Below are 72,089 nucleotides of genomic sequence, written 5' to 3'. Positions count from 1 at the left end.
GTTTCATTTTTTGCTTCACTCACCACTTTCTTAGCTTCTTTCTTAGCTATTGTATATTTTTTTAAGTTTTCCTCATTCTTACAAATATATAATTCCTTATAAGCTATTCGTTTTTCCTTCACTTTCTCTTGTACTTTCTCATTCCACCATCAAGATTCTTTACTTAGCGGTGCATGCCCCTTTGACTCACCGAGGACACTCTTAGCTACTATTTTTAACTTTGATACGATCTTATCCCATGTTGTATTAGAGTCATCATATATTTCACCTAATGCTTGTACTTCTATCTTCTCCTTAAATATATGTTGCTTCTCATCCTTTAACTTCCACCACTTAATTCTAGGAATTGTATATATTTTCTTTCTATTGATACTATGTTTAAGGCGTATATCCAACACTACTACCCTATGTTGGGTAGTTAAGCTTTCTCCAGGGATGACTTTGCAATCTTTACAAATCTTTCTATCCTTCTTCCTAACCATAAGAAAGTCAATTTGCGATTTATTATTCCCACTTTTGAATGTGACTAAGTGTTCTTCTCTTTTCTTAAAAAGCGTATTAGCTAATATAAGGTCATATGCTATCGCAAAATCTAATATAGTTTTCCCTTCCTCATTCCTCGTTCCAAACCCATAGCTCCCATGCACTCTCTCATATTCCTCATTTTTCACTCCTACATGCCCATTTAGATCACCTCCTATTAAAGTCCTTTCATTTGGTGAAATATTTTGTAATATTTCATCTAAGTCCTCCCAAAACCTTAATTTGGTAGCTTCATCTAATCCTATTTGTGGTGCATATACGCTAATTATGTTCATAGTTTCTTTCGCGACTATTATCTTAAGGGCTATAATTCTATCCTCTTTTCTAACTACTCCTACAATTTCATCCTTTAACAAACTATCTACAATAATACCCACTCCATTTCTTGTTTTACTCTTTCCAGTGTACCATAACTTAAAACCCGAGTTCTCTATCATCTTTGCCTTCTCACCTGTCCATTTTGTCTCTTGTACACACAAAATATTAATTTTTCTCCTAATCATCATATCTACTACCTCTATTGATTTACCAGTGAGAGTTCCTATGTTCCATGTTCCAAATCTTAGATTATTAGTTTTCCCATCATATTTGTTCTTATCTAACCTATGGTGTGAGAACTCTTGCCTATTTAACACTACACCCAAGTTCTCATGGAGATGTAGCGGTCCTTGCTGAGACGTTACAGTCGGACCCTGTAACACGAATTCTTGCATATTTATCACTACACCCGAGTTCTGGAGATGTAGCGGTCCTTGCCGAGACGTTACAGTCGGACCCTGCAACGCGTTCCTTCCAGGGAACAACCTAGTATTAGCACAATAGTTTAATGGATTCATTCATGAAATATTTGCCATAGTTTGACGCTGGCTGACAACCTAACGCAACCCTCCTCCTTTATCCGGGCTTGAAAATATAATATGAATGAGAAATTAAATCTAGATCGTTTGATCAAGATTAATAAATTTGGATCATCGATTTGAGAAGGCATAAGTGCCCTTTTGGCTCAATCTCAACCATTGATTAACATCCAAATGAAAAGACATAGTATCTCTTGGGAAGAGATATAATCTAAATCATCCAATTCAAGTTGGATGATTGAGATCTAATTGAACCAAGAAGTTTTTATACTCGTTCATTTAGTATAAATAAGGTCTCTCTCCTTTTCATTCCACTCACTCAATTCATTCTAATTCAAAGTAAGCATTGCATTCCATTTTTACATTTAGAGAGTTCGAAAAGCTTCTTCAGTTCGGAAGTCTTGTGATTTGTAGTATTGCTATCGCAAGATAAAGTGATTAACGAGATAGAGTCCAACTCTAGCTTCCACTCGGCCAAAGCAATGTTATACCGTCATTCTGTCCGTGCTCAGATTGCACCACCACCGGATCCCACCGATCATCACCACCGTCGAGGTCTCCTCGCCTCCTAGCGCCGCGTCCAGGACCACCTCGACTGGTACGCCGGCCTGCATTTCGATCCCTCCTCCCCACCGACGCTTTCCTCCTCCGACAGTACCATTGCCTCGCTTTCCTCCTCCGACTGGATCATAAGCACCTTCACGGCGCGTGGACCCTTCAAAAAAGGCCATCTTCGACTCCAAGATTGACCTCGCAGGTGCCCTCGCCGCCGTTCTGGACCACGTGCCCTTCCTGCTTCCATTTGTAGAATCTTTGGAACTCAGAATGTAACCAGGCCCTCTACCCCCATCCCTTTGCAAGTGGGGCCGCAGATTGTGCCGGGATCCGACATGTACTATTGCTCATCAGGCTTTGTTCTGCTAGGATTCCATGGGGCTAAGTCGATGCACTTCTACCTACTGTTCCCGATGAGTTCCTGCCCAAGCTCTATTCTTCAACCAAAACGGAGCAGCCATGAAAGGCGAGGATTCTGAGTTAAATTCTCAAAAGTGCCACATTTTGTTTACATGACCCAGTCTGTGACAAAAAATGTCGAGAGCAATGTGAACAAAATAGGTGTTTTTTTTTTTTTGGTATCAAAAGCTCAGAGGAGTAGTGAACCGACTAATGCGAGGTCCATAGTTATAATTAAATGTCATAGCTAATCTTGTGACAAAATATTTCATTGCTAATCAAAATTTAATTATGTTGCTAAATTATTAACTGAATTAATTTTGAACGTTAATTTAGCGGTCGAATTAAAAATTCAGTTGCAATTCCCTCTATTACTTTTCAAATTCCCGTTGTTCATCACTTCCTCAACCACTTTTCCTATCCTACGGCCTCCGATCTCTCCTCAATCCAAGGTAATCTCACAGTTATTCTCTCTTCCCCCTCTATTTCTCTCATCTCACGAGATTGGAGGCCACACTTTGCGAGGTCGGAGTAGATCCGATCATGACTAAGAACCGTCGATTCAATAATTTAGAATTGTCAGTTCGACGATTACTAGCAGGTCGATCGGTAATTGTAACCATCCAAGATAATTCAAGATTATCATATTAAAAAATTAAATTCATAAATTCATAAAATTATTGATCACTGTAATTTTTAAGAATAATCATATAGAAAAACATTATTAAATAGTTATTAAATAATTAACTAACCTTTAAAATCATTCGTTGACATCGATTATTATTTAATTAATAAGAAGAAGCGCACCTCTTACTCTTCTTCGAATTATTAAAGATAATTATTTAACATTAAAAAAACTATTGATTTGGTTATTAAAAAATTAGCTAGCCTAGAAAAATATTAATAGTTATAATTTTGTTGGTTGGATACTCAGTGCCTCGCCTCGCAAGGGCCGGAGGTCACGATATTTCAAAGCAATTGAACCAAACGAAGAGAAAGCTATGAAAGTGAGCTCTGATCAAGATCCACTTGGCACAAACGCTTGATGGAATTCTTTCGTTGACCTCATACCTCATGGGTCATCTGAGTGGGTAAGTAGTGATTCGTTTGTCACTTGAGAATCGTAGGGGTTTAAATTCCTGAATCCTGTGCACCTCACCTTACCCATTATTTGCTTGCTCGGCTGTAATGATTTACCTCCCTCATGATTACCTGGGTCGGGTGCGGCGGGATCAGGGCGCTGGGCGCTGGGGGAACGATTTCGCCTTTTGCCACTGATGGAGTTCTTTCAAGAAACGTTGGAGGATTCCGGTCACTAGAGATGTCCTTGTTGTTGAATTTTGTTTTAAATTCAAAGCATTTTTTTTTGTAGTGTTTTTAGTCTCACATTGCTAAGTGAAGAAGCTTGGAAGGGCTTATATAGGAAGCTCTTCCATCCTTGCTTAGCAATGATAAGGGGACCTACACGCATGCGCGGGCCAAGCCCAAATCGAGTGGATTTGGAGGGTTCGAGCCGGAAATCCATAAACCGGGCGTCACGTGGGGGGGGGGGGGGGGGGCAAATCCCCAGCCCTTGGGCCTTGCGCTCATGGGCGGCCCGGTCTGTTTTTGGTTCAATCTGAACCAAACCAGTTTGGTTTCAGGTTTGGTTTTTCGGTTTTGTTCCGCGCGTGAGGAAGGGACGCGAACGCGACACTGAGACGGGTTTCCTCGCTAGCGAAGCAGTGCTTCGTATCTTCTCAGAGTGAATAAAAGGGGACTTGCAGCACCTCTATTCTTCACTCAAGCCTCGAGCTTTCTTCTCCTTCTCCCTTCTCTGTGTGATTCATTCTGCACAGTTTTCTGCTTTCTTCTCGTCGAGTTTTTCGCTGCTTTCTTGTCTTGAGGCTTGGTCTTCCGGCGATCTGAGGTTGGGTCCGAGTGTAGCGTCCGTTTTGGAGTGCACCTACGGACGAGACGAGCGGTTGCCGGATCTTGGGGGAATTTTTCCGAAGAGCCTTTGCACCGTAAGGCGGCAATAAATTCTGTAAGGACAGTCGGCACGACTATATTCTAATCTCTACTCCTTTATTTATCTGTCTATTGCATGCTATTTTTTGTGCGAATATAATACTGCTTATATTGGTTTATTTTACAACATTCTTAGAGAATTTATTGCCTGCATTAATAGACATGATGAATGATAGGGTAATAGGATCTGATGAGGCTAGTGCTAGACCCGAGAAATTTTACTGGCAAAACTTCAGACGTTGGCAACAACAGATGAAATTTTGGCTTACTACGCTAGGGCTATTCTCCGTTATAGAAACAGACTCTCCTTCACCTAATGAAGAGGAACATGCCCGTAGTGCTGCCTTAGAGAGGTTTAAGCAAAGGGATTATCTCTGCCATGGGAGAATCCTGTCTGCCCTCTCAGACGCACTATTTGATGTGTACTGCTCAACCTCTTCAGCTAAAGAGCTGTGGAAATCTTTAGATAAAAAATATAACTCCGAAGATTCTGGTTTAGAAAAGTATACTGTGGCAAAATTCCTGAACTTCAAAATTGTTGAAGGCAAATCTGTGGTTGAGCAGACACATGAATTCCAAGTTCAAATTCATGGTCTTGCTGAAGGAGATATGCCATTATCTGAAAAATTTCAGGTCTTGTCTATCATCGAAAAAGTGCCTCCGAGTTGGGAAGATTTTGGCATGACTCTTAAACATCGGAGAGGTAAAATCTCTCTAGAAGATTTGATGATTGCCTTAAATATCGAAGAAGAACATCGGAAGCAACATAAAAATGATGATACAAGAATGCCTATGGATTTTATTCCAAAGGCGAATGTAATAGTCTCATCTGACAAGAAGAAATTCAAAAATCAGAAAATGAAGAACAAGATGAAACCCAACCTAAAGGTTCAAAAGAAAACTGGAACCAAACCTAAGCCTTGCTGGGCATGTGGACAGGTTGGACATTATGCCAAATTCTGCCCTAAGCGAAAGGACAAGGAGAAAAACCAAAGCAATACGTCCAACACCAAGACACAAGTAAATGTCGTGACTGCTAGTAACGACACCAGCGATAGGTTTGTTACCTTCAAACCCGAACTAAACTTGATCTATCAACCCAATGAATGGTTAGTTGATACAGGTGCTAATGTACACTGTTGTGCTGATCACTCTGCCTTCCTTATTTATCAGGTAATTGAAGGCACTTTCGTGACCATGGGGAACCATTCTGCAGCCAGGGTGTTTGGGATATGACAAGTTGACCTGAGATTCACCTCTGGAAAAGTCCTGTCACTGCATGAGGTGCACCATGTTCCAGCGGTCCGTCGAAATTTGATTAGCAGATCAAAGTTAGTCCGTGCTGGTTATGAGTTGAACTTTAAATGTAATAAAGTTGTAATATTACATTTATGAACCTTTATTGGAAAAGGTTACCTTAATGAAGGTTTATTCAAACTCAATGTAGAAAATGCTATCTTAAATAAATCTACTAATATTGGTTGTTCATATAACATTGAGTCTTATGATATATGGCATGACAGATTAGGACATGTCAATTTTAATACCGTGAAAAGGATGATGAACCTTGACATGATTCCTAAATATGCTATAAATGATAGAAAAAAATGTGAAGTTTGTGTGCAATATAAACAAACCCGAAAACACTTCAAATTAGTTGATAGAAATTCTGATATTTTAGAATTAATCCATACTGATTGTTGTGAGTTTAACGGTGTAATAACGAGAGATCATAAAAGGTATTTCATCACCTTCATTGATGATCACTCTCGTTATTGTTATGTTTATTTGCTAAAAACCAAGGATGAAGCTTTAGATAAATTTATGGTTTTTAAATCTGAAGCTGAGAATCAAACCGATAAAACTATTAAGAGGTTAAGGTCTGATAGGGGTGGAAAATTTACCTCGAACATGTTTCAAAAATTTTGTCAAGATACAGGTATAATCCATGAGGTAACTGCTCCATATAGTCCTCAATCCAACGGTATAGCAGAACGAAAAAATCGAACCCTTGAAGATATGATTAATTCCATGTTAGGCAGTTCTGAGTTACCCAACTTTATGTGGGGGGAGGCTCTATACACTGCATGCCATGTGCTAAATAGAGTCCCAATGAAGTCAAGGGATAAAACACCATATGAGCTTTGGAAAGGCCGAAGGACAAGTTTGAAATATCTTAAAGTGTGGGGGTGCCTTGCAAAGGTACTAGTACCTGAACACAGAAGGAAAAAACTTGGTCCAAAGACCGTAGATGGTATTTACTTGGGTTATTCTCAAAATAGTATTGCATATAGGTTCCTGATTATTAAATCAGAAATTCCTGGAATAGATGCAAATACTATTGTAGAACTTCGCGATGCTACATTTTTTAAGGATATATTTCCTATGAAGACGAGAACACCTCAATCTAATATTCCTACTAGAAATGAGCCTTCTTCCGTAGAGGTCCCACTATCCGTAGTGGGTACACCTTCCTCAAGTCACTCTAGACTAGATGAATCTAGTGAGTATACAGAACCAAGAAGGAGCAAGAGACAACGTGTGTCTACGGATTTAGGCCAGGACTTTATCACCTATAATATAGAAGGTGATCCTGTGACATATAGAGATGCTATGGCTTCTCCTGAAGCTAAACACGGGAAAGAGACTATTAAAAGTGAAATGAACTCTATTATCTCTAATGCCACTTGGGAGTTGGTAGATTTACCTCATGGGTGTACTACTATAGGATGTAAATGAGTGTTTAAGAGAAAACTAAAACATGATGGGTCAGTAGATAAATTCAAAGCCCGCCTAGTTGCTAAGGGATTCAAACAAAAAGAAGGGATTAACTATTTTGACACTTATTCTCCTGTTACCAGAATTACTACAATCCGAGTGTTAATTGCATTAGCATCCATATATCATCTTGAGGTCCATCAAATGGATGTCAAAACGACATTCCTGAATGGAGATATAAAAGAAGAGATATATATGGATCAGCCTGAGGGATATGTAGTCTCTGGAAATGAGAATAAAGTCTATAGGTTAGTCAAATCTCTTTATGGTTTGAAGCAAGCCCCAAAGAAGTGGTACAAAAAATTTGATAGAGTTATGCTATCGTTTGGCTTTGAAGTAAATGACTCTGATAAATGTGTGTATGCTAAAATGAAAGGTGATAATTGTATTATCCTATGTTTATATGTAGATGATATTCTACTATTTGGAACTAACCTTTCTATTATTAATGAGACTAAAGTCCTCTTAATTGGTAAGTTTGATATGAAGGATATGAGTTGTGCTGATATGATTTTAGGGCTGAAGTTGACTCGTTCAACTGATGGAATAACAATTTCTCAGTCACTCTATGTTGAGAGAGTATTAGAGAAATATGATTATAGCCAAGTTAAATATGCTGTCACACCATATGACCCTTCAAAAACTCTCCACAAGAATAATAGTGGTGTGACAGTGTCTCAATTAAGATACTCACAAATAATAGGTAGTCTAATGTATTTAGCTAATTGTTCTAGATCTGATATATCTTTTGCTATAACGAAATTGAGTAGGTTTACCAGCTGTCCGGACAGAACGCATTGGGATGCATTAGACAGAGTACTCAGATACCTAAAAGGTACTATATCCTTGGGCTTGTGGTATGGGAGATTCCCTGCAGTCCTGGAGGGATATAGTGATGCTAGTTGGATAGCAGACACTGCTGAGTGTAAAGGCGTTACTGATTATGTCTTTACACTTGGAGGCGGTGCAGTTGTTTGGAGGTCTGTTAAACAGACGATTATATCCCGTTCTACATCTGAGGCAGAATTGTGTGCTTTAGATACCACAGTAACTGAAGCTGATTGGCTTAAGGGTCTTCTTTCAGAAATTCCCTTGATGGTAAAGCCAATACCTTCTATTTCAGTACACTGTGATAATCAAACCACAATAGCTCAGATTAGAAGCTCCAAGTATAACCAGAAACAGAAGAGACATGTACGAATAAGATTGAAGTCTATTCGTGAGCTAGTGTCTCTTGGAGTGGTGTCATTGGACTTCGTAAGTTCAAAAGATAATATTGTTGATCCACTCACAAAAGGACTTGATTCTGAGAAAGTCAAGATATTCAGTAAGGGAATGGGACTGAGGCCTATCCTGGTTTCATCTATAACGGCAATCCAACCTATTTGATTGGAGATCCTAAGAAGTAGGTTCAATGTGATACAAACATGTTATAAGGGTGAACCGTAAGCATCAAATTGATTGAGATGTAATCTCATAGTCTCTTCCCTGGATAGATGCTTGACTGCTAGTAAGGATGAGCTTGGAGGCTCTTAATGAGTTCAAGGTCTTATTGACAGGATGCTCGCAGTACATCCTTGGAGAACTCACCTATGTAAGTGTAACTGTGTGGCCGCAGTGTAGGGGGTCTAGGCAACTCCCCTTAGCACTTATGAAACAATATTCGGTGGCATGACCGTAATGCACCAACCCAGAAGGATTCAACCGTCGCCCGTGATGAGTTGTTACAATTTGACTTCACATATAAAAATGTTTAAGTTCAAGACCTAGTTCACTTCAAACCTATGTGAATAATATTGGTGTACTTAGGTGAAAATTCAAACCGGAAGGTATTTTCACTAAAAGCTCATTGCAACCTAGCCTCAGGACATATTTTTTTTGTTTTTTTTTGTTTTTAACCGAAATGATTTGAATTTGTGGGGGATTTGTTGAATTTTGTTTTAAATTCAAAGCATTTTTTTGTAGTGTTTTTAGTCCCACATTGCTAAGTGGAGAAGCTTGGAAGGGCTTATATAGGAAGCCCTTCCATCCTTGCTTAGCAATGATAAGGGGACCTACACGCATGCGCGGGACAAGCCCAAATCGAGTGGATTTGGGGGGTTCGAGCCTGAAATCCATAAACCGGACGTCACGTGAGGGGGGGGGGGGGACCGGGGGTACAAATCCCCAGCCCGTGGGCCTTGCGCTCACGGGCGGCCCGGTCTGTTTTTGGTTCAATCTGAACTAAACCAGTTTGGTTTTTCGGTTTTGTTCCGCGCGTGAGGAAGGGACGCGGACGCGACACTGAGACGCGTTTCCTCGCTAGCGAAGCAGTGCTTCGTATCTTCTCAGAGTGAATAAAAGGGACTTGCAGCACCTCTATTCTTCACTCAAGCCTTGAGCTTTCTCCTCCTTCTCCCTTCTCTGTGCGATTCATTCTGCACAATTTTCTGCTTTCTTCTCGTCGAGTTTTTCGCTGCTTTCTTGTCCTGAGGCTTGGTCTTCCGGCGATCTGAGGTTGGGTCCGAGTGTAGCGTCCATTTTGGAGTGCACCTACGGACGAGACGAGCGGTTGTCGGATCTTGGGGGAATTTTGCCGGAGAGCCTTTGCACCGTGAGGCGGCAATAAATTCTCTAAGGACAGTCGGCGTGCCGACGCTTCAACCGGATAACTATATTCTAAACCCTACTTCTCTATTTATCTGTCTATTGCATGCTATTTGTTGTGTGAATATAATACTGCTTATATTGCTTTATTTTACAACACTTGTGCTTAGAAATGTTTCTTTTGGAGCTAGGGTTGCTGTAGGACGCACAGACCTTTCACTGGGAAAAATGGCGAGAGTGGGACGAGAGCTAATGATGTCGGGGTTCATTTGGTTAGTCCTGACTTTTAATCCCTTCTCTAAGGTTCTCTCCAACATGGAAGGTATGCAGTGATTTTTCCTTGTAGGTTCTTCTTGGTAGTCGTTTGCTTTGAAATTTGGGGCTTTGTCAAGAAGTGATACAATTATGAATTTTTTATTTCTCGGCGCTCCTTATCTTCTGCAAATAGTTTAAATTTGTATAATAACTGTTAGACACAAATAATTTAATTCCTGAGATTTATCGGTACTTAGTTGGATTTAAAACTTACACAGAATTTAAATTCAACTTACAGTCGAAATGACCTGAGCAGATAATCTCAGACTGCCAGCAAGGGCTGGTTTCCGTAACGCAGCAGAACTGAGCGGAAGACCAGAGCGGAAGACCAAGTCTACAGAGCGGAAGAGCAGGTCTGCAGAGCAGAAGAACAGGTCTGCAGAGCGACAGACCAGAGCGGAAGACCAGGTTTGCAGAGCGGCAGGGCAGAGCAGCAGACCAGCGCTGCAGTGCAGAAGACCAGAGTGGCAGATCAAGTCTGCAGAGCGGCAGGGCAGGGCAGCAGACCAGTGTTGTAGTGCGGAAGACCAAAGTGGCAGAGTAGCAGACCAGCGCTGTAGTGAGGAAGACCAGAGTGGCAGAGCAAGTTTGCAGAGCGGCAGGGCAGGGCAGGGCAGCAGACCAGCGCTGCAGTGCGGCAGACCAGAGTGGCAGAGCAGATCTGCAGAGCGGCAGGGCAGGGCAGTAGACCAGCGCTGCAGTGCGGAAGACCAGAGTGGCAGAGCAGGTCTGCTGAGCGGCAAGGCAGAGCAGCAGACCAGCGTTGCAGTGTGGGAGACCAGAGTGGCAGAGCAGGTCTGCAGAGCAGCAGACCAGAGCAGCTGAACAGATCTACAGAGCGGCAGACCAGAGCAACAAACAGATCTGCAGAGCGGCAAACCAGAGCAGCAAACAGATCTGCAGAGCGACAGACCAGAGAAGCAGCAGGTCTACAGAAAGGAAGACCAGGTCTGCAGAACAATGACCAGGTCTGTTTGAGCAGGTCTGCAGAAAGGAAGACCAGATCTGCAGAGCAGAATGACCAGGTCTGCAGAATGGAAGACAGAGAGGCAGAGCAGACCAGACAGTAAAGCCGGGCGAAAATTCTGACCGAGCAAGCTGACCAAGGCCTGCGAGTAGAACAGTTGGCCTGCCAAGCCTGATAGAACGATTAGCGCTAAGACCCGTGAAAGGAAGTGAGGTACGAGCGACTACGACGTGGGATCGACTTCAGTCTAGGTCGTACAGTCATCAGAGAAAAGGGAATGTGCCAATAGAGGGAGGTCCGATGGAGGCGAGAGGACGCGGAATCCTGAACGACCGAAGAAAGATAAAGATAAGAGACTCTCAATAAAAGTGAGCTAGCGCCTAGTTAATCAATTTATTCACCAAAAGACAATACCCGGCTCTGAAAGAGTGAAAGGACGTGAAGAACACACGATTGAGCCCTGGATTTGCACCCCCCTGCGCACCCACGCATGAGAGAGAGCCTCTCCCCATGCGTTTATTCACATCCTCAATATATGTGAATCAATATAAACCAACAAACTTGCCTTGAAACTTCTAATGTGGGACTAAAGTCCCATTCACAATGGAGCTTCTTCTCTTCCCCCTCTTCTCTATTCACACTTATTCAACAATAACATTATTGAAAGAGATGTTTAATCTTTTCACTTTGATTATAAATTAGGATTGTCTCACATCCAATGTAGCTTAGGGGCACCTAGTGACCAATAACCAAAAAGGGACACCTAGTGACCAATGACCAAAAAGGGAGAAGAATTCTCCTTTTATTTGTTGCTAGTCTCAACTAAAGACATCAATATTTCTTATATATTTAATTTGATTTCACTTGGATTATACATGATGTGATTTGGTAAAACCTTGACCTGCATGCCTTGTGTTTGCTTTTAATTATAAATTCAATTGACTATATAATTGTTGTAGGCTTATATTTGAAAATAAAGTAAGTGTAAGGAGACTATAGGATTATATTTGAGTTGGATTCAATTGATATGATAAAGTGGCAATCTCTTTGTATCTTTTCATGAAACATTAGATTTAAAGTTACAACCACCTTAAACATATCAATTAAGCACATATTTAGTTGATACATATTAAGTGAGCAATCTCTGTCCCAAGGAATTACATAGATATCCTTTAGGCATCAAATGACTCCTAAGTAACTCTACAGTATAATTAAGAAAGTATTTAAAGTGAAGACTTACTTGTAGCTTAACAATAGACTTCACTAGAGAAATGGATTTAGCTCTTATGTATCATTAGAGTGGAGAGCATTCGTTTCATCTATCATGCCTTGTCATATTCTCAAACCTAAAAGGACCTTATAGATTGTTGGAGAATTGGCATGACACTTATAATGTAAAGCAAATTTCTAAGACTTTGCTGGCCTCAAATATTGTATACTTAGTTTGCCTCATATGTTTATTTTGTTGTCAAACAGAATTTTTAAGAGTGACTTTTATACTTGCTTATTTTTTGTATATTCGGCGAAGCAAATGTTTCTGTTTTAGTTTTTCTTCAGTCTTCCTAATATTTTTTGAAACAAAGTGTTAGCCACCAACTTTGTGCATTGTAATACATATCTTTTTAATTAGCAAATATTGACATTAAGAAAATAGTAAATTTGCTTATACTTTTACAAATTGAGTAGATTAAATAACATTATATGTCAATATATTTTTCTGAGATGCTTCTTTTATTATTAATTGGTATGGTATTAAAATTTTATATTCATGTGTTTGATGATGGAAACATATTTTCTCTTTCTTAAGATTAATCTGGATTGACCGACTACGTCTAACCCTTGGTTTGCTCAATATTATCCGGCATAAATATCATATTGTGTTGTATTAGTAAAGTTATTTCTTCCTATTTTTACAATTTATGCATTCTTTGTAATGATTCGCATAATAATTTACATATTATCAATAGCACAGCAAGATTGATTGTGTGTTATGTACTCTTAGATTCAAGAGTCGTCCAAATGAACCCCTAGTATTATGGGCTTCAACCGATAAAGATAAAGAATATCGTCTCTCCATACTTGAATTTCTAGATTCGCTGGCTCCACTTTTTAAGTCTGCATGTAGTGGATATTGGATGCTATTATTAAATAATAAATTAATTGTTATTGATATTACATTGTAATTATGTAGATTTAGAGGTAGTTAATTATATTATTTTGATCAATGTGATATTATAATTTTATATAAATTTTTAGATAAATACGATGAATTTAGTAATGAAAAATAAATTTAATCACTAAATTAACAACGAATTTTAAATTTTATTATTAAATAATGATATAATTAAATTTTTATCAGATTTTAATGACAAAATTTAATTTTTGTTTCTAATTTATTGGCGAAATTAAATTTTCATCGCTAAACAATTTGCTGACTGAAATTTGCAATTCCAATCCATTACTAAATACATTTTGCGACCGTTTGATTTAAATGATAAAGAATTTAGTTTTGATTGGTGAAACACATGTTCATTGATTTGTGAGTCATGTAAGTTCCTAGCTTGCTTAAAATGTTGATATCCATCGTAGAATCTAGTAGCGTGTAAATTGTAGTTGATTTATGTTCTTCCTGCTGTAAAATGCAGCATGTATTTTAAAGATAACAGAATTTATTATATTAGATTATCTTACCGTTTTGTGTATGGTATTTATGGTTGATAAATTCATTAACTGATAAAGGATTTTTTTTATAATTATTTTCCCACTTTAGTTTAATCTGGCTCGTTATATTTTTAAATTTGAAGGGTTAAATTGAAAGAAATCATATAATGAGCAAAAGTGTTAAAGTTGAAGAGAATTGTTCCTATTTTGCTTTAACTTGTCCCGTGATTTTCTAAATTTCGAGGGCCCAAAAAAAAAGAGGCAAATTATAAGAGCACTTGTTGATTGTAAAATAGGGGTTAAATTGAAAGAAAGCAACCTGCAGGCTATACGACCAAGCGTCAAGTCGGCCCAAGAAGAAAAAGAATTGGATAAAGGAAAAAACAAAGAGCCTTGCGCTCTACCAACTGAGCTAGACGGGCTTTTGTGTTTCTTTTAGATTTATTTAAATCTAGTTTATTATCTTTTAAAGATGATCTACATTTTTGCTTTCAAAAAAAAAAAGAAAAGGAAAAAAAATTATATCCTTTTCTAGAAAGAAAAGAAAATCCTACAACTAATTAATAATATTTATTCTTATGAAATATATATTTATTTACTTATTTAATTATCAAGGGCATGTGAGGTGCAAAAGTTAATTTATTTAAAATGAATTTTAAGATTTTTTTATTAATTTATTCTCTTCTTCTAAAAAAAATAGATTTACTATTTTAACGGTCCCCTAGTAAAAAAAATAGATCCATTATTTTAATAATCCCCCTAATATCGATCTCATGGATATGAATTTTTTTTTTCTTTTAAACTTAGTAGTATGTTTGTTCTTATCTTACATTGTCATCAAAGGATAGAAAGCTCAACGTTAGCCCTAAATACCTTATATTTAGTTTTTATTTGGAAGACCATCAATCCCAAGAGTGTTATGAATTTGAATCCCCTTTTTAGTTGCACCATTATCCAGGGCAATGAATTTGTGTTAGGACCAAAAGTAGCTAGAGGGGGGAGGGGGGGGGGGGTGAATAGCTCGTCGCGTTCGCTCGGTGCTTGGCGTTGCTTGGCGTTGATTGTTTCTTCAAGAATATGCAGCGGTAAATACAGAAACAAATACACCCACGCTAACACTAGGATTTTACTTGGTATCCACCTCCAAAAGAGGTGACTAATCCAAGGATCCACACCACGCACGCACCCTCCACTATGAAACACTCCTTTTCGGTAACTACCGAGGGCGGAGAAGCCCTACAAGACTCTCGGTACAAGAAGAAGGAAAGGGAAACAAAATACAAGCACAAAGCTTACAATGAATGCAGAAAACCCTAACCCTAGCTTCTCTTCTTGCCTTTGATCCGCCTCTTGACTCGGAGAGCTTCCAAGAACCTTCAAGAACTGGCGATCATGAGCTTTGAGAGTGCTGTGGAGGAGCTGGCGAAGATCTGAGATGAAACCGTGAAGAGATGCCGCAGCCATCACACGCCTGCAGCTATAAACGACGCCAACGGTCGGATCCCGATCGATTCGAATATTCCCAATCGATCGGGGAGGCTTTGGATCGATCCACGGATCGATCCAGAGCGCCTCTGTGCTCTGGAAAAGCGCCTGGATCGATCCACGGATCGATCCAGCGCTTATCGCGCGAAGCAGCCGCGTCCCAAACGATCCACTGATCGATTGGGACCTCTGGATCGATCCACGGATCGATCCAGAGGCTCTCTGTTCGCTGGGATAGGTCTGGATCGATCCACTGATCGATCCAGCACTTGATTTTTGTCCAAAACCAAGTCCCAAACCTCCCAAACCAACATCCGGTCAACCTTGACCTGTTGGTATGTCATGCCTAGCATTTAGTCACTCCCTTGACCTGCTAGGACTCCCTTACCAAGTGTCCGGTCAATCCCTTTGACCCACTTGGACTTTTCTCTGTGCCAAGTATCCGGTCAATCCCTTTGACCTACTTGGACTTTTCTTTCATGCCAAGTATCCAGTCAATCCTTTGACCTACTTGGACTTCCCAACACCAGATATCCAATCATCCTTGATCCATCTGGATTTTCCCTTGCCTGGCTTCACTCACCAGGACTTTCACCTAGCTTCACTCACTAGGGTTTTCCATCTGCCTAGCTTCACTCACTAGGACTTTCACCTGGCTTCACTCACCAGGATTTCCATCTGCCTAGCTTCACTCACTAGGGTTTTCCATCTGCCTAGCTTCACTCACTAGGACTTTCACCTGACTTCACTCACCAGGATTTCCATCTGCCTAGCTTCACTCACTAGGACTTCCTTCTGCCTGGCTTCACTCACCAGGATTTTCCATCTGCCTAGCTTCACTCACTAGGACTTCCTTCTGCCTGGCTTCACTCACCAGGACTTTTCTTCTGCCTGGCTTCACTTACCAGGACTTTCCTTCTGCCTGGCTTCACTCACCAGGACCTTCATACTGCCTAGCTTCACTCACTAGGTCTTTCATTTTGCCTAACATCCCAGTTAGGACTTCCCAGTCAAGTATCCGGTCAACCTTGACCTACTTGACTCTTCTTCAATCAATATCTTATTGTCAAACATCTAAACCCAAACCAAGACTCAGCTTGGTTACCCAGGTCAATCTTGACCTGAGGGATATTGCACCAACAATTTGAACTCTTAACCTTTGGTATAAAGTCTTTAGAACTAACTCACCCCTCTATTAAGCAATTATTAATTCAACATAACATTTTAGCAACTATATTTTCTTCGAACATATATGATTTGTTCAAAATTATTATTATTATTGAATATCTTAACCCTTAAAAATTAAATTAATTTACTCCCATGATTTGTTTTCATGCCTTCGTAATATTTTTTAACTCTAAAATGATATAATAATAAAAAAATTTAATATAGTTTAGGTTACTATAAAACCTATTAAACACTATCAGTAATAATTTAAGGTGATCAAATCTCATCTACCCTTCAAAACTAACAATCGCCATGAGCATCAAATCTATTCTCTTCAATCCTAAATTATTCCTCCCTAAAAAATATTCAAACCTAAACTTTGAAAATTCCACATCTACCAAACATAGACACAAATGTACATTCCAACCCATAATGTTTCATTCCTAACCAAACTCAAATTTAAATTTTTAAGATTCAAATCCCATTTTTTAATAAACAAAATCATTTTCCTATAATTTCATTTTTTTTTTCCTGATATCTAATTCTTACCATCTTAAGTAGTGATCCGTTCGATCCTACACTTTTTTGTATGGATCACTAATAAAAATAAGGAGTGCGATCTAACATCAGAGGTAATTCAAACCTCAAATGTAATATGGTGAAATTTATATAGCTGCCGACTGCCGAGGAAGTCTAGATTAAGTCTGAAGTTTTCATCGCATCATAATCCACGGGCCATGGATGAGGTGGATGACATGCCTCCATGTAGGTTATAGTATAGATGATGATAAAAGAATATTTTTGTCTCCAATATCCCTGTCAATTTATCTCAGGATCAATACGTAAAAGATAAAATTATAGTATAGATGTCTCTAGGCTATAGTGTAATAAAAGTGCGTCAAATTATTCAATCTCAAACTACCCTACATTTATAAAAAAAAAATTTCATAAAATGAAACACGTGAAATTAGGGATGACAATGGGTCGGGTTCGAGTCGGATTCTATATCCTCCGTCTTCATACCCATCGGGTATAGGATCTCCGATGAGTATACCCATACCCATTAAATTATCGGATATCTTTTATAGTTATAATTTTTCTTCTTTCTATCCAACTATTATCATTCAACAAAAATATATTAAAATTAACAACCTATTAAAAAATATATATATATAATTAAAAAAAATAGATTAAGGGGGCGTTTGGTTTAGGGGAATAGGAGTGGGGAATGTGAATGAGAATCATTGATTGTCATTGTTAATGTTTGGATTATAGGAATATGAATAGGAATAAGGGAATGAATCCTTGAAATTGGGTAATAACTCATTCCCATGTACCTCCCCTTCAATGAGCCATTACCCTATTTTCATAAATCAAAATATTCTCTTATTCCAAAAATACCCTTGACCTAAAACTAAAATTTTCTCCCTTAATATCAAATATCAAAATTTATTTATTTATTTTTTCTTCATATCACTTCTCTTTGTTCTCTCTCATCATTTTATCACACATTTTCTCTCTCCTATCACACTCTCTTTCCTCTTTTTTCTCATTACACTTTCTCTCTCATCATACTTTCTCTCTCCTCAATCTCTTCCATCACACTCTCTCTCTCATCATACTTTCTCTCTCATCATCTCTCCCATCACACTCACTGTTATCTTTTTTCTCATCACACTTTCTCTCTCATCATACCTTCTCTCTCCTCACTCTCTCTTATCACACACTCTCTCTCCCCTCATTTTTTTCTCATTACATTTTCTATCTCTTCATCCTCTCCCATCATAATTTCTCTCACATCATATTTTATCTCTCATCATGCTCTCTTCTATCACACTCTCTTTTCTCATTTTCTCTCATCATACTTTCTCATCACATTTTCTTTCTCATCATACTTTCTCTCTCATCATTCTCTTTCATCATATTTTTCTCTCACATTCATCTTTCTCTCACATCTAATTTTTTTCTCTTATTTTCCTTTAAGGGTAAAAAAGGAAATATTGATTTATTCCGATAGAAAATATGCAACTAACCAAACATTATTTTTAAGAGTGATATCCATGCTCATACCCATTTCCATTCCACAATACAATGATTCTCATTCCGATTCTCATTCCCATACTCATACCAAACTCCCCCTAAATATCTATATATTCTCCTCCTAATATCAACAAAAATAGTAAGTTGATTTTAAAAAAGAAAATTTTCTTTAATATATGCAGGGGCGTAGCCAGGATTTTCGATTAGGAGGGGCAATTTTCAAAAATTCATGAAACGAGAAAAGAATAACTTACAACTCTTTGAAGATCATTGCTTTTGAGAAAAATAGAGAAGATAAAATAGAGAGGAAGAAGTAAAAAAATGGAGAACTTTACTTTCTTCGTTAGCAATCTTGACTAGTTTCGATAAGCTCGGCAATAATACAAAGAAAGCAAGGTAAGACAAAACATGATTATTTTGTTGTGCAAATAAAATCCTAAAAAATATCAAAAGAGGAAGAAGATATGGGGGTTGATGGCTACTTGATCTTGTTGCTAGAAGAGGGCAGCAACTGGTGTTGTATTTCTTGCTTGCTGGAGAAGAGAAATGAGAAGAAACAAGCTCTTGTGCTTCAAAAGAGGAGAGAAAAAAATTGTAGGTTTACCAACGTTGGAGAAGAGAAGGAGAAGAAGCAAATGAGGAAGAAGAGGAAGAAAAAAATAAAAGAGAGGAATGGGTGAAGGGGTTGCATATGGTACGACGGGGATGTAACATGAATAGGGAGAAGAGGGAGAGAAAAAAATGAAAGATTTCGTCAAAAATATCCTAATTCAAATCAATTAAACTTGGTTAAATATTAAACTTGGTTCGGTCATAACTCAACTTTAAATCAATTTCAATTTGAACCAACATAATTTTTATCTTCATATCTACCCGTTGAATTTAGTTCAAACTTGATTCAATTTTAATTTAGTTTCCTTACTTTGTGCTCTACGATTTAGTTCATCCGTTTATTATTATATATTTTATTTTTAAAATTCAATACTTGACATTTCAAATTGTGATATTTTCTCGTAGAAGTGGTACCAATAGATAACTTAGGTCATGAACTTTCCAAATATATGATCAATTTCAGTTTTCGACATTGAATGATGATGAATCAACTACTCAAAGTGACGATAAGGACTTTCAAATAAATAAATAAATATAATTTTTTTTTAATAAAATTTGAGAGGGGGTGGTCGCACCCCCTCTCCTTAAGATGGCTACGCCCCTGAATATATGTATATATATTATTTAATCGAGTATTCAGGTCGGGTATCAGGTATTGATAATTTCTTCATACCCTTTTTCATTCGAGTCGGATGTCGAATTTTTCATCGGATTCGGACAAAATTACTATCCCTACATGAAATATTAACTTCCACCCACGATAAGTATTTTTTAAATTTATCATAACCATGATGATGGAAAATTTTTATCGGTCAAACTGTCCTGGATTGGATGTTATTGTTACTCATTGTTTTTTATATACTATAGATTCCGCGAATTTGAGATATTATAAAAAATATTTCATTACTTTTACACCCCTTCGCCTTCGTGTGGGGGCCAGTTGAGTTGCCGAATGAACCGATTAGTATAAACGTAAAGCACACCCAAGAAGGTATTTACATGATGATTTGCATACACTGCTAAAATCCACGAACTGTACCTAATTTGTTATTGGTTGATCTCCCAATATCAAAACGAATTCCCTAGAAGGTAGATATCTGGGTTCATTGCTTGTAAGGAAAAATAATTCATCGTCTGGACCATGAACCGACATGAGTTTCATTTACTTAAGCTTTGGAAACGCTTGAGATCGATTGACATCAATGCAACCAAGCCACGACAAACTCCCACCCGATCCCGTTCCCTGATTCCTCCGCCAACATCTGCTTGAAATCGATCGGTAGGATACCAACTGAGAGGGTTTGTTTGATCAATTCTGGTTCTTTGAGCTCGAGAAGATTGCGCTAAGAAGCTGAGATGCGGGGGCGCGGCGGCGGCGGCGGCGGCGGCGTCAGTTGCGATCGCAGAATGTCGCGGCGATGGATGATAGTTCTCTGCTTGTGTAGCTTCGCTCTCGGAATGCTTCTCACGGACAAGTCAGACTCGAGTTGTACTCTTTTTTCATTTTTCGTGTTAAAGGTCTTATTTTGATTGGAATGGAATTGGGGATTTGGTTGCGATTAGGTTTTGGGCATTTCCGGATGCAAACAACCAGATCATCTCGAGTAGGCGAAGGCAGGAACAGGAGCTCCAAATCATCTCTGAAGATTGTACCACCAAAAGGGTCCGTTTTGCTTCCTTATTTGCTCTCAAATTGTTGGATTTGGCATTTGGGTGATTAAAAACATATACTTGGTTGCAGAAGCATACAGAAGATAAGGATGTAATGGGCGAAGTTAGCAGAACACATGAGGCAATTCAGTGCGTAGGATATATTTTTGAAGTTTTTTGTATTGTGAGGAAAAGAGCTAAAGTTTGTAGGGCGCATTGTGTGCCAGATCTTTAGACAAGGCGATATCCACGCTTCAAATGGAGTTGGCTGCCAAGAGGAGCTCAAGGGAATTGATCGGCACAGATGGCTCGCCATCAGCAGACGCTTCCAGTGAACAAAGAAAGAAGGCTTTTGTGGTGATCGGGATAAATACGGCGTTCAGTAGCAGGAAGAGAAGGGATTCGGTGAGAGCGACATGGATGCCTCAAGGTAGATTAGATAATAGTGATTCTTTCTACAAAGATAACATCTTTACTGAATTTGGTGATTGCTTATTTTCTAAATGAATATTTTTGGAGCTGTCGCTGTATTGATAGTATGTGAACCATCTTTTACTGATTTATTCATACATTCTATTAAGTATCTTCTCCCTATCTCTGTTTTTTTTTCCATTAATTAGGTGAAAAGCTTCAACAGTTAGAGCAAGAAAAGGGAATTGTCATTCGGTTCACAATCGGCCATAGGTAAGTAAAAGAACCCTCTTCTTGATTCTTGCTGATATTTTTCTTCGCCTTTATGGTCTCATGAATCCTGTGCACTTGATTTTAATCATTTTCCAAGAAGCTCTGTTGAACCTCTTTTGCCATACAGATGCATATTTTTAGATTCAGCTTTCCGGTATAATGTGAGTCCCACTTGTATCTATTTGTTTTTTTAGCTGATCTCTTCTCATTTAGTAATAAATGCTCTACCCTGCACTTTTTGCTTGAGTTCCTTATTGAGCGTAATTGTATCCACAAGGTATTCTTGACCAAGTGTTAAATCCATGTAAAGTTTGAAACAATTAACCTTGTTTTGTTGTCATCTACTGCTTAACTTGTTTTCTTATTTTCTGATGATACGTTTCTTTCTTCAACTCTACATCTAGACTTTTTTTCTGCTTCTAATGATTCTTGCATTACTTGAAGCGTGCTATGCAGTGACTAATCAGAAACCATGTCACCTCAATATACCAACTATAATTCACTATGTTCATACTACTGCAGATTTTAATGAATTATAAGCTATTTCTTTATATACAAGTAGCTTAAAACTTTTAGTAGAGCAATGGTTGTGAACACCGCTACGGGTATCCGTGAAAATATTTCAAATAAACATGCGATAGTGTATTCATTTGGTGTTACTGAACTTGGAATTTGAAAGAATGTACTACTATTATCAATATGCTTCAATGAAATAGTTAGGAAAGCCTATCGATATTGTGGTGGAAGTGATTTTTTTTCATAGACCAAGGTGGATGAGGAACTAGTTAATAAGTCCAAAGAGAAGTCTCACTATGATGTTGTCTGATGTACTTAACAAGCTAATTTTGAACCGCTAATTTATATTGTGTGTTATATCTCCAGTATCCACTTTCTTGTTTCAAGACATTTATTGTGAGTTACACTATATCAGATAATAATCAGTTTCAATACCCATCATTGGAAGCCTAAACATCCATGTCTTTGGCACAGTGCTACCTCTAACAGCATTCTGGATAAGGCTATTGATTCAGAGGAAGCTCGGCACAATGACTTTCTTAGGCTGGTAATGGATATCATTCCAGGATCTCAAATATTCTGACTGCCATGGTGCTTTCAGATTATATGCTGGGTCTGAATCTTCATGGCATCTTTGTTGCAGGATCATATTGAAGGTTACCATGAACTTTCTGCGAAAACAAAAATATTTTTTTCAACTGCTGTCGCAATTTGGGATGCTGAATTCTATGTCAAGGTGGATGATGATGTTCATGTCAATCTAGGTGCAAATTATAGTACTCAATTATGTATCTCAAGTTTTCCTCGAATAGAATTCATAGACAATGTTATATGAATTACGATTTGTATGGTATGCATATGCAGGTATGCTAGCCACGACTCTTGCTCGACATAGATCGAAACCAAGAAGCTACATAGGGTGTATGAAGTCTGGGCCAGTACTTTCCGATAAGTAATATTCTTTGCATCTTTTTTCCTCTCATAATACTGTCAATCAGCAAAGTTCTCAAAAGATTGTGATATATGAATTCCAGGAATGATAAGTACCATGAACCCGAATACTGGAAGTTCGGAGAAGAAGGAAACAAGTACTTCCGCCATGCAACTGGGCAGATTTACGCTATCTCAAAGGATCTAGCTACGTATATCTCAATCAACCAGTAAGTATATGGATTGCCTTACTAGTTACTTATCCATAAGTTGCGTATAATTCACTTCATTAAATTAAATTGTCGATGTCAGGCCGATACTGCACAAGTATGCCAATGAAGATGTATCACTTGGTTCATGGTTCATCGGTCTGGAAGTTGAACACATTGACGAGAGGAGTATGTGCTGCGGAACTCCACCAGGTCGATCAGGCACTCTCTTCTTTGGCACAAGTCTTTTGCACCAGAATTCATAGTTTTTTATATTCAATTACTAATTTTCAGATTGCGAGTGGAAAGCCCAGGCAGGAAATGTTTGTATCGCATCATTTGACTGGAGCTGCAGTGGTATATGCAAATCTGTGGAGAAGATGAAGGATGTCCATGAACGGTGCGGTGAAGGAGATGGAGCAGTGTGGAGTGCTTTGTTCTAATGGGATATCTCTGTTTGTCTGACCATTTTGACATCAAACAAAGGGAGAAAGGTCGCACCGTACACAAACTTGAAATTGATTCAGAAGTGAAGATCACGCTTCCTCATGAAAACCATTCACTCGCCATTTGATCTCTCCCTGACTCCCTCCATACTGTCATTTTTGATAAACTGCTGATACTTGTGTCCTTTGGAGGATTCTTGATCAAAATCTACTCGTAGGGTGAGAGTCGAAGAGGATGATGCAAAATAGTTCTGATATGGTTTGTTTGTTTGTCGAAAAAATAATTTAATTTGTTTATGTAAAATATTTTTTGAGGAACAATTTTAAGGGGAAAATAGATTATTTTTTCAGTAAATCAGATAAAAATCCCTGCATGCCGACTCCATCTTCAAAAAATTTTATTTTCATTCTCAAAATTTCATTTACTTCAACTACCTCAACCTCATGTAAATATTATTATCTAAACCTTATGTAAATATTATTATCTAATTATCCTTCATATTTTTTATATAAAAAAATTATTTTAATTATCCTTCGTATTTTTTATATAAAAAGTAAAAAAAAAATAAAGTATAATTTTTCTTAAATTCAACACTTTAAATCCATGTAAATATTATTATCTAATTATCCTTCGTATTTTTTATATAAAAAGTTTAAAAAAATAAAGTATAATTTTTCTTAAATTCAATACTTTAAATTAGAATTGAGTATATTTTTTTTTATGAAATTGAGTATAAATTTTTTCATCCAATTGAACATTATTTAAAGAGAATTTAGTATATTTTTCATTCAATTGAGATGGAAAAAGAGTATAATTTGATAAAAAATATATTAGATTCTAGTTAAATGTTTTGAATTTAAGAGGAATTATATTTATTTTTGGACTTTTTATACCTTAAAAAATATGAGAGGTGATCCGGTGGTAAGAGCCCGGGACCCCCTAACGAGGGGTCAATGCCACGTGGAAGTCAGAGGGCCAGGTGGTCCGTCGAAGAAGGGTGAGCCGACCGGACGCATGACAAAAGGGCAGGCCGATCGGCCTGCCCGTACACGTCTGATAGTGAAAGACGCCCTGACAGGGGTCGGGGTTCCGACGCTCAATGAAGTAGTAAATGACCGAACGGAAGGCCTAAGAGAAGGCAGGACATAATGGGCGCGCCGGCCGGCTGGCGCTGGGAATTAAGGCCGTCCGGACGACGCTCTTCGCGCCGGCCGGCCGGCCGGCCGGACGTCCCGGCCGGGCGGTGGGTGAAGGATAGGAACATCTTCTGACAGCTGTTAAGTCCTATGGATAGGCCATACTCTAAGTCTGACAACAAGGTGTTCTGTTGTCCCATCGAAGACGTGATTGAACTGTAGCAGTATGGTGTCAGGTAAGCTCTTGACAGGTACATACCGAGGTATGGGCTGCGGACACGTATGCGTCTCGGTGGACGTGCATTAATTCTTTCACCGCTCTATATAAAGAGCCTCTTCTTTCGCCGGAGGTACGCATTCTGCAAGCTTTGGAGCCACCTTTTGCTGTCCGCTTACCTGACTTGAGCGTCGGAGGGTCGCCGCCGGGAACCCCTTCCCGGCCCGACTTCTGTGCAGGTTCGCCGGAGATTCGTGCGACCCGACGGAGACCTACACCATCGACTATGAGTGCGCCACGTGCCCAGCATCTTTTGGTTCGGCGATTCGGACAGGATCAAGAGGTAATTAGGTAAATTGATATCCATTATGTTCGGATAGAGAGTGTAATATTGAGTACAAATTTTCTCACTTAATATAATTTTTTTTAAATTCAAAACTATTTAAAGATAATATAATATATTTTTCATTCAATTGAATTGAGAATGTAATATATTTTTTATCCAATTAAAGTAGAAAAAGAGTCATGTTTAATTTAATAAAAAATATATTAAATTTTAATTGAATTTAAGAGAAATTATATTTATTTTCTATATCTAAAAATAAGAAGAATAATTAGATAAATTGATATTTATTATGTTTAGTTAAGGAATGAAGATAAAGTTTTTTTTCACTAAGGACTATATGTAAAATTTTATTTGTGATTGGGGTTGCGTGTAAATATTTCCTTTTTTTTAATCGTGTAGATGTGATATTAAAATATTCTCTGCGTGTGTGTGTGTTTTTTAACATTTTCAAATATTTTAATTAAAATGATTAAATTACATGTACGTTTACCAATTTACCCGGCTCGTGATGCGGAACACGACCGACGGCGTTAAGACGATCTGGGACGCGATCGCGTAAAGTCTCCAAAGCAGTCGTTTAAAAATGATGGCGACGTCCGATTTTCGGGCGTTGGAATGGTGGCCGCGCCTCCTTCTTCTTCTCCTCCTCCTCCATCGCCGTAGTCAAAGACTAGCGCCGCACCTAATGGACCGCGGCAGTTCAAGATCGCATCACGGCAGCGGCAGCGGACGGCGGTTGGACCGCAGCAAGGCCCTCAAGAACGTTGGCTATGAGGCTGCTGCCGACGTCGAGACTCCGCGAACCTCACCCCACGTAGACCCACACACGCCGTACGGCGACTTGCCCAACCTGAGGATGCGGGGTTTCGATGGCGAGTTCGATCGCATCTGCCGCAATCTCGGCTTCTCCGACCCGGAGGATTTCGGGATCCCGACATCCGTGTGGGAGGAGGCGCGGAAGGAACGCTCGTCGTCCGACAACTTCCTCTTTGCCACTTCCCGCAATTCCTTCTCGCGGTCTCCGCCTAGCTTGTCCTCCGATGACTTTGTCTTTACCCCTCCCCGCGATTCCTTCTCGCAATCTCCTCCCACGGTGTTGACCGAACGGAGGGTTAAGGAGCCCGTGAACAGCGTACCTGTACCTCCTCTTGATCTTAGTAGAGGAGGTGAGAGGGTTAGGCGAGCGGTTGATCTTTCGAATATTATGCTGCCGAATTGGATGGCCGAATTGAGTCTCAGCCCTCCGCCTCCGATCTCTCTACCTCGCGGCGACGACCGCAGCTCCTTTGTGGAGTATTTTGTTCCCGATGGGGATGAAGAACGTCCTACCTCCGGACTGGGTGATGAGGAGAGGAGACCGTCAGAATCTGATGAGGATCAGGTGAGCGAGGACGGGAAGTACACTGGGAGGGGAGCTTCTGATGTAGAATCAAGCCACGACGGGCTGCGGGAAACGGACAGTGAGCTTACTGAATTGACATGGGAGAGTCCTGGCGACCCTTCGTCGGGGAATCCTGCCAACTCTTCATCAGCAGAGGTGATAGTAACACCCAGCGCAATGTTGAGGAGGAATATGTTGTTTTGGGAGAGAGTCGAATATCTTGGAAGTGGCTCGTTTGGGACTGTATTTAAGGCTATCAGTGAGTAAGTACCTATTCTTGCTATTGCACAAACAATATAGATCATAGCTCCCTATCCATTTACATGTCATCTGTTTTTCTTCCATTACTTGATAAGTAGCTTTCAATCGTGGCAGAAAAAAGGTATCTTCTTGCTTTTAATTATGGTTGGACATGATTTTGTAGCTTTCATAGCTTCACACAGTCAGAATACATTTTTCTTGAGCTGGTAGCATCATATTCAGTGATCACAATGCATTTTCTGAAATTGTTGGTGGCCCATTCTTCATATTTTGCTTTGATATGCTCTAGTTGACATGTTTTTCTTGTGTAAATGTCATGAATAACACATTCAAACTACATAACTTATGAATAGGAATTCCACTTTGTTTCCTTCATTTGACAAATGGTTGTGTTTTCCACTGCATGTGATGCCATAAAATTTTTCATAGCATCATCTTCTAGATTTACTATGCTATATAGCTAATCTAATTCCATTTTCCTGTTTATTTCATCTTTTCAGTGATGGATTTTTCCTTGCTGTCAAAGAAGTCTCCTTGCTTGACCAAGGAAACGATGCCAAACAACGCATATTTCAGATGGAGCAGGTGAATATACCACCTCTTGACATTATCCATCTGTGATTTATGTGGAGTTCATTATGTATTTTCTACTTTAACCAAACAAATTTTACTAGTTTTCCTAACTCCTGAGTTCATAAGAGTTGAGTTTTTTACTCAGTAGCACCCAATAATTGCTGATCTAAACCTCTTGCTTTGCCTTCAGGAGATTGCACTCTTGAGCCGTTTTACACACCAGAATCTAATTCAGTTTTATGGAACAGACAAGGTAAATAAACTGTCATGACTTTTGTTTATGATATTGTGGATTCATCTGCATTCCTCCCATATCAATACATTTTTCAGAGATCTCCATGATCATTACATGGAACAAGATAAGCTATTGAACTACTTAGTTGCAATGAATGTGGTATCCTTGTGAAGATTCTCCTCCTCCAGCACAAGATACCACTTCATGTTTCACCAGTTATTATGCTTGTCCTCAATATGCTCAGTGGATAAAATCCACCTCAACTGTTCTCCCCATCTTCAACCATATGTTAATATGAGATATTATGATACCTTGTTTCACTTCAATTTTTAGTTACTAGATGCTACTTTGTTGCATCAGCAGATAACATTTCATGAATTGTTAAAGGCTTAATAGATGTCAACCTTGGATGGATGACATGACATACAATGCTAGGGAACAACAAATGACTGAGATTAGCTTGGAATGATGCCAGGCTATAAATAGTACATTCTATAGCTTTATCATAATGAAAATGCTTTTAAATTTTGTACCATTTTACATGCAATAATTTTTATATACTCCAACAATGACAAAGAAAACATGATTTAGAGTTTTTGACATCTATGTATATTCTTGTTTACATTTTGGTTAATCAATATAATTTCAAATTTTTATTGTTGTTCTTCTTTGGAATATAGTGATTTTCTATATAAAAAAATTACATGTGCTAATTTTGCAGGATGGTTCAAAATTGTTCATCTTTCTTGAACTTGCTACTCAAGGATCTTTGGTGTCAATTTATCAAAAGTATCATTTGCATCACTCTCAAGTGTCCGCTTACACCCAACAAATTTTGGAAGGACTAAATTATCTGCATAATCAAGACGTGGTGCACAGGTGAATCTGAATGTATAGATGCAACAGTTTTTTATTTGAGGCCTGAAAATGATTCAATTACTAACAAATTTCATCACTGATTGGATTTATCAATAGATTGGTCCGTCACATGGGTCTTCTTGATACTGTTTTACCATGAAATTTGTCATGTTAACTAGGATATGCTTGAGTTGTTAGACAATAAAAGTTGGTTCTTGTCAATGACACTGGAATCATAATCTTAATAGAGCTACTACAAGACCATAGCTATTTTGATGTATAGTTATTTGGAAGTAGATGAGCAGAAAAACATTGAAATTTGATGGTGAAACCTTGTAGGAGCAAAACATTTTAGATCTAAAATCAAGATTTAAAAAAAAAGATAGACCTTCATTGTAGGAATGTGAATGTGTAGCTCTTTCAGATGAATCCAGAAGATTGTTAGTTTCATTGTATTATATAATTAATAATTCTATCATAAAAGTGTTTACTAAGAGACAATAAAATTAAAAAAAAAGAAATGTGGAAAAAGAAGTTATATGACGTGAAACTGAAAGAAAGAATAATCTGTAGATAAAGGTCCAATCGGGGGAGAAGAGGCTAACCAGCCAAGAGAAAGGAGACATGATTTGCCACCTTGATTTATTCTTCAAGTTTTGTGAGACGTAAGCTACCTTAACACTTCCAGATTGCAGTCAACCCTAAGGTCTGCCCTAATTCAATTATTCTGAACTAATTACCACATCCTAAAAAATGGTTGAAGATAATAACTTTGAGACTCCTATAAAAATGGAAAGTTAATTATGCAAATGAGAAAAGTAGATCTATTCGAAACTTTATCCAAAACATATATAGCTTGTAGCAAAATAGACCAAAGTTAGCTTTGCTACATGCTGACACCTCCATCATAAGTATGGATATTACTTGAGATCTCACTCATTATAAACTGCAAGCTTTGAAGTTGATAAAATTTCTGAGTATGGATATCTATGAATAGGGTACTGGCACCAGGAGTGGCAATTTGGGTCGGGTTCGGGTTGGCGGGTTTGGGTCAGCGGGTTGACGGGTTGGAACATCAAAACCCGAACTCGACTTGATTAATATTTCGAGTTAAATTGTTCGACCCAAATCCGACTCATTTATCTGTATTTGACCGGAACCGGACTTGAAATGACCCACAACCCGAATCCAACCCAAATTCGACCCGACCCGGAATGACCCATTTATAAAAACATGTTCATCTTAACCTGAACTCAACCCTAATCCTATCCGAAAAGACCCATTTTATTAAAACTGAATCAAAATTTGACCCGAACCCGACCCGAAAATATTTACAAATTGGTTCGTGAGTTGTAATCGGGTCATTTTAGGTTGACCCGAAGCCGACTCGTTTATTAATCGTGTCAATCAGGTCGACCTGAACCCGACCTAAACCCAATCAGACCTGACCCTAACTTGATTTTTTCGTGTTCGGTTTGGGTCGTGTTTTCGTGTCGGGTTAGAAATTGCCACCCTTAACTAGCACTTCTTTGTCCTTGGTTCCTGTATTTGCTTGGGAATCATATAACATTCTGGAGAAATTCATTTATTAGGTTTCTCCATTGATGTCTCTACCATCTATGATATACAAAAAAACATTGTGTGTTTAGAGAGCCTCTACAATAATGAAGGTATTAATCAGAAAATTTTCCATGACTCATGAATTTCTCCTACTTTGCATCTAAAGAAGGTGGACTTCTTAATTACATTTGATGATTCTAAAGTCTCTGGTTTTGTATGTATCTATGGGTAATCAGGTAGAATTATATCCTTTTCTTATTCTCAGAGATATTAAATGTGCAAATATTTTGGTTGATGCAAGTGGATCAGTGAAGCTTGCTGATTTTGGCTTGGCAAAAGAGGTATTTCTCTTTTCTTGATCTTCACAGCTGATGAGTATGAAGGACAATTTTTTCATTATTCTAATAATGTTGTTGAACCTTCAGATATCTAAGTTCAACTGGGCAAAATCTTGCAAAGGAACTGTGTATTGGATGGCTCCAGAGGTATCATACTATCCTTTTGTGCAGCATAATTTAACTATTTCCTCAGTTTGGAAGTGACAATTTGGCAATATTGCCATTAGTTCAAGAACATTCTATGATTTACTGATGAATTTGAATATGTTTGTGTATATGTAGTTAACAGTTAAACTCATTTTAATTTCCCTTTGGCTTTACCATGAAATATCCAGCTTCAATCTGCAACTTTATGCATGGAATAATGAATTGAAGATGTGTTTCAGAATTACTGAAGCTTATCTTATAGTTTTCACTTGATGTATTTATGAGCATTATTAAAAAGCAATATCTTTTGTGGTGGATTTGGTATCACAAAGAATATTTAAAATCATCCTACTAAGACGGGCCTATGCATCTTCATGTATGACCTAGTTAGTTAGATGAAGAAGAATATAATCTTGTTATTAGACGAATTAGACTTCAACTAGATTGATTTTCTAAATGCACTTTCTTTGGCGAGTAGTCAGCCAATCAATTTTCAATAGACACATGCATATTTTTATCTCGTGTATAAGTATGGTCCATGAGATTGGCTTCAACAACCCAATGAACTTCAATTTATGAATTAAGATTGTTATTTTACTTCTTTCTTGCATTAGTAATTTTAAAAATGGCTTCAAATTTCTTATATGTTGAATTTCTCCTTGATATGTCTATTATTGCTGGACCATTGTTGATGCGAGAGATATGATTATGTATGTTCTTTTGATTGTCAGAAGCTCCATATTTACATTTGTAATCCAAGGGAGATTTTTATCATATCTTTTCATTTTTCTATAACAGGTTGTGAAGACCAAGCCATATGGACCTTCAGCTGATATATGGAGCCTGGGCTGCACCGTTTTAGAGATGTTGACTCGTCGACCACCTTATCCTAACATAGAATGGGTGAGCGATCCATATGTTTAATTTTATATTGTTTCTAGTCAATTTACTTCAAGCAAGAGTTTTGCTCATGTTAGAATCCATGATGGTTCACACAAATCAGTTAGAACAAACTTATATTTTAAGTTGAGTGTTGGATGTTCTGATTCTTCTTTTCTTTTTCTGGTAACTGTGACTACAGATAGAAGCTTTTTATAAGATTGGTCGCGGCGAACTACCAGTTATTCCTAATTCATTGTCTGAAGAGGCTCGTGATTTCATCAAAAAGTGCTTAAGATTTAATCCTGATGATCGGCCCACCGCTGCTCAACTTTTGAAACATCCATTTGTCAAACAATCACGTCGAGATTCTACTGGTTCTAGACAATTTTCACCGATGACAGCAGGATCCAGGCTACAATGATTATGAATTGCCATGGAAGGTAAATCATTTTAAAAGCAGACTTTTGATTTTTGCCAAATAGAAGCAAGAAAGTTGTTGCAGTTAAACTTGGCTAGGGGATCTTTAAAAAGCTTGTCCATATAACTTAAATGCCAATTATATATCTTGAGAAACAATACTTGGAATTTCATAGAATACTTCACTGAGAAAGAGGAAATATAAAAGCTTTCTATCTAAGAAATGGGTTTGTAAGTTGTAACTTTCTCATGTATTACTTAACTAAGGTTTCAAACTACCAATTTAATTGGTGTTAGTCTATCACATATAAAGTACTCAATTAGATAGTTGCATGCAGGTACTATAACAAAGTGCAAGGGATATTGTTGTAAATCTCAATTTTTTTATTTACTTGAATTCTAATTACTATTTTTTCTATTTAAATTGAACTTATCAAAATCAGAATGCCCTTTCCATATTTTTTCCTTGCTCCAAACAAACTCTCTGGATTGTTGTTGTATTTCAAAATCAAACTGGGTGGATATAGAATGTCAAAATATCAAAATTTTCTAGTTGATAGAATTATAATTTTACGGATTTGTTATCATTTTAAGCAAATAGATTTTGAATTGGAATTCCAACACCATCGTTTTCTTGCTTCAAACAAGCTCATTTCTCAAAGTTGGATCATTTTGATTGAACTGATTCCTGATGCATTTTGCATATATTGTGATGCCTGAAGTTTCAAACTTATCTTCCCTACTTATGATCATTGATTGATTGCTTTTCAATATCGTAGGAGAGCATGTGTTTGGTGCTACCTCATTCAGACAATCGTCTTGCCTCACCTCAACTTTTGCATGCGTGGCTGAATCATAAACCAATCAACTGATCTTAACATGCAAGGGCCATGGTCAATGTGCGTTCTTCCATGTGCTGGACAAACCTCTAGGAAAAACTGCAAAAATCGTGGCTCATCCCCAACTCACTGCAACCTTCCAGGTCAGGAACCAACCTTTGTTTTGTGCCACAGTTACTTCTTCCACTCGCATATCAATGAGAATGAGCAAGTGCTGAATCCCTGTCGAGCAGTGTGTCATAGGTGAAGTGTCATCCTTGAGACCTTTGATTATGTTTAGAACTTTGGAGTGCGTTAACTAGACTACAAAGACAGCAAACTTCCAGGTCTGGAATTGATTTGCGTTTTGTGCCACAGCTTCCTCCACTTGAATATCAGTGTCAATGAGCAGTGCTGAATTTGAATCCCTGTTGACGAATGAGCAGTGAGTCTTAGCGCAGAGTCATCCTAGCCCTTAACCTTTGGCTGTGCTTAAGACTGCATTAACATAGATCCTAATCAGAGGATGTCATCTCAAGCATAGATGTTCAACAGTAGCAGCAGCTAGAAGAGAGACGCTTTCAAATTTCTTCAGAAGGGTTGCCCAAGAGTTACTAGAAATTGGAGTGTCTTTAGACTTATATATTGATTGCTATATTTGATATGTTTTCTTTTACGATTTCTAATTATATATATATATTTTTTCCTTATGGAAGTAGGAATGCTCTTGCTTGTTTTATGTACACTACGTAGCGGGTTGCCTGCATGTCATGTGTTTTTAAAATGATTCTTAGATTGAAATTTCTCCTTCAAACTTTTATATTTGATGAGCTTTTGGAATGCAATATTTCTTACAGGAGAGATTCTCTAATCTCAAGAACTCAGGTACCATGAGGGCATCTATCGTAATCCCATTGAAAAGGCAAATGGTGCGGACAAATCGACTAAAAAGGTCTGAGATCGTGAAAGTTGATGAAACGCGAAGCTGAAGATAATGGGAACTTGCAACCAGGGCTTTAACTGAGCCTGGCAACTGGTAAAAGTGCTCGGTCGAGCACAATTACTTTTTTCAAACTTGCTTATGTTCATAAGAGATGTGGCCGAATGCAAGTGCAAGAATAGCTACTCTGCTATGAAAATATGGCCGAATGAGATTCAATTCTTAGTTAATGTTCAGGTCATCTCGCTCTACCGACAGAGTCTACAAACAAATAAATCGCGTCATTTTTGAGCTATACCCGACCGAACTAGGCATGCACTCATTCCAACTTTTTTTTTTTTTTTTTTTTTTTTTTTTTTTTTTTTTTTACGATTTTTGTCTGCTTTTGTTTTTATATTATTATTTATATATATATATAAAAGCAAGTCCGGCGGCCCGGGCCTGTATCAGGACTGACCGTGATAAAAAAAAAAAAATTAAAACGTTGAGTCTGGGTTATCAGTCCGGCCTCATAAAAAATTTTTATCAGTCGAATAAATTGAAAAGTAGTTACTAAATGATCCAGAAATCCAGTATCTTGTAATTCCAAGTCCCATTTGGAGGAAGGACTGACCCTCATAAAGTTACAACGCGGACAATAATTTATACATGGTCTTCTCCTCACAGTTGGTTGGCTTTCTAAAACAACTATGATTCCTTTAAGATTTTAAATTCGCTAGCTTACAAGTAGCACACCTTAAACAATCAATTAAACTCACCCACCACCCACTCCGTGTCACCAATCAAATAATCAATAATCTTTTTTCTCAAAATAATAATAATAATAATAATTTTATTAGAAAGATGAAGTCACAGTGTGGATAGTTTATTGAATTAATTTGTACATGGCCTTTCTCCATAATTTCTCCCATTTTGTCAACTCTAGGTTCATGATTCCTCTTCCCCACTTCTGCCAACTCCTTAGCCACTCTAATCTTTTAGCAATTTGTCACAAAATGAACTATCTCATAAAAAAGCCGAAAGAAAGTAAACCTAGGCCACCACATCTTTAATCAATCTTTTCCTGCAAATTATTCAAGAACAACTTTAAGTTGAAGTGCATGGTATTTTGGTATAAAATAAAAATGAAAATTTCATTTCAATTATCAAGTCTATCTTCTTCTTTAAAAAGGGTTTTAAAAGGGCCAAATGATTAATTTCCATCAAAATAATCATATTAATAGTTAAAGAATTTAAAAGCTATTTTGATAATTCAACAGGAGGTAAAATTTTAAAAAAGCAAAATAATGATTTTTTTTCTTCTTTTTTTTTTCCAAAATAAAAGAAAGATTGAAGAGGGGGATAGAGAGCAGACCATAGTTTCCAGCTTTTCTGAGGAAGGTGAGAAACATGATAAGGAGAGCAACACCTGCTATGAGACCAATCACAATTGCTGCTGTTTTCCCAGTTTCATCATCATCTAGTAATTGGAGAAAACAAAGAAGAAAGTGTGAAAAATAGAAAAAAAAATTAGAAGAACACTTAATGATAATCCAGTCTCATTCTACAATTGTTTAGTACAGTAGCAAACAAATTAGATCTAGAGGACTTTCACATAAAAGTCAAATAAAAAATACTTCACATTCAAAATGGTACTCTATGATCAAGAAAACTAAAACCTAGTAATTGATCCCCAGTTCTAAAGTGTTGGACCAGTTTTCAACTGGCACAATGATGGGACATTTATCTAATACAAAAGCAAATCATTGGAGGAAAGAAATTTATGAGTCAGCACTTTTGTCCTTTTCAATGTTTTTTCTACGCCTTTAGCTGTCCTATCACATAGGAACAAGATTATGATCCTTTTAGAAAAAGCTAATCTAAACGGAAATCGAGGGGAGCAAACAATGTCACACTCCAAGGGTCTTTGAATATGCAAGGTTTGAAGACATTTAACCTAATTGTCCAATACTTTGGACCCACTATAATTAGTAGAATAAGCCATTTGTCATAGTCCTTGAATTCATAGAAGAAATATAGCTAAGCCTTTATTTCAGGCTAAGTAAAGTTCGACAACTTGGACTGAATCTCTCTGCTTTAGATTGGTTGGCGGATGGGATGTGTAAAACAATCAACAAAAACTGATTTGATCGACTAACTTATCACAAAACTATAGGAATTGACTAATTTTTAGAGGGTCCAAAGAAAATGACTAGACCAATAAAAAGACAGTCTAAAGGATCAGTTTTACAAAACTGGAGTAGTTTTGCTATATGATTTGAAATGTGAAGATGTCTTAATTTCACATAATGAATACCAAAATGAAAAAGGCAAAAAAGGTTTATGATATCCTCTCAGAATAGAAAGAAATCATAATAAATTGTTTTCTTCATGTGGAGAAGCTTCTTGTAAACTTGTAGTCCAACAACTGTTCTTGGCTAGAGCATTAACATAATGCAAACAATGAACTTTGAAATCATGGAACCAGGAAAACTGTTCTTGACTAGGACAGTAACAAATGGAAGACCAAGATGAGTCTAATAGCGTCGGAAAAAAAAATGCAATTTAAGACTTTAAAGTCAAGAAACCAGTAAAGTAAAGACTGCAACTGTAATTCCTTCAACGGTCTTCAAGTATATATGACTAAACTTCAAGAAAAGGAAGAGCAAGGTGGCTTTAATCATGGTGAAAATTGCAATTTGTGAACTTTGAAATTAGGAAATCGGAATAATTACAATTGTAACCCATTAAATGGCCTTCAATTATATGTGGACTTGTCATAAAGGCTCAAGCAACTTAGCAACCTATGAGCTACGCTGCTTTGGAAAAGATAGGCATTTATGACCAAAAGAAAGGTCTTTAACTATGCAATAAATTTTATAACTGAATAAAAGAAGGTTTTGGATAGAAATTAAGGAGGGCAATGAATAGAGTTATTAGCATTTAGGATAAGTTCAGTGACTACTTAAGTTTCCAACTAGAATTGTCTGGATTAGTGCTGCACCAAAGAAGAAACTGACTACTCAAACTTTATCTTATGACAGAAAATTTAGGAGTAAATTCAAATGCTACAGAACTGTTGAACTACCAAATCCCAACTAGTTCTTTTTTCTTTTAGGTAACCAACTAGTTAGTCCTTTGTATCAAGGAAACTTGGTACTGATAAATTATCTCATGAATTATTTTAAACTTGATATATATAAGAAATGATGGATGACTAAATGAATTGATAACTCAACTAAACATATCCAATCATATACTCAAAATGTAAAATTGAAAAGGAAAATCATGAACCAAGATAATGCTTCCAATAACATACTCATCATCCAACCAAACTTGAGGTCAGAATTCATCACAGCATCATATATATAATAAAGCGCCACAGGAGGAAGCAAGTATATAATAATACGAATGACAAAAGTTTAGCCTACCTTCTTTTCAAAATACCCTAAAAAATTTTAAATTCATTAAAATACCCTTTACTATCGCTAAACTGCACATTCACATTATTACTTTATTTTTTAAAAAAATAACATGACACGTGATTATTTAAGTAAATAATTTCAAAGTATTAATAATTAGAAAATTAAATAATAAAAGTTTAATTTTTTAAATGGTATTTTGACAATTTTAAATTTTGAAAAAAAAAATAGAAGGTGAACTTCAGGGGATTTTTTTTTCTTCCAAATTTTATTTTGTAAATTGTTACTATATTTTAACAACAAGAACAAGAAAAAGATCTTCATGGATTGTAGTACTATTGAAATTTCTATAATTTTAGTAAATTCTAGTCACTTTATTAGTAGATACTTCGATAATGTCACAATAACTCCACGTATAATCATATTAAGTCGATATATTGATGCTTGATAAATTAAATAAGTATGAATTATAAATTAAGAAAGTTGTTAATGTGAATCATGAGTTAAAAGTAAAATATGGGGTAAAATTTAATTTTACTCTGCAATTAAAATGAAAACAGAGAAATAATAAAATTTGAAATTCTAAAACGATGCGAGTCGATTGTACGGCCACCGCCGCTGAGCTGAGAGAAGAGCTTACCGTCATCGTCGTGGTGGTGATCCGGGTCGTCGTGGTGGTGGTCCGCGTCGTCGTTATAGGCTCCGTTGCCGGTGTACCAGAACCGAGCATAGCACTTGCCAAGGTAGGCGTCGCCGGAGACGGCGTACCCGCAGGCGGCCCTGACCTGCCCTACCGCCGCCGCCACGCAGTCGTCGCACTCGCTCGCGCTCTGGTCGCCAACGCACTGCGCCACCGCCTGGACATACCCGGCGGCGCCGACCCTGTACCCGCCGGCTCCGCCGTTGCCTCCGCCGCCGGTCAGGGCGGAAAGAGCTGCGTCTCGGATACCGATCTGGTCGGGTCCGTACCCGCCTCCCCCAGAGGCGCCGCACTTCTTGTAGAGGACGCTGGTGTCGGGCTCCCCGACGAAGGAATCGTTACCGTAGCGGAGGAAGCAGCCGTCGAGCTGGACGGCGGCGCCGGCAGCGAAGGGGCAGAGAGAGGAAATACTGGAGACAGCCGATCGGACGCAATCGGCGCAATTGGAGGGCTGGAGGTCGCCGCGGCACTGGAAGAGGCCGAAGGAAGGGAAGGAGGCGGAGGCGGCGGTGGATGTGAGGTTAGAGTAAGGAGTGGAGGAGGAGGCGGAGACGAGGGAGGAGAGGAGAGAGTCTACGTTGATCTGGGAGGGGGATCCGGGGGCGTAGCGGCTCTCGGAGCAACCGGCGTAGATGTAGGCATTGGCGGAGCCGTCGGCCGCCGTCGGAGATTCGATGGAGGCGGCTAAGAGGAGGAAGAAGAAGAGGTTGTTCATTTCGAGCTCCTGACGTGTTTGTGGAAATTACTCAGAGAGAGAGAGAGAGAGAGAGAGAGGCAACAAGTGTTGCTTTTTCGTTGAAGGGAGAGGAAGAAGTTGCTCCATGGCCAGTGTGTTTATATCAGAGAACTTTTCACTTCTTTTTTCAAAATTACCCTCATGATTTTCGAATTACCAAAAGGCAATGCTTTTGTTGAAGGAAGAAGAAGCCGGTGGCCCGGTATTCAGCAGAACATTTCACTTTGCCCCTACATTTTATCAAAATAATTCAGTCTTAACTATCACAAGGTGCAGATTTGTGGAGGCGAGAAATATTTCACTTTGATAGCTCATTTTATCTCCTTTACAAATATAACTCGTAAATTATCAAAAATGCCTCACCAAAAATATAATATTTACAAATATTGATCTTAAGGGGCAAAAGAGAAAAAATGGTTACCGGTGAATATTCTCTGACAATAAGAAGAGAATGGAAGAGGTTAAGGAATATTTCTTTGTTGGCAAAATTCTATATATGTCCTTACAAGTATATGACTAATATATTTTATATATATATATATATATTGTATTATCATTTTAAAATTTGATTTTTTTTCAATACTCTGATTTATCATTTTAAAGTACGCGGCACAAAAATATCTCTTATATAACGTTTTAAAAATGGAAAACATTTGAAATTATACTTTATTTTAAACTTTTTAATCCAAATGATTGAATAATTCGACTGATAAATCAATTTATTAATGTGTGATTTAATGCCACAAAGTTACCATCTCAAAGAGTGTCACTATGATAAGTAATATCATATTTGTATAATGCAAGTGGAGGTTAGTGAATTGCTAAGCAATTTTTTTTGTGTCAATATTTTGAAGGTCGCAATCTAAACACGTAAAAACAAATTTAAAAAATATCATTCATAATTTTCAAAATGCCTCTCAATATTTATTAGTTGCTTTAAAATATTTTAAATTTTGATTAATGTCCATTGAGATATTTACTTTATTGTCAAAACAATTTTTCTTGATAAATAAATGAGTAATTTAGATGACAATTTTGAAAAGTAAAATAAATATTTTAGTTTTGGATAGAGAACATTTTCATGGAAAAGATGAAAAATTTAGGAGTATTGGGAGATTTTGAGAAAGCTAAACGTTAATTATATTATATAGAATAAATTTTTTAAAAGTTTTTAAAAGATAATTTATTAGTAAATAAGTTAACATGTGTCACCTGTTTAATATATTTAGCTAGATCATTTTATCTGTGTTAATTACGTGTTGAACTAATTGTTCTATTAATTGTGTCTCAATCCAATTTTAAAATTTTAAATCATTATATATTTTTAAAATTAAAAAAATATGCATGGGACAAAAATAGTAATTATTAGATAATGAAGAATTATAGATAAATTAATCACCTAATTATAGGTTAACAATGACCGCATTCAACTTGATGTCAACAATTATCTGTCATAACTAATTCATAATTTATCCATATTCATGGATTATTATAGATAATCGTAACCTTGTGCGATTAAACAATAGATAATTAACCAGCTAATTATGGATAAACCAATGATCTCATTCATGAAGTCAACTAACCCAAGCAATCATGCATCACAACAAATGAATGCATGAACTTTCTCACAAACTAAATAAAATTGCTAATGTGATAGTTTTCTCTTTGTGAAGTGTGGCAATTATGAGGACAACATAATTTTATAAAAATCCACCAACTTGATGATAATTTAATAAATAATTAGAAAAAGGAAATGTTATATGTCATGCCTCAACCACTCCACGCATGTGTATACATTTACAAATACGACCTAAATTAGAGAAGAAATTAACAACTATAATGCAACAATGACATGTCACATGTTTAGTAGGTTTTAAAAAACTCATGTGGTGACATGTCAGATTAGAAATTAGAATATCATGTTCTCCATCTTTTGAATGCTCTTAAAGTGTACAGTAAAAAAATAAGTAAAAAAGTGAGGTAAAGAAATAACAAAAAAATACGATTAAGTTTTAGTGTTCATAGTTTTGGGTGATTCCTACTTAAGACTCAAGTTCCATAAATTTATCGACGGGTAATCTACTAAATCTTTTTTTAAATTCGTCAGAAGAGTAATCGAATAAAAGGAAGGTTGAAGAGTGTAACACGCTACATTTCTCTATTTGTAGAAAAGTAAATATAGTAATTAACTTTTTACTAAATACTTGTTTGTAGTCGATCGGCTCGAGCTCGATATTTGAGCAATTTCTTGGCAACAGTCGGATGTAGTAGAGTCATAGTAGAGCAACAACAGTAAGCTGGAGCAGTCAAAAACTCAATTGGGCGCGTAGAAGCTAGTATGAAAGTTGATGTTGAAACCTTGGGCGAAATATCCTTTTATTGAGAATAGAAGACGCCTTCCATAACCTTGAAGGAGCCTCCAATATGAGAAATTTGATTCTGAACCATCCGCTCCTTATCTGCGACGAGGTCTGAATTTTATCCTGCGTAAGGCGCCTTCTATAGTACCGAAGGTGTGCTCCATGAAGAGTGCGAAGACGTCTTCCAATGTTTAAAGGCGTCTCACACACTGTTCATATGAGACTTTTTGTGCTCCTTTTGCCCTTTAAAAAGTGTTAGTCCAATCATCTGCATGACAATTGTTAGTACAGTAATAATAATGAGTAATAATTAGATTCTATCTCCTTGATACCAGTTCTAGTGAAGATCACAATTTAAATTTCCGAAATAGACCTAAATTAAACCGACGTCTACTGTACCTCCGAATAGGGACGCATCCTCACTTAGTCACTCACCTCCAGTGACTCACCTCCACTTACTAGGTGTAGAGATACCTTCTGAAATCAAACATCCGGACTTTGGGAATCAAGCATCTCGAGCTACAAAATCGCACATTCGGTTTTCTCCAATTGGGAATCACACATCCCGACCTACCGAAATTGTACATCCAGTTTTCTCCAATCGGGAATTGCACATCCCAACCCTTGCCAGAATCTCACATTTAGACTTCAATCTATCGGGAATTGAACATCCCAATTTACCAGAATCACACATCAAGTCTTCAACCAATTATGAATCAAACATCCTAATTAGAGTTTAGTCAACCCTACACACTCAATAACAAGGTTAAACTACGACAACACTTAATTTAACTCACTTATCATTCATCCAATCTTAAATTAGACCGTTAATACAAATTACACCAATATATCATCCTTCCTAGTAAACACAACACAAGTCAACACATAATGCAAGTTACTCAATTATTCAACCATATACAAGGAAGAATAGGACTGCTAAAAAAGTGCATCCTCCTTCCTCATTTGTCAAACTTTCCAAGATTCTTCTCCATTGAGGCTACCCCTCAAATAGTCAACAGAACACAAAATGAGACGTTGAACATGACATTATCAGACGAAGAAAACGGAAACTTCAAACCATGCTCAAGTATATATTTGAATATTTTACTATTCTATTTTATTCTCTTCTTTTTAAAACATTTGCATAAAATGTTGGGATAAATCAATTGCTCCCCATAAAGAAAAGCTGATATCTTTACTTGATTAGTCTCCCTAGCCATTGCCTTGGCATCTCTTTCAGCAAGTGGCAGTGGCACAAGCCACATATCATCCATTGTTTCATGTACTCCTGTTTCATAAAGGCTTTAGAAGGAGACACATCTACCCAGCAAAAAGAAAGAGATAGGTTGAAGAAGTGTCTCACTCAACTTGGCTTCGCATTAGTTATTGCACTTTGTCTTCAGTTCCACGTAAGCCTTCAGCACAAGACACCACATCTCTGACTGTCAATCTTTCACTAATCCTTCTTCCTTTTTATGAGCTTGAATCCTGTCTTTGAAATATATATACAATTGTGAAGAACTCTTTTCTGCAATGATTTTAGAAGCGTTCGAGACCATTAGATGAACTTCAGGTGTACAATCCAAAGAGACAGTGTAGACACCAGCATATCCATGGCTTATCAACCAACTCTAACCTAATGGCACCGCATCGCGATTGAGCAACACACTTTCATATCGAAGCTAATTTCCTGTCAATTAAATTAGATCTCGAGCAAGAGCTTTTAGAGGCTCTATGGTCCTCGGACCCCTCCATTACATTTAAACGCCAGCCCTGTCAGCCAAGTCAAGTTCGCTTGCATCTCGGACCAAACCAAAACCACAATCTTGGGTCCTCCTGCCAAGAACCAACCCTATTTCAGCCAAAACTGAGATAGATCAAGTAGCACAGACCACTGAATGAACTCAGATGACTTTACCAACATTATCGTCCAAGCCTAATTAATTGGCTTGGAAGGAGTAATTTTTTATCTGTTGGGTCCTAACCATGACAGATATAGTAAAAGAGAGCTATGACCTTAGAGAATATTAAGCAGGACTTTGGATGCCCAGTGAATGAAAAAGATTGACAATGAATGCCCTCCAACATCGATCAACTTCATTGTTTGATGTCGACCTGCAAGAAAAGCAACCACAACTTATTTAGGATTCCATATATATTGGTAAAATAATAAAATAAAAACTCACGGCAGAAATAGAGAAGGTTCTGCAAACTGTCATTCACAACTTCACAAGCCATAGCTTGCAACATCAGCATGTCTTTCTTTTTTTTTTTTCATCAATTGCATTTGTGATATGTCATTTTCTAGGAAGAACTGGATCAATTTTAGCAGCTTTTTTCAAGCAACAGAAAAATGAAAGAAGAAAGTTACAAATGGATTCTCAATCTGAACAATCGCAATCATTATTTCTGAATTCAATAAGCATACAGATATCAGGCTATAACTTGAAATTGGCCACTGAAGAAGGTCTCAGTGAACTATGACATGGTGAAGTTTCTACATTGAGGTGATTTATTTGCTGATACAATCTGAATAGTTACAACAATCTGCCTATAACTTGAAATGGTTAGGCAATCTTCTACTGAGCAGTTGTTTACTGAAGAAGGTCCCCATGAATTCTTCCAAGGTGAAGTTTCTATAGTGAGGAGGCTTATCGGCCAACATTAGTTCAGGTAAAGGTCCATAAAATTTTGAGTCCCCACGATCTCCTGGTTTGAAGAAGGTTGCAATAGAGACCCTGGGTTCTTGATTTGAATTAGCTAACACCCTGTGCTCCACACTCTTGTATTCATCATTGGACATGATCTGTGCAAAAAAGAAAAAAACACACAAAAATATATAAGAAACTTGGGTAATTAAGGTTAAAATTGCAAGGACAAAGGTTCTGGAAGAAGACGAGGAATGCACATAATGTATTTTGGTTGAACATGCAATTAGAGGCAGAAATAGACTCTAAGATATCTAGATGTCTATTTCAAAATGATGTGAAAATGAAGCTGCTTAAGAGTTAGACAATCTGCGTTCAAATCCTGAAAATAATGGGAAGAAAAGACATCATCATTGTCAATCATTAAACTGCGTTTCTACCAACTATTTAGGGTTGAATATGCAAAGACTATTTGACTAATAATATTCAAATTGGAGAGAGCGCCTGTAATAAAGAAGTTGTCACTGAATTTGGAATAACAGTTAGCATGGAACTGTGATTCCATATACAAAAGGAATAGTAATTCCTTAATATAGGAAAACAATTCCATATTTATTTCATTCTTTAATAATATAAATTCTCACGCAACTCTCCAAACAAATACATATTGTGAACTTGAGTCAAATGGGCCTGTTTGACCTGTTGAGTTGGGTGAATCCCATCAAGTAGGTCAAGTTAGGCACACTGAACTGGCCGGCCGAGCAAGATAGGCTTAGCTGGTTGAGTAGGCTAGGTGAGCAGACAGGACATGAAGTCGAACAAACTTATTGTGTTGGATGATGGTTTGATTGGGTTACACGTTCGAATGAGTTGAGTGACTAGATCTTGCCAAACTGACCCAGTGGAGGATTGATTAGATCCACCAAACGGGATAAAGCAAGCAAGTAGACAGAAGAGCTGGTATCAAGTGGGGGTGGGTCAAGCGAATTAAGCAAGTTAATCAGGCCACAAGGCTAGTTGAACGAGATGGACAGTGAATAGAAAGATGGAAGTCCATTAGTTTCGACGCCATTATATCATGCTCATTCTACAATATGAGGAACTGAACACCAAAGATTGAAAAAACTGTATTCGCACCAAGAGTGGAACAGAAAATTCAGTTTCAGCCCTCTAATCTCAATGCATAGATGGAAGCGAATGATACATAAATCAGGAAGAAGCAAAACAAAAATACCCCAGAAAAATTAAGACTAGTTATTTTAGTCCTTCACTTATTAGGAAAACAAAATGAACAGCCAACTCTGCAAATTTAAACAAATCCATATCTATGAGGCTTCTCAATTCAACTGATATGTGCTAAATTGTAGTTAATCTTGTATTTGTTGCAGAGTCATCGTTTGCCCATATGATTCCTAGTGCCAAGGACTGAGTTGTTTTGATAATAATGTAGCTGCCTAATTCAGGTCTTTCTTTGCATAGACAATTATAGAGTGGACCTCTTTTTTACTTGAGAAAGTCTTATTTCGGAGAAAACTTAGTTATGCAAAGATCAGATAACCTGGGCTTGATCAGCGTTGTAATGAAATTCTTTATCTTCACGAAATGCACCAGTTCTTAATCCAATTTTCCAGGGGAAAAAAAATATAAGCATGTAGGTTTGTTTGCCCTATCACAGTGGGTTACAAGAGACTTGAAGTAGATAAAGAGCAAGTCTCTAAATATAAACCTCTCAGCCATTGCAGATTCTCATGCTCCCAAAGCAAGCAATAATTTCATGGATAGTTTGTCAAAATCGACATTGGTTGTTTGCGTCTCCCTAATTTTGCTTTATCAATCATCCCAATTAACTTGTCTAAGTGTATTTAAGCAAGCATGTCTTATCTGTCAACAATCAAAGAAGTTCATAAAAATGCTCATTTTATCCAAACAGACATCAAGATCTCTATTTGATCGGCAATTTCTTGAAGCTAGAATCTATGTCTGCATGCGCCTTACTGCTGATAAGAGGACTGCTTACCTGCAGGAGATCACCGACGTTGATGACGAGCGCCCCCGGAACCGGCTGCACATCCACCCACACGGACTCCCCTCCCTCCAAATCCCGCTTTACCTGCAGCCCACCGATGTCATCCTGCAACAGCACAGTGAGAACACCTGGGTCTGTGTGCTCCGCAATTCCCGTCGTCATCTCTGGCTCCGGGCAAGGCGGGTAGTACTGGCACACCATAACTCTCCCCTCCAGGCAAGTTGCCTCCTCTAGCGATCCCGCATCAACCCCCAATCCCTCCGCCAAAAGCCCCATCAACACCCGCCCCACCGTCACCACGTGCTCGTCCCACTCTAGCAGCTCCGCCCGGCACACCGGCGGGATCCGCTCCGGGTCGGGCCGGGTCGGCCCCATGACCATCCGGAGGGTATCTCGCCAGCTGGCGGCGGTGGATCGGTAAAGATCTACGTTTGAGGAGTAGTTGACGCCAGTTTTCGTGGAGCGGGAGTAGAAGGCGGAGCGGACGGAAGGAGGTAGCTCGTGGAAGGATCGGACGGCCGAGAGGGTGCGACTAAGGAGGGAGAGGGGGATTCCATGATTGACGACCTGGAAGAAGCCGAATTCGCGGGAGGCCGCGGTGGCGAGGGCGACGGCGGAGGATCGGGGGACGGAGAGATCGATGATGGGGACGGAGAGGATGGGGGAGGACAAGGGGGAGTGGCGGAGGCGGGGGATGGGGTGGCAGAAGATGGCGGGCACGGCGGTGATCCCAGATTCAACGAGGCCGCGGACGCCGGTCTTGGCCTCGTCGAACTCCTTGAGCGCCGCAGCGCGGTCGAAGCTTTGGGGGCTCCCCATTGGGCTCTGGTTTGAAACCGACGGTTCGGCAGTTCGGAACCGTTGGTTGACGGTTCCAGACAGATAACCTTTAATCTTAATCGTCTAAGATGATTACAATTTACGGTTCGAAACCGCCAGTTCATAATTTGATTCACAGTTTGCCACGGTTTAATATTATTATGTTAAAAAAAATAAAAGTTAAAAATTAATAATTAAAAATTAAAAATTATTGAAAAAAGGGCTTGCACTTATTTAAGTTGTATATGTATCCCTTTAGGGGAATTAAAACTCACGTAGTTCTTTTATATTTTTATCTTTTTGTATTTTTATTCTTTTACATTTTCACTCACTACCATTTCCTGTTCCTATCGTATTTGTTCCTTCAGTATCAAAATCTTCAACTTCGTCATCTGAAAGTTGCATTCATTGGATTCTTTTCTCCGCTCTGGTCCAATCGTCCAGTAATGCTTGAGCTTCCAATGAGTCGGGAGACAAAGTTAATCGTCGTTCATCTAATATGTTTCCGCCGGCACTGAACGTCTGCTCCACAGTAACAGTTGACACTGGACAAGCTAAAATTTCTTTTGCGATCACGGAGAGAGCGGGAAAGCTTTGAGCCTTCTGTGACCACCACTTTAAGATATCGAAGTTTTCGCTATCTGCTTCATTAAAATCAAAAGAAGTCGTAAAATAATTCTCAACTTGAGGATCCTCGTGGATATTTTGTCCATTCTTTTAATAAGAGTTGTGCTTTTGTAAGTTTTAAATTACTACTAGTAGTTCCTTGTATTTCAGAAATATTAATTTGTGTTCCATATTTTACATAATATTGATTATAAATATCATATAAATAAATTCTAACATTATATATAATATTAACCGGATCAGGGGAAGAAGAATCTTTAATTGAAATTAAAGTGTCATAATATAAAGTTAATATTTCTGGTAAAACTTCTAATTTAAATTTATGATCTAAAGCAAATGCAATTAAATAAATTTCAGAAATTAAATAAAAATATTTTTCCTATTTAGTTTTCATAGCCAAAATGCAAGGAAATAAAGATTCATTATTAATATGTTCATTTAAAACTAATACTATATTAGAAAAATTTTAATTTCTAAAATTAATTGAGCAGTGAGATAATAAACACCGAAAAGTTGTTTGGTTGCATCATTAAATATTTTTAAAATTTCACAAATACTACTACAAATATTCCATTGTTGTGAAAATAAATATATATTAGTATTAGTGTTTTGTGCAAAAAAAAATAAACATAATAATTCTTTATATTGAAATGAATCTTGTAACAATTGGTATGTTGAATTCCAACGTGTTGGTACATCACGTGGAAATTTTTTAGATCTCATCCCATTAATTTTACAAAATCTACCCCATTGTTTCATTTTAGATGGATAAGACATAAATAAGAAAATGCAATTCTAATTGGTTTAATATAACTTTCTAAAATTTTTAAACCATCTTGAACACATAAATTTAAAATATGGCATACACAACGAATATGAAAAAATAAACCTCCAATAATAGGTTGACAAACAAATTTTAGATCATCTATACAAGCGGTATTGGAACTAGCATTATCTAATGATATTGAAAATATTTTACGAGTTAAACCATATTCTTCTAAAATTAAACATAATAATTGTGCGATATTATGAGCATTATGTGATTCATCAAAAACTCTATAAACTAATAATATTTTTTGGAGGTTCCAAGAGTTATCGATCCAATGGCAAGTCACACCCATATACGAATGTGTTTGCCAATGATCACTTCAAATATCGGAACATAAAGAAACTTTATTATCTAATTTACTAAATTTATCAATTAAATTCTTTTTTTCCTTGTTTTATTAATTTTTTAATTGTACGAGTAAGTGTTATCCTAGGAACACGTTTAGCACATAATTTAAGAGATTCTTTACAAAAATCTTCAAATGTGCATTTAGATCCAAAACTAAAAGAAAGATGTTCTACGGAAACAAATTTAGCTAATGATTCTCTTAATTTATTATCTGAATATAAAAATAAACCGGAATTGGTACTACCGCTAGTTGAAGAAAATCTTGATAATTGTGTTTGAGAGCGGTCGGTCCATATTCTGTCGGGTGCTTCATTTCTATATGTCGTTTCAACGACCCATAGCCGCCGCCGGCTTGGAATTTATAGGAAGCATTGCAGTGCTTACATTTTGCAAGCATTTCTCCCAACGGAAGAGTGACATTCTCAAAATGTTTAGTGAAAATAGAAGACTTTAGAGGAGGAAGTTCCCGAACCTTAGAAGTAATTGCATCGGTACTTCCTTGTATTTCGGGTGTCAGATTCAGAAGATGCTCGATCTCATCATCGGTGGATTGAATGTTGGGGTCTTCCTCCCGCGGATTCATTATTTGATTTCCCTTCCGAGCTCGAGATGATGCACCTCCGCGACCTCCTTCCATTGTAATTGAAAATTGGAAACGAAAGCGCGTAGAGTCTAGAGATTAGAGAATACGAAAATGAGATTAAGAGTAGAGAAGATGTGTGTGAAAAATGTTTAAATGAGCTCTCTATTTATAAAGTTTTGATAGTAACGGACACTAAATCATAGCCATTGATCAAAAAACGGTCAAATGATCCTAACCGTTGAAAAAAATACTCAAAAAACCCTCCCAACGGCTACGAACCGCCGGTTCCAACGGCTATGAACCGCCGGTTAACCGGCGGTTCAAGCCGTTTAAGAAAAAAAAAATTTATCGGCTGAACGACGGTTCAACCCGCCGGTTCGCCGGTTTTATAGCGAATGAATCGGAACCGGCCCAGCAACTTCTCGGGCCGGTTCCGGTTCGACCCGACGAACCGGGTCAACGGGCAACCGACCCGTTTACCTGGTTACAGGCCTGGGCCAGACCCCGCCCGAGGTCGGGTCTAATGGGAGGCAATGACCCCCTACCTATTAACAGATGGGGGGCATTGCCACCCACCAATCCGGGACCAGATCCTTTGGTCCAAAAAATTCTGGACCAGAAGGGGCCCTGTCCATTCATTAGTTGGATGAACTGGATCCCTTTTTAAAATCTTAAAAAGAATAATTAAAAAAATGATTAATTAAAAAAAAGAGAGAAAATGGATATGTTTCACGGCGCACAGAGTCGCGCTATGTAGCGTCACACACCATATCAGAATATATATATATGTAAACTATTCCTAAAATTAAGTATATATATATATATATATATATACAGGATTGTTATACTACGGACTCTATTGTGCGGATTGCTACGGACCAACTGACTTGTGATATTATATTATTTTTTTTTAATACAATATTTTCTCTTTCTTAATTTTTTTCTTCTTCTCGCTGTAACGAAGCAATCGCGCCTCGTCACTGCTGCCACCCGCCTGTCTGCCGGCCGCCTGACCCGCTGCCTCCGGACGCTCCGGAATCCGGCAGCGATCCCGCCGGAATCCGGCCGCGATCCCACCGGAATCTGGGGCGATTGCGGCCGGACTCCAGACGCTATCGCGACTGGACGCTCGCCACTGGACACTCGCGACTGGACGCGATCGTGCCAGATTCCGGCGAGATCGCGGACGGATTCCGGCACGATCGTGGCCGAAATTTGGCGCGATCGCGTCCAGTCGCGAGCGCGTCCGCTGAGAGGATGTCTCGACGGCGAGGGGATATGGTCGCTCGACGGCGATGGGATTGTCGCGCCATTCCGGCCACGATCGCGCCGGAATCCGGCCGCGATCTCGCCGGAATTTGGCGCGACTAGATCCCCTCTCAACTCGACGGTGGGCAGCGGCAGCAGCCGCGATCTCCGACGGGTTCACCCCTTGGCCTATAGTATGGGTGGGTCCAGGCAGCCGGAGGCCGCCGGAGGTGGCCAGATGGCCGGTGGCAGGGCAGTGGCCAGATGGCCAGTGGCAGGTGGCGCGGTGAACTGGTTCTCGGCGAAACGAGAACGAACGAAGCAGAAGAAAAAAACAAAAGAAAGAGAAATTTTTTTATAAAAAATTAATAAAATAATGATATGGCATTTAGTCCGTAGCAATCCGTAAATAATGGTCCGTAGTATAACATTTCTCTCTCTCTCTATATATATATATATAAACTATTCCTAAAATTAAGTGATAAAGTTAAAGAATAGAAAATAAAACATATTTAAAAATAAAGTAGAAAGAGTACTAGTATTAGGTGAATATATGATGATTCTAATATGCAAGATCGGCCCAAGCTTATTTGAGGCCCTAGGCGGGAAAAAAAATTAAGCTTTTGACATTGTTTTTAAAAAAAATTTCCTCACCTTTTTTTCATTCAAAATATGGATTAATTTTTTTAATAAATTAAAATATTATTTTTTATAAAATTGATTTTTCTCATTTTTGAGATGCAAAATTATTAATTAAATTTTTATATTCATATTTTGATAACCTAATTTAGGTAAGTATAAATTTTACTATATTAAACAGAGTATTATTATTAAATATAATAATATACCTCAAGTTGATAATAAGTTTATTATTTATTTAGCTATAAAATAAATATATTCAAAATTGTTTAAAAAAATAAAGAAAGATAAAAGTATGTCTAATTACTTAAATGAAAGATGGAGAAAACAACCCTTAAATTGAGGAAATAAAAATAATGAAATAGGATAATAATAGAAAAAAATCATACTCACATTTTCAAACTCATCATCATTGGCAAAGCACAAAAAATAAATAAATAAAAAATACATGTACAAAATGACAAAACTCAATACAATTTTTAGAAAATAAAGATCGCAATGAAACTAAACTAGCCATTATCATTTATCAAGAACTAAATGAGAGTCTTTTTAGGCACAAAGGAAAAGAAAAAATAAATCATATTTTTCATCACCTAAACCAGAATAGTTATAAATGATGGAATGAAGATAAAGAGAAAATTAAACAATTTATGACTGTAAATATATCTAAATAAAAGTTAAATTTAATGTCTATCAAGGAAGTGAAATGGTAGAGCTATCTAACTCGTTATTATTAAAAAAATAATAAAATCTTTCATTTTAATTAGACACAATATAGATGAATGCATCACATTTGAATTTAATAAGCAAGTAGCATAGTAGCACCAACCGGATCAGCGTGTTAATGTTAGATGCAGTTTCTCTTCTCCAATCTCAATGAGCAAGAGAAGCAAAGAGAGGAGAGTTGGAAAAGAGGAAGAGAGGGAACAAAAAAAAACTAGTTTTTTTTATTTTACACTATATAGATGAGAAACGTAATGAAAGTAGACTAGGATTGAGAGATATTGAAAAGGAATAGATTAGATTTTATAAAATAATATCTATAATTAAAAATAAATTTAATTTGTTAAAAAAAGAGTCTCTTTATGACTCTGTCCATTGGAACCATAATAAGTTTTTTGCTAAATTTGAAGTTTTGATCAAGATTGAGATCATGTAAATATTTATTGGCCCTATTCTTTTCTAATCTCTTAAAAAAATATACATAAAAATATATTTAATATATTAAAAATAATGACCCCAATTTTTAAAGAATGAGATCATGCAATCTTTTATCACGTTGGCCTTTTTCATTCTCTTTTAAAAAAAACACACATAAAAATATATTTAATACACTAAAAATAATGGGTCCCAATAAAAATTGGGGCCCTAGGCATAGACCTTAATGGCCTATGCCTAAAGCTGACCTTGCTAATACGACATGTAATGGTGATCGTAGATCGGGTTAGTTCAGTTATTGGGGTAAAAAACGATCCGACCCTACTAGATCAGATAATGTAATATCAGGACCCTACATCCGATCCTATATCCAGCGGTTCTTATATATCAGATATCCAGCGGATTATCAGTTATTTAGATATTCAATCCTATATCCAATAAAATATAAAATATAAATATAAATACAACAAAAAATAAAATATTTTAAAATGATAATAGACATTACTCATTACATGTTGTAGTAACTTGTTGGATTGCGGCGGCCGGCTAAAAGGGGGGTTGAATAGTCTACAAAAATAATAAAAACTTTTCTTAAACTAATACTTGTATAAATGTAAAAGTAGTAAATTAAAACAGAAAGGAAGAGACACACGGGGATTTACTTGGTTACAATGGGGGGGGGTTGTTAATCCAAGGAAGATGTCGTACTAGTATTTCCTCCAGGAGGAGAAGCCTCTTACAACGATGAAGCAGAAAAAGAAAGAAGCTAACTAAAAATGAGGCGCACAAGTGTTGGATTACATAGTTTCTAAGTCGATATGAAGCTTCTGGACCAAGACTGTATTTATAGCCTTGGTCGGGGCGCCTCGAAGGGTTCCAGGCGCCCTGGGAGGGATAAAATTTTATCCCCTACGCACGAATCATGGTTTGATCGCGATTTGGATAAATTCCAACTCCGGGTGCCCAGACCACTAAGTCAACCAAGTTGACTTTCTAGTTCGGGTCCTCTGCTCCGATTCCGCCCGCCTCGGTCCAGGTCTTATGCTCCAGGTCCGCTCACTTGGGTGATCTCTGCCATCCGGAATAGGGCTCATCCAAACCCAACTTCCGGTTTTCTCGAACAGGCTTCCGCTCCGGCTTCTCGTCCCTCGGAATCGTCGTGTGCTTCCTTCTCGTCTGCCAACATACTCATCCGCAATCTTCATCCCTCGGTTGCACCCGTGTCGACCTTCTCGCTAGTTGTGTCTCTTGCTCCCCGAGCAGTCTTCCGCTTTGGCTTCTCGTCCCTCAGAACCACCGCATGCTTCTTTCTCGTCCGCCGGTGTACTCTTCCGCAGCACCTCGTCCCTTGGACGTACCGTGTGCCGTCCTTCTCGCTAGCTGCGTCTTCCGCTCGATTACCTGTGCTCCTAAGCTCCTGCACACTTAGACACAAGGTTAAAAATACACAGGACCTAATTCAACTTGTTGATCATACCAAAACAACCTTGGGGTTCCAACAATCTCCCCGTTTTTGATGTGAGCAACCCAAGTTAAGCTAGGGTAAATAGACATAAAAATAAACTAACTAATTTTGCAATAAAGTATAAAAAAATAAAAAAAATTGGTCTACCTCCCCTTATATTTATATTTTTCCTTCTCCCCCTTTGATCACATAAAAAATTGGGGTTCTAGGAAAAACTCTAAGGGAAATTTTTTTTGAAAACTTTGAAAAAATTTTGCAATAATTTTCACATAAAGAGTCTCTATGTAAACTTTAAGTTAGAAATTTTTTCTAAGAAAACTCTAAGTAAGAAAATTTTCTAAGTGAAACTTTAAGTAAATTTTTTTTTTAAAAAAAAATCCTGACTTAAGCAACTTTGTAAAAATATTTTTGAAAATTTTCTTAAGTAAAAAAATTAAGCAGAAATTTCTAATTTCAAAAGAAATTTTAACTTATGCAAAAATAATTTAATTTTTAGGAATTAAAAAAATATTTGACAAACTTTAAAAAAAATGTTAAAAAGGCTTTTTAAAGTATTATTAAATTTCAACCTTAATGTTTTATCAGAATGTTAATTAAACATTTTATTTCAATATTTTGGCTTCCAGATCATGGCGAGGCACTGGGTCTTCTTCGTTATTGGAGCAACAACCACTTCCTTAGACAAAGTCTCATAAAGAAACTCATTGTTTAATTTTCTCGCTGAAAGCGCTAAATCTGATTAAAATTTAGATTAAGCAAGACTTAGGAACCCAATATAGGTTCCAGTCAACTGGATTAACTAAGAATTTCTTAGGGACATATCTTTTTGAAATGATCCTAATTTGTCCCTTATGATACCAAAAATACCAATTTACATTGTTATATTTTCTAACATTGGTATTAGATGAGCATGCATGGTTTTTAAGTTATTTACTTGTACTTTTAAATTATCATTTTCTAATTTAATTTTGTCAAATTCTTCTATTGGGCAAGATTTAGCTAATATTATTTTTTAATTCTTAATTTCTTTTTCTAATTTACAGCAATCCTTAGTTAACAATTTAATAAACCTAAATAGTTTATCGAGAGGAAGAGATCGTACCTGACTTACCTTGTCGATCTCGTTATCCGTTTCTCCCCCTAAACTGCTGCTATTTTCTGACGTGGCTCCCCCTTCATCGATGCTCATTTCGGAAGAGCTTGACTCGTAGTCGTCGTCTTGATGACTTGCCATTAGTGCAAGTCCGGAGAAAGCTTTGGCTTCCAATTCGGACGACGTATCATCCCACGTCGCTTTTAATGCCTTGCGTTTTTGAACAAGCTTCTTACCTTTATCTTTGTCCTTGTTCTTTAGCTTGGGGCAGTTGTCCTTGACGTGCCCTTCTTCGTCACAGTGGTAGCAGCGGATGGTCTTTTTCTTTCTATCCTGCGGATGGTTAGTTTTTCTAGACTTATAAAGATTCTTTAATCGTCTTACCATCATTACCATTTCCTCGTCGTCGAGAGAAGACTCCAACTCTGGTTCGTCTCTCGATGCTTTGAGGGCAATCTCCCACTCCTCCTCACGATGCCGCCACCGAATAAACTCATCGCCGCCCCTCTCCCCTTTCCTCTCTCCTTCTCCTCTGCCGCTCGACGCACAATGAAGGCAGGAAGCCTTCTTCTCCCTCTCTCATTGCCACCTTCGAGCAACGCCTCGCCGTCGATGACCACCGCTCCCTTCTTCCTCCTCCTCCCAGCGACGGCCACAACCCCCTTCCCTCAAGTGAAGTTCCTCGCCGGCGACGACCACCGCTCCTTTCTTCCTCCTCCTCCCGGCGACAGCCACAACCCATCCTTTCTTCCTCTTCCTCTTCCTCCTCGCAACACTGCCGCTGGAGAGACCGGCCCTTACTCTCTTCCTCCTCGCGACACTGCCGTCGGAGAAGCCGCCCACCTTTCCTCCTTCCTTCTTTCTCCTCGCGAAGCCAGCCGAGGACGCCACTGCTCAAGCACGGATGTTGTGTGCCTTCGATGTGGGTCGAACCTCCAGGCCCTCATCGCCTGTGGACTCCGGTCTAATAGTGCTGTCTTTGTTGCTTTCCGACCCGCGAGCCGAGGTTATGTTTTGATCCTTGTATCGTTGTATTACGTGGGCGTGTCCGCTGTATCCCGGCCTGCGTGCTGATCTCGTGTCCCGACCTACACGTCGATCTCGTGTCCCGGCCTGTGTGTCGATCTCGTGTCCTGGCCTGCGTGCCGATCTTGTGTCCCGACCTACGTGTGATCTCGTGTCTCGGCCTACGTGTCGATCTCATGTCCCGGCATGTGTGTCAATCTCGTGTCTCGACCTACGTGTTGACATTTTAGCCCGGCCCGCGTGCCGATGTATTAGCCCGCCTTGCGTGCCGAGGTCGTATATGGTTTCGTGCCACCACTTTTAGCTCCATGACGCACTCGGCTCCGCTTCATCAAATCCAGCTCTTCATTTGGCTTATCCGTCTACCCTTCTGGGTCGCGATAACTCGAGCAGCGTCCCATCCGAGGGTGGCCCCTGTGCCAGGGTACGTTTTCCATACTCACCCCTCATCTATTTCATTGTTATATTATTAGCCCGTTACTCATTTGTTCGTTGGATCTGCCTCGAGCCTCAGGGTACCAGGGACCGGGGGGGAGCCAATTGCTGGCTGTAGGTAGCGTTGACCAAAGAACTTTTGAAGACTTGGTCAACACAGAAGTCATCTCAACACACCCCTCCTCCGGGGCACCGCGACTCAGTCAACATTCCATCCACCTCGCCCGATGGTCCGTCTGACTCAGATTCCAGACAGGATCAGGCGATGTTGTTCTTGGGCTCCTTCGTACCTGCACATCTTGATTCGTGCACTTCAAATGTTGAGAATAATTCTTCTAATGTAATTTTTTCTAAATCTTTCAAAATGTAAAAGGCATCTACTAGTGATGTCCATTTTGTATTTCTAGGAAAAGAGTTTAGTGCGTACTTGAGCGAATCTCGGTTACTTACCTTTTCTCCAAGATTCGAAATTCTGGTAATTATTTTTTAATTCTCGAGTACAGATGCACAACTATCTCGTCTTCCCCAAGTTGCAGGCTGATGAGCTGATTTTGAAGTAGATTCCGTCTAGCGAGCTTGGCTTCGAATGCTCCTTCGTGCAGCTCAAGGAACTTATCCAAAAGTTCCTTTGCGGAGTCATAGTTGCCGATTCGGTTGATTTCTTGTGATAGGAGAACGCTTAATAGATGGTACTCTGCTTTGCCGTTTGCCACGTAGTCGACCTGCTCATTTTTCATCCAGTGGTATTTCTCCTTACCTTTCGGTGCTGTAAAACCGAATTCCATAATTAACATTAAATCAAAATCAATTTAAAAAAATACCTGCATTCGCTTTTTCCAGCTAGCGAATTCCCCTTCGAATTTCGACGGGGATACTTGGTCCGACCATTATTTCGTTGCTTCGTTCGGTGGTTTTGTTGGAATGTATACTAAAAGCCTAGCTTTTTGTATAAACATTTATTTTGAAATAAGAATTACATTGGTCAAATGTCTGCATTTATGCTAAGTGTAGTTGTCCGTTTAATTTATATTATAGATAACATGGTGTAAGGAAACACACAGAAATTTATGTTATCAGTTCCTTATAAATTATAAACAGTTGCTCACAACCAAGATGGAATGAGACAAATCATTGGAGTGGTTGTAGTGTAATTAGGTATTAGTTTATCTTGACTAATAAATTACACTAGTACACTATGAGTGTATTGAGCAAGACCATTTGAGGTAGTTTCTTTTTATACTGACTGCATAAAAGAACAAAACCTCTGTTATTATGGAAGTGTATGCTCTTAATCGTGATATAATAACAAGCACATATATTTAGTATTTATTTCTTTAATTTATCAGTGGGTGAGATTTAGTTCGATAAATCAATAGGCCCGATAAGTTGGGAAATAATATTATTTATAGTGTGTGTTGTTAATTATAGAAGGAAACTGTGTCCTAGCGATCTAGGTTGATGATATCCCCAAGAGGAGCTCATAAGGATTGTCATGTAAACCCTGCAGGTGGACTTAGTCCAACATGACAATAAGGTTGAGTGATACTACTCTTGGAGCTAGACATTAATTATGTGAGTGACAGTAACTCATTTAATTAACGGACATTCGATATCTTAAACACATGGAGACTAACACACTCATGATAAAAAAGAGCCCAAAATATAATTTAGAATTGGTGCGGTAGTTCAATGATAGCTCTTTAGTAGTATGAGTTATTATTGATGAACTTGAGTTGGGTGTTCGGGGCGAACACGGAAAGCTCAAGTTCATCGGGAGACCATAACCAATTCCTCCTCTCGGTCCCTATTGTAGTGTCTTATATAAAGCCTTATATCCACCCAAAGCTTAGCCTCTTAGCTCATGCTAGGGGTCGACCCCTATCCTTGCTTGGAGCCCAAGCAAGGGGCCGACCAAGCCAAGCTTGGAGCTAAGGCTAGGGCTGGCCAAGCCTTGCTTGGTGCCTAAGCAAGGGGCCGACCAAGTGTGAAAGGGAAGAGAAATTTTATTAAAAATAAAATTTTGATAAAATATTTCCTTTTATGTTTTTATCCACATGATTTAAAAAGAGAGTTTTTAATTTTAAGATCTTTCCTTTTATAGATTTTCTACAAAGGATTAAAAGAGAGATTAGATATCTTTCCTTATTTGTAGATATATATAATGTTAAGAGAAAGATTTTAATTTTTAAGAAAACTTTCCTTTTTTATAACCATGATATAAAAGGAGTTTTATTTTTAAATCTTATCTTTTATAGATATCCATAAAAGGATTTAAAAGAGAGAGATTTTAATTTATAAAACATTCCTTTTATAGCTAACGACAAAAGGGATTTTTAAAAGAAAGATTTTAATTTTTGTTTAAAATCTTTCCTTGTTTGTTTAAACATGGTATGACCGGCCATAGAGAGGAATAAAAGGAAGTTTTTTTTTTGTTATAAAACTTTTCTTTTTTGGATTCACCAAGGATTATAAAAGAGATGGAGGGGGTGCCTTCATGAGACACACAACCTATTCTATAGTTTCTCTCTTCCATCCTTGGTGGCCGACCCTTCCTCTTCTCTTTCTCTTCTTCTTTGTGGCCGGCAACATCATCTCTTATGGAGCTCTTGGTGGCCGGTTGCTTGGAGGTGAAGAAGTAGAGAAAGGAGACATTGTTTTCTAGAATCCCTTGGAGCATTGTGGTGGTGGCCGAAACTTGGAAGCAAGGAAGGCTTTGGTGGATTTCTTCTTGGTAGATCGTCACCCACACGACGTCCAAGAGAAGGAGGGGAATACAATAGAAGATCAAGAGGTTTTTATTAACAAAGAAAGGTATAACTAGTTGTCTTGTTCCGCATCATACTAGTTTCTTTGTACGGATTTTGAATTACCAAACACAAGAGGCTAACGATTCTAGGCAAATCGAATTTATGTTTCAATTTTGTGTTTCTTTTGTTTTTCGATCTTGTGATTCGATTGTTCTTAATGGTTATACCTAGGGTTACTATAAGGAGATTAAATATTGAATTTCGTTGAAAGGCTTTATCTAGGAAGTGGTGGATGATCACATACCCAAAAAGGTTTAGTGTCTCGTCATGTTTAACCTGGAAGCCGATCTTTGAAATAAATATTTAATCAACTTTGAAACATGGGTGGATTTGGATCAATAATGTTAAGCATAGTTTGCGATCCAAGTCAAAACCTCTAAGAACATATAAGTTGAATTTGGAATCAATAAAGTTAAGTTTTGTTTGTGATTCCAAATTTAATTTCTAAAGAACACAATTCGTTATTAGGAAAGGTTTGGGACTTGTACAAAATTTTTGTACAGAGGAACCAGTACGATATTCCGAGTAGCAACCAACAGGTTAGTACTCTGAAGCACCTTGGCTCTGATACCACTTGTTGGATCCCGGTGGCCGGCTAGAAGAGGGGTTGAATAACCTACAAAAATAATAAAACAAAACTCTTCTCGACTTTTCTTAAACTAACACTTGCATAAATGCAAAAGAAGTAAATTAAAACAGAAAGGAAGAGGCACATAAGGATTTACTTGGTTACAACCGGGGAGGTTGTCAATCCAAGGAAGATGTCGCACTAGTATCTCCTTCAGGCGGAGAAGCCTCTTACAACAATGAAGCACAAAAAGAAAGAAGCTAACTAAAAATGAGGCACGCAAGTGTTGGATTACACAGTTTCTGAGCTGATATGAAACTTTTGGACCAAAACTGTATTTATAGCCTTGGTCGGGGTGTCCCGAAGGGTTCCAGGCACCTTGGGGGGATAAAATTTTATCCCCTACGCACGGATCGCGATTTGACCACGATCTGGATAAATTCCAACTCCGGACACCCAGACCACTAAGTCAACCAAGTTGACTTTCTGGTCCGGGCTCTCTGCTCCGGGTCTATCCGCCTCGGTCCAGGTTTTCTGCTCTAGGTCCACTTGCTTGGGTGATCTCTGCTATCCGGAATATGGCTCACCCAAACCTAACTTCCGATCTTCTCGAGCAGGCTTTCGCTCTGGCTTCTCGTCCCTCGAAATCGTCGTGTGCTTCCTTCTCATCTGCCAGCGTACTCATCCGCAGTCTTCGTCCCTCGGTAGCACCCGTGTCGACCTTCTCGATAGTTGCGTCTCTTGTTCCCTGAGCAGTCTTCCGCTTCGGCTTCTCGTCCCTTGGAACCACCGCACGCTTCCTTCTCGTCCGCCGGTGTACTCTTCCGCTCTCGCTAGTTACGTCTTCCGCTCGATTACCTATGCTCCTAAGCTCCTGCACACTTAGACACAATGTTAAAAACACACAGGACCTACCTTAACTTGTTGATCACACCAAAACAACCTTGGGGTTCCAACATAACTAATCGACAGTAGCTGCTACAACGTATAGCAGCTTATCGACGGTAGTTGCTACAAGTAGGGGTGATCGTGGATCGGGTTGGTTCGGTTATTGGGGTAAAAAACTATCCGGCCAAACTAAATCGGATAATGCAATATCAGGACCCTACATCCGACCCTATATCCGGCGGGATTTTTTTCGATTCGGTTTGGGTCGGTATGAGCGAATTGATCGGTTTGGCGGGTTGACTGTTCACCCCTAACGACATGGGATAAAATGATATCAAAGTTGAAAATAGTAACTAAGAGTGTATTCAGCAAGTTAAAAGAGCATGCACCACTAAGATTTAAATAAGGAATATTGGTGGTGGAATGAGACAGTGCATAAGAAAGTGAAGAAAAATGAACAACTCATAAAAAATTATATATTTGTAAGAACAAAGAAAACTTAAAAAATATACAATAGCCAAGAAAAAGATTAGAAAGAGAATAAAAAAGTAGTGAATGAAGCAAATAATAATTTTTTTGAACGATTATATCAAAAATTAGATAAAAAGGGGAAAAGAAATATTTATATAATATCTAAAATGAGAGAAAGAAGATAAGAGATTTTATTAAAATAAAATGTATTAAAGATGAATGCAATAATAGGGTATTATTAAAAGATGGAGAAATATAAGAGAGTGTAAGAGGTATTTTCATCAACTTTTTTATGAAGATTTATGTAATCAACTTAACTTAGGTAATTTAAATAGGTCAAATGAGTACAGAAATTAAATTTGTTATCGTAGAATTTAAACTTCAGAAGTAAAACAAGTTTTAAATGTGATGTACAATGAGAAAGTCATTGGACCAGATGACATTCCGATAGAGGTATAAAAGTGTCTAGATAAATAAGGTATTGAATAACTTATAAAATTATTTAACATGATATTAAAAATGAAAAAAAATATTTGATTAATGGAGGTTAAATACTCTAGTTCCCTTATATATAAGAACAAGAGAGACATACAAAATTGTGCAAACTATAGGAATATTAAATTAATGAGTCATACCATAAAACTTTAGGAAATAGTAACAAAAAAAAAAGAATAAAGGAGACCACGATGACTGAAAATCAATTTAGATTTATGATTGAAGGTCGATAATAAAATCTATACATCTTCTCAGATAACTAATTTAAAAATATCGGAAGCAAAAATAAAATCTGTACATGGTATGCATTGACTTAGAAAAAACTTATGATAAAGTCTCAAATGAAATTATAGAGAATTCTATAAAAGAGATGTGCTAATATAATATATATTAAACTAATTAAGGATATATACGAAGATATAACGACTAGAGTGAAAACTTCAAGTGGAGTAACTGAAGCATTTTCAATAAAGACAGGGTTACATAAAGGATCAACTCTAAGCCCTTATTTTTTTTACACTAATTAAGAAAGAACTCACTAAACACATTCAAGACACAATACCGTAGTGCATGTTGTTTACTGATAAAATTATTTTAATTCTAAAAGTGAAAGGTTTTAAGTTTAGTAGAATAAAGATAAAATATATGAAATTTATGTTTACAATATTACACATAATGAAGCAGTTGTTAAGATAAGGGATGACGAATTGTTTGAAACTGAAAGCTTTAAATATTTAGGATCATTTTTGAAAAATGATTGAGGGATTAAGAAAGATATCTTATATAGAATATAAGTAGAATAGTTGAAATGGAGGAGTCCGTTAGGTCTCTTATGTGATAGTAAAGTATCTCTAAAATTTAAAAGAAAGTTCTATAAAATAGCAGTTAGACCTGCTATGTTATATATAGTTAAATGTTGATCTATGACTCGAGTACATAAGCAGAAGATGAAAGTTGCAGAGATGAGAATGTTAAGGTAGATGCGTAGACATAAGAGGATGAACAGAATAATAAATGAAATCATTGGAGAGAAAGTTAAAGTTATAGTTATTGAGGAAAAACTCTGAGAGACGCATTTAAGATGGTGCGGACATGTACTTAGACGACCAATAAATACTCCAGTTAGGTGATTTGAAACTAAGATAAATACACACATTAAACAAGGAAGGGGGAGACCAAAAAAATTTGGTTAGCAACAACAAAATAAAATAAAATTTATTTAAATATAGATGATGATATAGTAGGGGATAGAGCCCAATGATATAAAAGGATTCATATAGAGACCTTACCTATTAGATAAACCTTGATTGTTATTGTTGTATTATAAATAAAGAAGGTATTTTTAAATTATTTTATTTTATATAAAATTAATATTTAAATAAACAAAATATTTAAAAAGGAAAAATTAATCTATTTTTATATTAATTTTCTTATAATCTTTTCCCCTTCTCTTTAATGCTTTAGCTCAATGTGTGGATTGAGGAAGGAAAGGATTCCATCATAGAAATATATTCTTCGGGAATTGAATGAAAAGACAAGAAAATCCAAGTAAACCAAAAGAAGAAGAGAAAGGAAAGATGAGGGGTGAGGTCGTGACTGAAACCTCGCGGCTAGGTGGGCCTTCCCATGACATTGTGTAGCGAGGCTGAGTCTGGTTTGCTTGCAAGACCTTACGGTGAGACTAAGCCTGTAGCTTCCTCGGTGGTGTCGAGCCTGTAGCTTAATTCATCCTTTGCTCTCGGTCGCACATGAAGAGATGTAGGCATGCTTCGCTGCCACCGTGTCCTCCTCCAGTTACGGTGGTGGAGGAGGATGCACACTTTCTAGAGAGGACAACGGTGTCGAGCTAAATGAGGAAGGAGTCATTGTTGTAGCGGAGGAGACATCCCCTCAACTAGAGGGTAGTGTCGGTGATGGAGGGGCAAAGGGCATAGAGTTAGGAGAGGCCTGATCGGATGCAGGTGGCACAATCAGAGACCGAGAGGTTACCACTGCACTGGAAAAGGTCGTAGGCCTCCAGAACATCGCCGGCGACAGCGAAGGTGAAGTTGGCATAGAGGAAAATTATCGTCGAAGGAAGAGAAGAGAAAGGGTGGAGAAATCTCTTCCCTTCCTTTACATGCTTGTTTATCTTGATAGAGGAAGGTGGATACATGCGATATAATTTTTGAAAATAAAAAAAGATATATGCGATATTTTTTTTTTACATAGTGTAATTTTGTGAGTTCAAAAATACATGTATCAATTTTTTTTTGGTATATGATGTAATTTTGTGAATGAAAAGAAGTATATATGTTATTTTTTTCCATCCGTTACTTTTTGTCTGATTTTGAGATGATTGTTTTTGATTCTAAAACTATTTCGTTAATGAATTATGTTTTTTTTAATCTGGAAATTTTAATAAAATAAATAATAAAAACCTTTTATTATGGAAATTTTCTTTTAATTTTACTATCCACTAGTCTAAGTAAACTGACCATGAGTTTCTCTATCGAATATGAAATGTTCAATATCTCTCGCATTGAGTCCTTTAATTATTTACTTGGTTATTTTTATAATACATCCTTTTGAAATTGTTAATCATGTCGGTGCGAAAGTTTAGCAACATGCATTTGGCAAACAATATATTTTTTCTAATGGATTTGAATATTTTTATAATTGATTCTTCATTTAACACTCTTGACCCTTTTAAAATACCAAAATTTTCTATTAATAAATTTTAATTCACATGAATATCTTTTATTTTTTTCATATACAATTTCATAGGTATAGCCAGGATCCAGGATTCAAAACTAATTAGTAGCCATCGACTATAATTAATAAAATAAATTAATTAATTTAAAAATATAAATAAAATAATAAAGTATGTAAACATTAATTTTTTAAAAATATGATAAAAAATATTCAATATTCATAACACTCAAAAACACGAAATAAAAAAAAATATAGATAACTGAGAATCTATGAAAAAAAAACTCTTCTTTCATTTTGATACGAACAATTATTTTAATAAATTTTATAATTAAAAATACTCATTTTATTGGCACAAATTAAACTTCTTTCACATAAATAAGTACAAGAGTAAATCATCATTCTCTCAAAGTAGGAAGTAAAATTTTAGGAGTTGAAAAATAATCCATTACATTTAAAATATCTAGATATTTCTCTTGCAATACTCTACAAAGCATATTTATTATACAAATTATCTTTTACATTAATTGTAATATGAATATGTAATCAAAAAACTTCATCGCAATCAACAACTACTAGTTTCATCAAAAAACTACTATCTGAAGGCGATGAGACGATACAATATCTTTGGTAGATGATGGTTCAACGAACAAGAAGCTTCCCAAGATCTAAAGAGAACTCCTCAACGATCCTGCTCATAGTGAGATGAGCTAACAAAGCATTAGTGACCTAAGTCCAGGGTGAAAATCCCTGGCTAGGTCCTTCGATACTCAAGTTAGTCTCCTCTCTTCGAAAGTGGAAGAAGAACAGAAACAGAAAATGTAGGGAAGTAGGGTTTCAGATGCAAGTACTTTTGTTTACGTACCTTGCCAGCCGAGAGGATTCCCCTTTTATACCAGCTTACATAATCTTCGCCATCGTGAGGAGGTCCTCGGTTTGTTAGAAAATGAGAGAAATACAACCTAGACTTCATGCAATAATTCTCCAAGAAATCTTTTTTCTACCCCAGATGTACCTTCCTTGTCGTTTATGAGTTACACCCCTGATGACATATACGAAGGAGTGTATCATTGTACTGATTAATGAAGAAACTTCGAGAGAATATTTCTCGACAAGTTTGTCATGCTATCATTAGGTTGTCGACTACTTGTCTGCTAAATATATCGCGACCAATCATTAAGCTGGTTGTGTATTAAGAACCCCTTCTGTTGAATATATCCTAGTCGGTCGTTAAGCCGATCGCATATTGAGCATACCTTCTATTAAGAATATATTCTGACCGATCGTTAAATCGGTCACACATTAAGAATACCTTCTGTTGAATATATTCTGGCCGGTCGTTAAGCCTATCGTATATTGAGCATACCTTCTATTAAGAATATATCCCGGTCGATCATATGCTAGAAGCTTTATAAGGCTGAGCACCTTTAAGCTGGATCGGATTTTGCCCGGTCGAGCGCACACAAGCACCCTTATGTTCTTCGGCCTTCGCTCAGCCGATCGTATGCTAGAAGCTGTGTAAGGATGAGCACCTTTAAGCTCGATTGGACTCTGTCTAGTCGAGCGCACACAAGCACCCTTATGTTTGCTCGACCTTTGTTCGTCCGATCGCATGCTAAAAGCTTTACAAAACTGAGTACCTTTAAACTCAATCAGGTAAGGCTGAGCACCTTTAAGCTAGATCGGGTTTTACCCAGTCGAGTGCACACAAGCACCCTTTTGTTCTTCGGTCTTCACTCAGTCAATCGTATGCTAGAAGCTTTATAGGCTGAACACCTTTAAGCTTAATCGGACTATGTCCGGTTGAACACACACAAGCACCCTTATGTTCGTTCTGTCTTCATTCGACCGATCGTATGCTAGAAGCTTTACAAAGCTGAGTACCTTTAAGCTCGATCTGGCTTTGCCCGGTCGAGCGCACACAGACACCCTTATGTTTGTTCAACCTTTGTTTAGCCGATCATATACTAGAAGTTTTACAAGGCTGAGTACTTTTAAGCTCGATCGGGCTATGCCCGGTCGAGCGCACATAGGCACCCCTATACTCGTTCGGCCTTCGCTCGGGCGATCATATGCTAGAAGCTTTACAAGGCTGAGTGCCTTTAAGCTCGATCGGGCTTTGCTTGATTGAGCGCACACAGGCACCCTTATGTTCGTTTGGCCTTCATTCGACCGATCGTATGCTAAAAGTTTTACAAGTCTGAGTACCTTTAAGCTCGATCGGGCTATGTCCGGTCGAGTGTACACTAGCACCCCTATACTTGTTCGACCTTCACTCGGCCGATCACATACTAAAAGCTTTACAAGGTTGAGTACCTTTAAGTTCAATCGGGCTTTGCCTGATCGAACACACACAGGCATCCTCATGTTCGTTTGGCGTTTGCTCGGTCAATCGTATACTAAAAGCTTCACAAGATTGAGTATCTTTAAGTTCGATCGGGTTTATAACTAGTTGGCCCTATCTGAGCATCCCGCTCGAGAAACGCTCAGGCATGCTCTCAGGACTTTAATGTAGGTCAATTGATCAGGACTAGTTAATAAATATTCACCCTACCCCAATCTTGATCACCACTTCATCTTAATTTTGATATCCTTGTCACTTCCTAAATCCGCTTGTCATAACCCGTATCAACATCAATATCTTATAATTTTTTTGTCATATACAATTTCATAGGCATAGTCAGGATCCAGGATTCAAAACTAACTAGTGGCCATCGACTATAATTAATAAATAAATTAATTAATTTTAAAATATAAATAAAATAATAAAGTATGTGAACATTAATTTTTTTTTAAAATATGATTGATTTTATCCGAATGAGGGAAGCTGGAAAGCCGGGGATGGAGTAACTACTGATGGGATGAATACCTCAATCCTACAAAAAAAAAATCAAACCAAGGAAGGAGTCCCTGACGTTGGCCCTCCAACGCTCAAGTTAGAATCAGGAAGAGAGAATGAGTAATCAAGAAATAGATAAATCTTGTCTTTCCTTATACCTGGCGTACCCTTTTATACTTTTCTTTGTGATTGTTCATCTGTCCTTATTTAATTATATTAATTGTCAGAGAAAGATTTCTTTGTCTTGACTTTTGTGCATTAATGATAGATGAAGTGTGCTTCTTTGTCTTGGCTTCTTTATATTTAATGACGGACGGAGTATTCTCTTTTGTTTTCTTGTCCCCTCCTGTGTAATGTCATTCCTTACATCGAACGGGCAGTCCGAGCGGCTTGTTTTCCTGCCGATCAAAACAATCGGCTACGGGTTTTTCCATTCGTCCGACTGACCCATGATGTTCATTCGTCTGATCGGCCGAGTGATCCGCTCGGCTACTCCTTTGCCGACCGGGATAACCAAGCAACCACCTTTGGTCGAGACTCTTTCCTTAAGCCCGACGTTGACCGCCTTGACTTTCTCGACATCTTGTCAACTGACCCGTGACAAGTGCGCTCTCCCTTATCGCCGCATCAATGATAAAAAATATTTAATATTTAATATATTCAAAAGCATGAAACAAAAAATATTGATGACTGAAAATCTAAAAATAAAATCTTCTTCCATTTTGGTATGAGGAATTATTTTAATAAGTTTCATAGTTGAAAATTCTCATTCTATTAGCACAAATTAAACTTCTTTCACATAAATAAGTTTAAGAACAAATCATTATTTTCTCAAAATATGAACTAAGTTTTAGTAGTTGAAAAATAGTTCGTATTTAAAATATCTAGATATTTCTCGTGCAATGCTCGACAAAGTATATTTATTATACCAATTATCTTTTGCATCAAGTATAATATGACTATGAAATAAAAAAACTTCATCGCAATCAACAAACTACTAGTTTCATCATGAATAGAGTTAGAAGACTCATCATCCTGTTGGTTGCTACTCGGAATATCGTACCGGTTCCTCTGTACAAAAATTTTGTACAAGTCCTGAAGCTTTCCTAACAACCTATTATGTTCTTTAGAAATTAAATTTGGAATCGCAAACAGAACTTAACATTATTGATTTCAAATTTAACTTATCTGTTCCTAGATATTTAGACTTGGATCGCAAACGATACTTAACATTATTTATCCAAATCCACCCATGTTACAAATTTGATTAAATATTTATTTTAGAGATCGGCTCCCAGGTCAAACATGGAGAGGCACTAGGCCTTCTTGGGTATGGGATCATCCACCACTATCTCGACAAAACCTTTCAAAGAAATTCAATATTTAATCGCCTTATAGTAACCCTAGGTTTGACCATTAAGAACAATCGAATCACAAGATCGAAAAACAAAAGAAACACAAATTCGGATCACAAATCTGAAACCTAGAATCACTAGCCTCTTGTGTTTGGTATTTCAAGATCTAAACAAAAGGATGAACTAGTTATGATGCGGAAACTAATAACTAGTTATACCTTATGTAGCTTATAGACCTCACGATCTTCTGTCGTATTCCTCTTCTTATCTCGGATGTCGTGTGGGCGACGATCTACCGAGACAAGAATCCACCCAAGCTTCCTTCTTCTCCTTGCAAGTTTCGGCCAATCAACAAACTCCTTGAGATGAAGAACTTCGGCCACCAACCAAGCTCCAAGGGATGTTAAGAAACAAAGTCTCCTATCTCTTCTTCTTCCTCTAGCAAAATCTGACCACCACCAAGCTCCTTGAGATGAAGATGCTGCCGGCCACACAAGGAAGAAGAATAGGAGAAGAGAAGGAAGAGAGGGCCGACCACCACCAAGGAAGAGAGGAGAGGAAATGATAGATCATATGTTGTGAGGTGAGACACCTCTACTCTCTTTTTTATATTCCTTGGCCTTGGCAAATAAGGAAAGTTTTATAAATAAAACTTCCTTATATTCCTTGACAATGTTTAAGAAGGAAAATTTAATTAAAAATTTTCTTATAAACCTTTTAATGGTCGGCCACCTCATTGTTTTCCAAACAAGAAAAGTTTTAAACAAAAATTAAAACTTCCTAATTTATTTCCGAAAATTTTTAAAATAAAATTTCTCTTTAAAAATTCCCTTCATGGTTGGTTATAAAAGGAAACTTTTATAAATTAAAATCTTTCTACATGTGGATGGTTACAAGGAAAGTTTTCTCAAAATTAAAATCTTCCTTTTCAATCTACAAATAAGGAAATATATCAAAATTTTCTTTTAATCTTTTGTAGAAAGCTATAAAAGGAAAGATTTATAATTTTTAAAACTCTCTTTTAAAACTATGAGGATGGTTACAAAAAATTAAAATCTTTCTTTTAACTACAAATAAGGAAAGATATCAAAATTTTCTCTTAATCCTTTGTAGAAAGCTATAAAAGGACAGATTTAAATTTTAAACTCTCTTTTAAAACTATGACTTTCACATAAGAAAAGATTTTAAAAATTAAAATCCTTTTATTGTGTTGTGGCTGGCCATCTAAGCTTGGGCTCCAAGCTAGGGCCGACCACCTACTTGACCCATCTAACCTTGGTTTGGCCGACCCTAGCTTGGGCTCCAAGCTAGGCTTGGTCGACCAACTTAAGGTGGGTAAGAAGGTGGATATGTGTGAGTATAATACTTTATAAATAAGAGGCTACGACAAGGACCGAGAGGAGGAATTAGTTTTGGTCTCCCGATGAGCTTGAGCTTCCCGTGTTCGCCCCGAACACTCAACTTGAGTTCATCAATAATAATTCATACCACTAAAGAGTTATTATTGAACTACCGCACCAATCTCATATTACTATATGGGTTCCTTCTTATTATGAGTGTATTAATCTCCCTGTGTTTAAGATATCGAATGTTCACTAATTAAATAAGTTACCGACAACTCACTTAATTAATATCTAGCTCCAAGAATAGTACCACTCAACCTTATCGTCATGTCGAACTAAGTCCACCTATAGGGTTTACATGACAATCCTTATGAGCTCCTCTTGGGGACATTATCAACCTAGATTAGTAGGACATAGTTTCATTCTATAATCAACAACACACCATATAAATAATGTCATTTCCCAACTTATCGGGCCTATTGATTTATCGAACTAAATCACACCCTTTGATAAATTAAAGAAATAAATATTAAGTATATGTGCTTGTTATTATATCATGATTAAGATCACACACTTCCATAATAACAAAGGTCTTGTTCTTTTATTCAGTCAGTATAAAAAGAATTTACCTTAAATGGTCCAACTTAATATACTCTGAGTGTACAAGTGTAATTTTATAGTCAAGATAAACTAATACCAAATTACACTACGACTATTCCAATGGTTTGTTCCTATCCATTTAGTCATGTGTAACTGTTTATAATTTATAAAGAACTGATAACATGATCTTCTGTGTGTGACACCACGCACCATGTTATCTACAATATAAATTAATTGAACAACTACATTTAGCATAAATGTAGACATTTGATCAATGTGATTCTTTATTTCAAAATAAATGTTTACAAAAAACTAGGCTTTTAGTATACACTCTAACACATCCACCATGTTTTCTAATATAGTAATCACAAAGCTATACATATCCATCATGCTACAAATTGAGTCAAAATTAGAACTCCAACGAGTCTTTCCAAGTTGTTATAAAATTTTAATTTAATTACATTCTTTATCGATATCACATTCACCAGTAGCTACCATATGCAACTTTAATTCTTTGTGCGGAATGTAATTCATCACAACGTTTAAGAGATGAGTCAATGAGATTTTAAATGAAATTCAATTTTGAAAAGAATAATCAAATGAATATATTATTTTAACAGCTGCAGTTAATGATAGTTGAAGTCGATAGATGAAATAATGTATATAATATGTACATAAATAATTAAAAAAAAAGTTTATAATCCATTACAAGCGTCACACATATTTGCTAGCACCATCATATTCTTATTCCTGTATATTGTGAATATGCAAGTCATAACAATTAAGAGCATGAGATAGTTTTTTCTTAAATGTTGTAGCAATTGTTAATGTTAGTGATACAGTGTATAATGGTAGAGTTCGATAAGGCTAGACAATCAAAAGTCAAGGAGACGTGACAATCAGAAGTCAAGAGGATATGACAGTCAGAAGTCAAGGAGACGTGACAATCAAAAGTCAAGGAGTCGTGACAGTCGGCAATCAAGAGGACATGTCAGTCTACAGTCAGGGAAAGAAGAAGTTGTTGGATGTATACTATAAGCCTAGCTTTTGTATGAACACCTATTTTTGAAATATTTTGAAATGAGAATCACTTTGGTCAAATATTTGTATTTTATATTTATATATATGTCAATGCAGTTGTCCATTTAATTTATATTATAGATAATATGGTGTGTGGTGCCATACAGAAGATCATGTTATCAGTTCCTTATAAATTATAAATAGTAGCTCACAACTAAGATGGATTAGGGCAAACCATTGGTACGGTTTTAGTGTAATTATATTAGTCTGTCTTGACTATAAAATTACACTAGTACACTATGTGTGTATTGAGCATGACCATTTGAGGTTGTTCGATTTATACTGACTACAAAAAAGAACAGAATCTCTGTTATTATGCATGTGCGTCTTCTTAATCCCGATATAATAACAAGCACGTATACTTAGTATTTATTTCTTTAACTTATCAATGGGTGAAATTTATTCGTTAAATCAATAAGCCCGATGAGTTGGCTAATAGTACTGTTTATATGGTGTATAGTTAATTATAAAAGGGGTTTGTGTCCTAATTATTTAGATTGATGATGTCTCCTTAAGGAGCTCATAAGGATTATTATGTAAACCCTGCAGGTGGACTTAGTCTGACATGATAATAAAGTTGAGTGGTACTACTCTTGGAATCAGATGTTAATTAATTGAGTTGTCAGTAACTCATTTAATTAACGGACATACGATATCTTAAACACGGGGAGATTAACACACTCATGAAAAGAATGAGCTCATATTGTAATATGAGATTGGTGCGGTAGTTCAATAATAACCCTTTAGTGGTATGGGTTATTATTGATGGACTTGAGTTGGGTGTTCGAGCCGAACACAAGAAGCCCAAGCCCATCAAGAGGCCTAAACCAATTCCTCCTCTAGGTCCCTATTGTAGCCTCTATATAAAGTCTCGCATCCACTCATCCATAACTTGGTTTGGTTTAACTTAACTTGGTTTGGTTTAATTTAGTTTGGTTTAACTTAACTTGGTTTAGTTTAACATAGTTTGGTTTAGATTTTTTCTAAATAAAATTCTGTTATTTTTTCTTTCTTTGTAACCGACAGCAAGCCTATAAAAAGGAGTTGGTTGTGGCCCCTAAAATCTAACTTTCTAATTTTTCACAATTTCCCTTCCTCCTTGTTGTCGGCGTCCCTCTTCCCTTGCTAGGGCCGGCCACATCTCCACCTAGGGCTGGTCACATCTCTTCCTTGTGGTTGGCACCCCTCCTCCTCCACAACAAGGGACGGTGCCCCCTTCCTCTTTGCTTAGGGTTGGCGCCCCCTTCCTCTTTGCTTAGGGCCGACACCCTTTCTCCCCTGGTGGGCGGTG

General features: G+C 37.5%; 4 protein-coding genes across 6 annotated transcripts; 2 read left to right on the top strand and 2 right to left on the bottom strand.

Annotated features, from left to right (window-relative positions):
* The first annotated feature begins 20,147 nt into the window (after positions 1–20,147).
* Positions 20,148–23,765, top strand: LOC121998184 (beta-1,3-galactosyltransferase 7-like). Its single transcript, XM_042552973.1, has 11 exons — positions 20,148–20,450; positions 20,539–20,638; positions 20,717–20,775; positions 20,853–21,055; positions 21,246–21,309; positions 22,300–22,372; positions 22,469–22,589; positions 22,690–22,777; positions 22,860–22,985; positions 23,068–23,177; positions 23,259–23,765. The coding sequence occupies exons 1-11, from the start codon at positions 20,332–20,334 to the stop codon at positions 23,405–23,407; spliced, it is 1,212 nt and encodes a 403-aa protein (XP_042408907.1). The 5' UTR covers positions 20,148–20,331; the 3' UTR covers positions 23,408–23,765.
* A 1,867-nt stretch (positions 23,766–25,632) lies between these two features.
* Positions 25,633–33,796, top strand: LOC121998183 (mitogen-activated protein kinase kinase kinase 1-like). Of its 3 annotated transcripts, none has more exons than XR_006116443.1 (10): positions 25,633–26,754; positions 27,253–27,337; positions 27,516–27,578; positions 28,282–28,439; positions 30,244–30,319; positions 30,404–30,463; positions 31,262–31,366; positions 31,545–31,785; positions 32,542–32,744; positions 33,438–33,796. XR_006116443.1 is itself a non-coding variant. In XM_042552972.1 (9 exons), exons 1-8 carry the CDS (start codon positions 25,694–25,696, stop codon positions 31,764–31,766), a joined length of 1,830 nt encoding a protein of 609 aa, XP_042408906.1. In that variant the 5' UTR covers positions 25,633–25,693; the 3' UTR covers positions 31,767–31,785; positions 32,542–33,290. The 3 variants fall into 3 exon arrangements, 1 of the variants encoding a protein (XP_042408906.1); XR_006116444.1 differs by lacking the exon at positions 33,438–33,796 and adding an exon at positions 32,959–33,290; XM_042552972.1 differs by lacking the exon at positions 33,438–33,796 and having other exon boundaries at positions 32,542–33,290.
* A 536-nt stretch (positions 33,797–34,332) lies between these two features.
* LOC121998182 (plasmodesmata-located protein 6-like) lies at positions 34,333–38,434 on the bottom strand. The gene is made up of 3 exons (XM_042552971.1): positions 37,562–38,434; positions 34,875–34,979; positions 34,333–34,583 (listed from the first exon to the last, which is right to left on the bottom strand). Exons 1-3 carry the CDS (start codon positions 38,334–38,336, stop codon positions 34,573–34,575), a joined length of 891 nt encoding a protein of 296 aa, XP_042408905.1. The 5' UTR covers positions 38,337–38,434; the 3' UTR covers positions 34,333–34,572.
* Positions 38,435–43,104: 4,670 nt separating this feature from the next.
* LOC121998181 (1-aminocyclopropane-1-carboxylate oxidase homolog 3-like) lies at positions 43,105–46,247 on the bottom strand. Its single transcript, XM_042552970.1, has 2 exons — positions 45,383–46,247; positions 43,105–43,523 (listed from the first exon to the last, which is right to left on the bottom strand). Exons 1-2 carry the CDS (start codon positions 46,208–46,210, stop codon positions 43,269–43,271), a joined length of 1,083 nt encoding a protein of 360 aa, XP_042408904.1. The 5' UTR covers positions 46,211–46,247; the 3' UTR covers positions 43,105–43,268.
* Positions 46,248–72,089: the final 25,842 nt, after the last annotated feature.

Source organism: Zingiber officinale, chromosome 6A, assembly GCF_018446385.1.
Source record: "Zingiber officinale cultivar Zhangliang chromosome 6A, Zo_v1.1, whole genome shotgun sequence".
NCBI classification, from domain to species: Eukaryota; Viridiplantae; Streptophyta; class Magnoliopsida; order Zingiberales; family Zingiberaceae; genus Zingiber; species Zingiber officinale.
Note: the sequence above shows the minus strand (reverse complement) of the source record. Positions and strands in the feature narration are given on the sequence as shown.

Excerpts from the sequence above, each read along its gene's own strand:
- LOC121998184 (XM_042552973.1), top strand. The coding sequence starts at position 20,332 with ATGCGGGGGCGCGGCGGCGGCGGCGGCGGCGGCGTCAGTTGCGATCGC. Across the intron at positions 21,310-22,299 it reads CGGTTCACAATCGGCCATAG|TGCTACCTCTAACAGCATTC; the intron begins GTAAGTAAAAGA and ends TCTTTGGCACAG. Across the intron at positions 22,590-22,689 it reads TGATGTTCATGTCAATCTAG|GTATGCTAGCCACGACTCTT; the intron begins GTGCAAATTATA and ends ATGCATATGCAG.
- LOC121998183 (XM_042552972.1), top strand. The coding sequence starts at position 25,694 with ATGATGGCGACGTCCGATTTTCGGGCGTTGGAATGGTGGCCGCGCCTC. Across the intron at positions 26,755-27,252 it reads GTATTTAAGGCTATCAGTGA|TGATGGATTTTTCCTTGCTG; the intron begins GTAAGTACCTAT and ends TCATCTTTTCAG. Across the intron at positions 31,367-31,544 it reads CTTATCCTAACATAGAATGG|ATAGAAGCTTTTTATAAGAT; the intron begins GTGAGCGATCCA and ends CTGTGACTACAG.
- LOC121998182 (XM_042552971.1), bottom strand. The coding sequence starts at position 38,336 with ATGAACAACCTCTTCTTCTTCCTCCTCTTAGCCGCCTCCATCGAATCT. Across the intron at positions 34,980-37,561 it reads TCACCACCACGACGATGACG|ATGATGATGAAACTGGGAAA; the intron begins GTAAGCTCTTCT and ends TCCAATTACTAG.
- LOC121998181 (XM_042552970.1), bottom strand. The coding sequence starts at position 46,210 with ATGGGGAGCCCCCAAAGCTTCGACCGCGCTGCGGCGCTCAAGGAGTTC. Across the intron at positions 43,524-45,382 it reads ACGTCGGTGATCTCCTGCAG|ATCATGTCCAATGATGAATA; the intron begins GTAAGCAGTCCT and ends TTTTTTGCACAG.